The following is a 72,089-nucleotide window of genomic DNA, read 5'->3' as shown; positions in this document are numbered from 1 at the left end:
TCCAAAAAATGTGATTTTGGAAAACAAAAAATATGGTTTAATGGTAAATGTCGTTCTGAACAACTTTAATTCTTGAATATTGTCATTTTGAGGAATTACTTAAAGTTCAATGGTCACCGGTGTCAAAAAGAATAAAGTTTAGTGGTCATACCGTTAAGACGAAAAGTGGCAAAGGGAAAACCGATTAAGGTGGTTTGGCCATGTAAGACGAAGAGTGCTTGATGCGCTGGTTAGGAAGACTGAAGAGTGGCAAAGGGATGTAGAGGTAGGGGTAGACCTAAGCAAACTTGGAGGAGGGTGATCGAGAGTAATATGAGTTTATTAGGGATTGAGGAGAATATGATAGTGGATAAGACATAGTGGATGGAGAGATTTTGTATCGTTAACACAACTTGATTGTACGGTTTCATATGATGGTTCATGTTAACCGACCTCGAATCATTTCGGGACTAAGACTTTATTATTATTGTTGTTGGTCATACCGTTAAAAATTGAAATTCAGTGGCCACAATTTTAAAATGAGTAAAATTCAGTGGCAATGAGTGTAATTTACTCCCTAAAATTCTAGTAAGTTCATTTCTTTTACTCTTTCAAAATTATATATTTCTAAGACAAAGCCATTCCCATCACCACATTTTATTTTATTTTTATTTCTTCCCCCACAAAAATCCAGTTCACAGACTACCCTACAATCAAGTTGCCGCTACCATCAGTCACCTATAACCTCTACAAATCCACGTGTTACATCATCATAGGCTATCACACGTACCCGTAGACACAGCCAAACCCTCAGCATTAAATGATAGCAACGCTTTCTCCTAACAACTTCTGTGTTCTCATTTAATGTTTCTCACCACCACCTCTCTCCCCAACTTTCATCTCCCCCACTCTCCCTCGGCCGCGCGTTTAAACCACCACATAAATCCACCATGTCAAGTCATCGGAAATACTAAAAACATCTCTAACCAATTTCTAATTAAAAATAATATAAACAATTAATTCTAATTATTTAAAATATAACTATAATATATTATTTTCAAAATACTTTTCGTATTTACTCCTATTTATTACTAAATATTATTATTTTTATCAACAGATTTTTTTTATCAAAAAAATATAAAGCTCCAATCTTTTTACTTCGAAAAAAAAAAGTTAACTTATAAATGTTTAGTTAATGATGTCCTATTTCATTTTTACACCTGAAAAGTAACATTTTATAAAAACACAGAATTTCTACATTTTAAAAAAACAGATTTTTCCACCAACAAACCATAACAACCACCAACGACAGCAAACAGTAGATAAAACAAACAGATCCTTAAAACCCATTTGTTTTATTAACTGATTTTTTTCGGTTTATTGTTAAAAAAATTATTTTTTTAAAAAGTAAAGATTCCCTGATTTTGTAAAAATCTACTTTTCAAATATAATAAAAAAAAAACTAAACGCCTAAAACTTTTAAAAGTGAAAACAAGCAAAGGTATAAAAAACAAAAACCAAACACCCTTTTAATGACTTGAAATTTTAACTTAGGAATCACCGAGAGACGTTGAAAATGCACTAAACACTTGGTAATTAGATTAATTAATACAAAATCCGCCACTATAAAGACCAAACAAAATCATCAACTAAGATCAATAAAAACTTAAACCTTGTTTCTGTTCTACCTTGTCTTAATTTTTTTTTTTAGTAATTAATTGAGCCAAATCAGGGGTAAACCTGAGTCAATACCCGAACCACCACCCATGCAAAATCCGATTCACCGACACCGTGCAAGGAGTCTTCACGCGCGGTTCGTTCTTGACTCAACACCCACTCACCACTCTATTTTTTTTCCACCGCCGGCCCGAACCAGCAATTCGACACTACAAACAACCACCGGGATATATTATCCAAAAACATACAGACAGATATAAAAAAAAATTAAAAACACTTAGATGACAATATTGATGATCAGCTTTCACATTGGAGAGCGGCTTTGATTTTCTGAACGGTGCAAGATATGAGATTGTTAACGGTCTCCACCGATTCTACAGTGAGCTTGGCCGTAGGGAGACTATTCACCAAAATTTGGAAAGCAACAGTGAGAAGGGACCCACTGACTCTATTATTGTTGTTACTCGCTGGGGTTGAATTGGGTGAGCCACGCGACCCAGGACCGTCGGGTACGATAGCGAATCCCGATGGAAGGAGTGCCACGTAAGCTGAATCTCCACCGTTCATTACCACGTGCATGGCCGGAATGTCAACTGGCGCGTACACTACAAGTGACCCTGCTGCGTCTATGCATGTTTCCTGAAGGATTAGCATGCTGCTCTGGTTCGCGTTCATGGCCTGCAAACACGGATAACAGGAGAGAGATTATATGATAATAAAATAAAAATAATAAAAATAAAATAAAACCCTTTGATTAGGTGTTAAATTACATAATTGCCATTATTTCAATTTTCATATTTACGTACGTACAAACACGGATAACAGGAGAGGGATATATGATAATAAAATAAAAATTAAATTAAATAATACCCTTTGATTAGGTGTTAAATTACATAATTGCCATTTTTCTATTTCCATATTTACGTATTGTCAGATTGGAGAGTCAAACTCTGTGACGCAGATAGCTTTATTCATAAAAAATATATATCAAGGATAAAAAGGGAAGAAAAGATTGAGTTGATAAAAAAGGTGACAGGTGTTTTTTTATATTTTGACTTTTTTTAAAAAGTTTTGCAGACTGTACCCTAAAAATCTGCCATCTGCTATTTCTGTCCATCTAGATACTTCCAAATCTCCCAACTCAATTTGACCTTTTAGGTATTTCAATTAAATTTTTTAAATAAATTAATTCAAATATAATTAATTTTAATACGTTTCGTGTTACCCGAGTTGATACTTAAAGTTCGATTTGGATTAAAGTAATCTGACTATTAATTCTAGGTGACATTTCGACTCCTAATTCCACATTTCGTAAATTTAATTTAGTTTCACTTTCACGTGTCACCTAAATTACTAAATAATAATGCGGAACGAAAATCCTCACTATTAATTCTAGGAGACATTTTGACTACTAATTCCACTTTTCGTAAATTTAATTTAGTTTCACTTTCACTTTCACATGTCACCTAAATTACAAAATAACTATCCTAGTTATTGGAGATGGGATTTAAACTCCACGTTTAAATGCAGACACGTAACAAAATTAACGTAAAATAGGTTTTTATTTTATTTGCATGGTGTAAAATTACTTTATTATAAAATGTTAATGCTAATACTTACACTGGCGCGCAGGAGGGAGACGCAGTTGCCGTGATCTTGGCCCTTGGCGATATGGGCCATCTCTTGCATAGGACCACCGTTGGATAGAATATCCCACTCGCTCCTCAACCGTTCATCACGTAGAAAATCAAAGAGTCGCTGTGGAGAAACCGGAAGCCAAACAGAAGTAGCAGCGCTTAAAACAATGCCCGGTGGCTCACCGGGATCATCAACGCTTTTCCTAGTCATTACCCTGACATCTTCATCCACATTTCCTGCATTCAGCTTGTTCCATTTATGTACAGTAGAAGCACACACTCCTGCGCAGAAGTTATCCGTCATTCTTTGCGCCAGCTTCAACATGCTTCGTCGTCCACTCGCAGTAATCGCTGCACACGATCATCGTTTAATACAACTATATACACGGATCAAAAAACACGACAACTCGTTATGACACTACTAGTACTACCTGTGTGATCTCTGGTAGGCACATTAGAGGACATGAGAATGGCGAGACACTCGCATTGTCGCTGAAGAGTGGCAACCCAACGCTGAGCGCCGAAGCCCATACCAGAACTTATCAAAGGCCGGTACAGCTGATGCATTTGGTTTTCATCATATTCTGCATGCTCAACCCAAGTCACCTGCAAATAATATTATTTATTTTTCATAGCCAAATAGAATATTTTCATCTAATGATTAGATAATTAAGACTTGAGTCAAATTAATGAAGTGATTAATATTTTAATTAGAAATAAATCTCAGAAAAGGATTGAAGTTGGGGCTCAATGAAATAAATTAAAAAAATAAAAATGGAAGAGGGTGACATCGAGATGTGTAATGTTGTCACAATAAAAGATTAGATCCTCACGTGGGAACAAAATAAGACAGTCTTGGAGTTTGACTATAATGTGTAAATAATAATATATAATAAAGTTTTAAATAATTAAAAAAATGAAACCCATATCATAAGTCTGGAATCAGATCAGAAAAGAATTTACAATTAGAGCAAAAAAAATTAATTAATTAATATAGTGATAATCAAGACAGCATCAAATATAGGAATAGAAACATCAAAAATATTGTTTTATGAAATCAATGCTTCTATAGATTAAAATAAATAAATTTAATTGCTGGCAGTGTCATATAATATAAGATTTGATTAAGTAACCCTAGATATTGAAAATTGAAACATGAAATTAATAAAAAAAATTAGTTTAAAGACCAGATAAGAAGCATCTAAATCAATAAAATAAGATTAATTAGTGACAATGTGGGAATTCAGTGAATAATCACTAGATAAAACAAAGTTCTTAGATTGATGAGCCCTAATTAATGGTCCAATGATGCAAATTAATCCAACAAATTTATTGATTTACCCCCCAAAAAAGATTAATGTAAAACACGAGAGAAAAAAATGTGTGACCTTTGAGTAACCATTGGGCATATCTTGAACCACACAGCCGGAAGGAAGTCTCCGGCAGCTCACGAATGCCGGTGCCCCGGGATTTTCCCGGATGGTCTCTATAGATACATCAACAACAGCCCAAACACCCTCGGCGTGCTGCTTGCAAAATCGCAGGAAATTCACCTCGCGGACTGGCACTAAAGGTGATAGTACTTGAAGCTCAGCATGCATCTGAAATCATATGATATTACATGAAATTAGATACTAGTACTACTAAGAAACGTGACATGAAACGTTTCGGGAACATCAAACGCTTTAAAATCGAAGTTCCGTGCAATGTTTATATAGATTAGCAGAACTAAAACATTGCAGGCTTACCAATTGGAGTGAACCATTTCTAGTTCCTCCCATTCCACCTGAGATAACATCAGTTGTAGAGGTTCTGGCAATTACACAAGGGAACATTTCCGCCCATCGATTCTACAGACGAAATTGAACAATTTAGTGTAAATGTGATGAAAAATTAGTGAATTATGAAGTGATTAATCATGAATTTCGATTTAATTGCTCACCGAATCCATCAAAGTCTCGACGAGGGCTAAACTGTTGATGATCACCATACCAGTTTCTCTTGAAGCTTCTGAAACAAACCCATTTGGTTTCATCCCAATACAAGGGCTGAAACTTCTCATATATTCCTCATGGTTCAGCATTTCTCTTCCACCTTCTAAGCTTCTCATCCAAAGCGGTTCGTCAGTCTGAGCCATCTTAACCAACTCATCCATGGCTGCTAATGCAAGCTCTAAGAACATGGATCGCTCAATCGATCTATCGAGACCTCCGGGAGGTCTATTTTGAGTCACCACAGGTAAAGAATTCTGAAGGCTAAACTCAGGCCCTAGAGGTAATGTTGTAGACACAGCAAAACCATTGTTACCAACACCGAGCTCTAAGCTTGAATTAGGCATCGGAGGTCCCATTGATCCGGCCAATGAAGAAATTGGACGGCCTAAGAATTTACCAGCAAGGGCACAAACTCGATCTAACTCGTCTTTTAATCGCGCATTCTCAATCCTTAGATGTTGCTCCTCGAGTGAAATCTCGCCGATTATCGCCGGACCGCCGCAGTTGGAACACATTGGATTTCTCATTGCATCTCTAATTGACATGTTCTCCGCTCGAAGTTTGTCGTTCTCTTGCCTGAGTAGTGAGTTCTCATGGCGCTCGAGTTGAGTCTGGAGAAGCAAACAAAACATACAATTATCACAAAAATGGAAACGAAATCAAATCAAATCACCATGGATGTAAATGAAAACAAAACTACCTTCATTTGAGTGCGGCGATTTTGAAACCAGAACTTAACTTGCCTAGTCTCTAAGCAAAGCCTTCTGCTGAGCTCTAACCTTTGTTTCTCATCAGGATGAGGACACTCTTTGAAGAGACTGAAAGTTTTTAAAAAAACAAAATCAGAAATCAGAAACCCCTAATTCGAAGCGAAAGAGATTCAAAAATTGAAAACCGTACGCTTCGAGTTCTTGAATCTGTTGAGGAGTATGTCGGTGATATCGCTTCTTCCTCGGAGGTTTGTCGGCGGCATCCAGATCATCGCCAGAACCTCCATCTATGTTATCACTTCCAGATCTACTCTCATGCTCCTCTTCCCTGCTTCTTCTACCACCGCCGCTGGACTCAAAGTGCTCAGCCATTCTCGCCACATCCACTTGACCATCTATATTAGGTTGTTGCTGAACAAACACACACAAACTTAAGTCACGCCTAGAGAAATTCGCACAAATCAAAACTATAAAACAACGATAACACCACAAAAACGCGTACAAGCGCTAGAGAAAGTCCAGGAGAGTTAAACATAGATTTCGCGAGTGAAGACGAAACAAGATGTGGCGGAGCAATTGCACCGGCGGGCATGTTGTTGCTGCTACTGTAGGGTATATCGGCAACGATTCTTGCACCTCCGCCACCAGGACTACCGTTTTCAAGGAAACCCCCAAAACTCATGAACTTGATTATAGCTATTTTATATGTATATATATATAAACAATAAAAATTCCTGTATCTTCTTTCGTCTCCCTATATCTTCTTCCTCCGCTAGATTCGATTTCGCTTCCGATTTCGATTTTCAATTTTCAAAATCAGATTATCACTACACTTACAAAACAGTATAAAAAAGGAAAAGATAGAGAGGTATAGAGGAGACAGAAGGAAAAATGTCCAAATGTCTCCAACTTCCTCTCCACTCCGAGACCTCCGAGACCTCTGAAACCTCTGAGAAACCTCTGAAAAACCACTGAGAAACCTCTGAAACCCTTATTTTTCAGAGAGAAAGAAAGAGAAAGAAGGCCAAGCGAAAAACACCTTTGCACCTCGTTCTCTAACCGTCTCTCTCTCTAAAAAAACCACTCGTCTTCTCCTCCTCCTTCTCCTTCTCTCTCTCTAGAGAAATTGGGGGTGGATTGGATGTGAAGAAGGTGGAAAAAGGGGGAATATGAAACTGATTCTGTGCTGCATGCTTGACTATGGAAGAAAATGGAAGATTTGCAGAGAAAAAGAGAGAGAAATTATAGAAGATAAAAGGAGAGGTGTGGTGGAGTCATCGAAGCCTTACAAATACATAGCTCCAAAAAGTATCAGTTGACTCTATATCTTCCATTTCTCTCTCAAAGTCTGTGAATTTACATACCAATCAAGAAAAATTTGTAAAGTTTTTTTTTTTTTTTAATCAGTAAAAATAACAACTTTTTTTTTTCTTAGGGATGAATTACCTTAAAAGTTTTTAGGAAAACCCAATTTAATAAATTAGTATTACCATTTTAATCTAAATATTTTTAAAATGATAAATAAATTTTAAAAAAAAAAGCGGTAAAATTCAAATGCGGTCGGTTTATTTAAGATGATTGTAATTCTTGTCATTAGTAAAACTGTTGAATTTAAGGTTGACATTTTGAATTTTGACCGTTGATTTACTTTTTAGTTTTAAAATCATTTAGGTATTTTTTTTATTGGGAGAGAGAAAATAGACGTTTAGAGAGGGAATTTGAAAATTATGGTTTTTGAAAATTTGAAAACGTAGTTAAATACGGTAAATATAGTACTAAACAAATTTAATTTCTCAAAATTTTCTAATTATAGGTTATCAACGTCAAAACTGAATATTTCAACTTAAAATTTTTTAGTTTTGCTAACCCGCAGCAAAAAAAACCCACAAGTATATATTTGTAAATTGGTTAAACCATATAATTATATAATTTATCTAAAAAATACAATCGAATTAATAAAAATAACATATGTATATTTGTAAAGTTTTTTTTTTATCAATAAAAATAACAACCTTTTTTTTCTTAGGGATAAATTACCTTAAAGTTTTTAGGAAACCCCATTTTAATAAATTAGTATTACCATTTTAATCTCAATATTTGTAAAATGATAAATAAATTATAAAAAAACGGTAAAATTTAAATATGATCAGTTTATTTAAGATGATTGTGATTCTTGTCGTTAGCAAAACTGTTGAATTTTAGGTTGACATTCTGAAATTTGAATATTGATGAACTTTTTCATTTTCGAGGTGAGTTATATTTTGTAGTAGGAGAGAGAAAGCGCAAGTTTAGAGAGGGAGCGTTTTGAAAATTATAGTTTTGAAATTTTGAAAACGTAGTTAAACGATAAATATAGTACTAAACAAATTTAATTTCTCAGAATGGAAAGAATTTCCGTAGTCAGCAGTCTTACCCATAGAGGTGCAAACTATCTGCGAAAGTGAATAGTCACTGCTGTCGGCGGTGAATACACTTACAAACAAAAAAAAAGTTATCAACGGTCAAAACTGACAGTTTCAACTTAAAAATTCTTAGTTTTACTAACAAGTAGTATTAGTCCTCTTTACGGGTAAGCGCATATTTATAAATTGGTGAAACCATATGATTATATTTAGAATTTATCCAAAAAATACAATCGAAATTAATAAAAATGATTTAAAAACTAAATAATAATTAAAATAGTAATTTTACTCAATGGATAAAACTTTATTCTTTCGGCAATAATATTATGAAATAAAAATAATATTAAAGAGTAAATATTATTGAAAATTATAAAAATAATTTTATCAACATCAAATACATATACAAATAGTTTTTCACAAAAAAAAATATTTTTAAACTTTTCGTAAAATGCTCCAAAATGCTATTATTTTCACAAAAAATACTAAATTATGGTATTATATAAACATAATCAAACACTATATTTATGCGGTTTAAAATGAAACATTAAACGCTACTTCAAAAAACTAAAACAAACATCTTCTAAATTAGTACTATTTTACAAATGTTGTGAGAGCGTTTTAGTATTTTCTCCATTTCTTTAAACATTCTTGCTCTTGCTTTTATTGCGGCTCTTAAACTTCAAATTTGAATATTTTAGCTTCTGAAATTTGCATATTACTAACGTCATTTTTAGGATTGATCAAAATGAGCAATCCCATAACAGAGAACCCTTTATTGAAAAATCGATGGAAATTATATTTCAACGGCGCATTTGATATTACTTTTCCATATCTAAAAACAGTTTTTCCAGCTAAAATCAAACATGGTAAATGCAAAATTGTTTTTTCTTAAAAACTAAGAAAGTTGTTTTGAGGAAAATTTATAATTTGTAGCTTTTATGGAAAATAGTTGTCATAACTTATTAGGAAGGTTGGTATTAAATTTTTTTTTTTTTTGAAAAAATAGCTATAAACTTTAATGGGATAAATACTTAGAAGGTCCTTCTGTTTTTACATAATACACCACACTTAGTCTCTCTGTTTTTAGAAATGATTCTATAGTCCTCCAATTTTTGTTTTTGTTAACTCATTAATCATTATGATTGAGTAAATGATCAAACTATACTAAATAAATTTTAAAATACCAAATCACCCTTCATTTTCTGTTTTAATAATAAACGTCTATTTTTCTATTTTATATTTTTTCTTATATAATCACAATCTCTCTAATATAAAGTAATTTATTTATTAATTGTTATATAATTAAATAATTTAATTTAGTAGCGTATAATTTATTGACTAAAAAATAAATAAAAATATTTCAAAATAGGAGTAAAATTATAACTGTAAAAAGTAATTTTTTACATCTCTAATAAATTTTACGGGTGGAGAAAAAAATGTATGATTTTTAAAATCATAAAAAAGTTATAATAATATTTATTATTTTGTTATGAAAATAATATTTAATATTAGTTTAAAGATATTATATTAAAAAAATAATTACAATTAAAATAAATAAATAATATATATTTTCAAGTATACTATGTGTATATATAGTTTAAAAACTTTATTAAAACTATTTATATTAAATTTCAAATTAAAAGATAATTTTATTTAATGTAAGCGCATTGCGCAAATTTTAAAAAAAAGATAATTTTATTTAAGTATATAACTAGGGACAATTTTGGACCTTCATTTACATAAATAAATTGAATGATTAAAGAATTAATTAAGATAAAATTTAAGGACATTATAATAATATGAGGGACTTACTAACGTGTTAAGTAAAAACATAAAAATCTTATAATTGTTTACCTATTTTAATATAACCTAATATATATTTTTTATTTGATATGTTTTGACTTTTAGAACTTTAATTGTGCATTTATCAAACACGTGTGAGTTTATTTCCGACACTTTCCTACACAATAGTTTTTGTTGGTTAAAACAATGCCAAAACAGCCCTAAGAAATTTTCGAACTTTTTAGTTTTCAAGTTGTTTAGGTATTGTTTGGTTAAGAGAGAATGTGATTCTTAGAAAGAGAAAATTTCAGTAATTGTGATTTGGAAAATAAAAAATCGTGTTTCCATGGGATAATTTCTCAAAAAAATGTTTATTTCAAAAATAATTTCAATACAACAATTGGGTTTAAAATTTTTCTACATGTAATACTCTAAACAATCTGACATGGTTAAATGAAACCAGTGAATGAATCATCGGTTTTGTTTTTGTTTAGAAGCCGGTGTACAAAACACCGGCTTCATTAATTTTTGAAATTGCTACAGCTAAAGCTGCAGCAGCCATCCCTTCCCATATATCCAACTGAAATAATATAAAAATATATATCTTTAGGGTGTGTTTGGTTCACAAGGGGTAAGGGAAAATGAATCAAGAAAGGGAAACTAAAGGAAAAGAAATGAATAAACATTGATTCTCCTATGTGTTTGGATATGTTTAGGAAAGAGAATAGGGTAAAGGGAATCAAATTTCCTACAGAGCCTGGGGTAATGGGCTTAACCTAAAGTGGGGTATACCCATAATTTAAAATGGGTAAATGGAATGAGTTTTTTTTAAACAAACAAGAACAAAGGGAATGAAACCCTCATTTTCCCATTCTTATTCCTAAAGACCCCGAACCAAACGCTCCCTAAAGGTTTAAGGCATATTTATACCCTTAAATTTCGCAAGCTTTGCTTTTTGATACCCTGAACTTTTAAAATAACCTATTGCACATCTATAGTTGACGCATTAGAACCTCATGGATACAAAATCGTTGATTTGTAATCATTGACATATGAGGTGGCATGTGCAAGTTATAGAATAAAGAAAAGCGTCTGAGTTCATTCTGTATGCCACCTCATTTGTCAAAGATGACAAATCAACGATTTTATGTGCAGGATATTTGAATAAGCCAACTATAAACATGTGCAGTATTGTAAAGGTCGCTAGACACTAATCGGACGGATAAGACCTTCGAAGTTTAATCAGATATTAATCACATTTAAAATATAAACTATACTAGGCTTAATACATCGTTTTGGCCCATGAACTTGTCCAAAAAGGTTGAGTGCCTCCTGAACTTTCTAAGTGTTCCGATAACCCTTTCAATTTGCATAAAATATTCAGTTAGCCCCTCTGAACTTGTGCAAAATGTAATCAATTGATCACTCGGTGGCAAAAAAGTAAGTTAAATGCGGAAAATATATTGCACGTATTTTAAAAAAGTAAAACGACCAAGACCAGAGGTATACAGTTTTAATATTAGCGAGATAGTTTTTATAGTTGAACAAGTAATAACTTCATTTTTAATCTATTTTTTTAATTATGTAATAACATTCTAAGATGTGCTGAATACATTTTCTGCATTTGATTTACTTTTTTTGCAACTGAGTGATCAATTGATTACATTTTACGGAAGTACAAAGGGTTAACTGAACAGTTTACGCAAGTTGATGGGCCTATTGAGACACTTTGAAAGTTCGGAGGATCAATCAAACTTTTTGGATAAATTCAGGGAAGAAATGATATATTAAGCTATTATCTTATATTATCTAATAATAATAATAATAATAATTATTATTATTATTATACAATAGAAAAATATAAATATTTGTTTTAAATAAATAATAAAATAGTTATTAATTAATACTAATTATTTGTATTATTTTTACTAATTGTAATTTATAAATTGAGCGGATTTTAACCCGTTTCAGCCGATTTTTTCCACCTAACTCGACTTGTCCGATTTAATCCGATTTGAACCGCCTAGGCGAAAGAAAATCGGGCTCCTGACTTATACCGACCAATCATACAAAATCGGACGGTGTTGAAAAAACCACCGATATATCGACCGATTAGTCGCCGACTTGACCGATTTTTACAACACTGGCATATGTAATAGGTTTTTAAAGCCAACTATAGGCAGGGGTGAGCATCGGTTCGGTTTGGTTATAACCGAACCGAACTTTATATAATTTTAAAAACCAAACCGTACCAAATAACTAAAATAACCGAAGTTGACCGAACCGAATTTTTTTTGGTTCGGTTCGGTTACCAATCAAATAACCGAAATTTTTAGATTTTTAATTTAAATATTTAAAATGTTATAAATTATGAAATTTGAGCTTCATTAATTTAGCATTTACAATTTCAAATTCAATTAACCAAATACCTTATATATTACAAATTAATTCAATAATGTTTAAAATTAAAATTTTGGGATTTCTTGTACAAATTAAAGTATGAAAAACAAATAAATAAGTAAAATTATATTATATTTATTTAAATATATATTTATTTCGGTTTTCGGTTAAACCAATATTTTTTCCGGAATAACCAAACCAATAACCGAATACCAAACAAAGAAAATTTGACAACCGAACCGAATCAAAATATTAAAATAACCACACCAAACAAGAATTTCGGTTCGGCTATCGGTTATTGGACTTTTTGTTTACCCCTAACTATAGGTGTATAATATGTTTATTAAAACCAACTATAAATGTGTGATACATTATTTTAAAAGTTGAGGGTGTAATAGACGAAATATAATAAGTTTAAAGGTGTAAATATAAATTAAGCATTTTTAAATTATTTTTTTTTAAACGGTTGAGCTGGTTCATAGAAACATCGTCCCTGTCTGAATAAGAAACAGCTCATTTTCAGACATTGGATCCGTAATAAGGAAATAACAACTGCCCTTCTATATTTAAGGCTTACGTGTATCCATTCTTAAAACAAACTTTTTTTTAATTAAACTATAAATGGTGTTTGTTACTTAATATTTTTAAAAATTATCCTTTATCCTTATTTGGTATCTACAATTATTGCCTTCTTAAAATCTATTATGGAAATTTGTTTTTATTTTTTATTCAAATTTGAAAAATTTATATATTTTTATTTTTAATATATACTTCAAATTGTTAGGAATAAATATAATTACGATAAATGAAAAAACAAGCAAAAACACAAGAATTGTTTACCCAGTTCGCCACTCAATATGAATGACTACGTCTGAGGGCACTACCAAGCCAGGATAATTCACTATAATGAAAGAGATACGGTTTACAGAGAAAGAGGTTACATTTATACTTCTCAAGAAACCCTAACCGTCTGAAACTCTAATCGCTCCCAAAAAAATTTAAAAATATAAATGAGCCGAGCCGTTTTCGATAAAAGCTCGATTGTGTTCGGCTTGCTTTGTAAATGAGCTGAGCTTGAGTACGTTTATAGGAAACTCGATTATAGGTTCATGAACAAGTTCATGAGAAAACTCGATTATAATGTTCATGAACATGTTTTTGAGTAAGTTTGGTTTTTTTTTTCCATTAATAAAATTTTCATTCAAATTAGAAAAATCTATATATTTTGATTTTTAATATTTTTAAAAATTATCCTTTATCCTTATTTGGTATCTACAATTATTGCCTTCTTCAACTCTATAAAGAAATTTGTTATTATTTTTCATTCAAATTAGACAAATTTATATATTTTTATTTTTAATATATACTTCAAATTAAGGCTGTAAATGAGCTGAGCTGTTTTCGATAAAAGTTTGACTGTGTTTGGCTCGATTTGTATATGGGCTGAGCTTGAGTATGACGAAACTCACGAGGAAACTCGATTATAGGTTCATGAACAAGCTCACGAGGAAACTCGATTATAATGTTCATGAACAAAAGCTCGACGGTATTCGGCTTAAAATATCACCACATATCATAAGTAAACGATTTTATCAAGAATTAATCAAAATTAAGTGGAATTCATCAATTTGAATAGTTTATGGTCCAAATGTGACCAAATAATAAATTAGTGGCTAAATATTAAAATTTTAAATAAATCAGAGTCTCAATAACATTTTACACCAACTTACAAATTGTAATTCATAAGTGAATTTCATCTTGTAATTTATAAAAAAAATTAAAAGCACTGCAATAAGAAAATAATAGTTTATACATTGTTTCCAAATATAAAAAAAAATTCAAGAAAAATCAGTACATGTGTTGTCAAAAGAAAAAAAATAAGAGAAAATGTGAAAAAAAATGCTAGTCTAGCGAATCAAACTCTCACCCTTACAAACACCCTCATTACGCCTTCACCATTTAGCCTAACACCATTCCTTGTTATAGATCTAAGTCTATATAATTTTTAAGCATAGAAATATTAATAATTATCAAATTTGAAATGAATTCCGATCGGAGGCCCAAGGCGGATGAAAGAAGGGTGATGATTCAGGATGAAAGAGATGTGATTAAACTGAAGAATCATGTCTTTTTGCAGTGAAGATGTCGGTCACGAACGAGACAGGTGTGTCACGTTCGTGACTTTGCTTTGCCATGCAAAGTTGACGAATCTGTATGTCACGATCGCGACAGATGGTTTTATGCTCTTTGTTGAAATTCAGGCATGGTCACAAACGGGACTAGACGGTCACGATCGGGACATATACTTTTGCCCTAATCCATCACTTTTCTTCTGTTTTTTTATCTGTTCCTTGCTGATATTCCTTCCTATTGAGCTTTTAAGAGTTTCAAACCTATCTCTGGAGAATTATTAACAAATAAGTGAAATCTTTCCAAAACCTAACCTAATCTAAGCTAAATGCATTAATATAAATATGAATATGCATGCAAAAATACATAAATAATGGATTTTCAATGAACACGACCAGTTTGATTTTTTTCATTAATAATATTTCCATAAAGTAGAAGTGTAAAACAACGTAGTTTTGTGTTAAAGAAATTTCGAATCAATATAATTAAGGGTTAATTTTAAATAAAACAATGTGGTTTCACATTTTTTACAAATCGGTCCATGAGGTTGACAAAATTTTTATTTTTTCAAATTTGACTGATAACGACCTCAAAATGAAAATTTTCAAGAATTAAATAATATTTTAAACAATTTTAATTCTTCAACTTTTTAAGTTTGAGGTCATTTAGGTGTTGTTTTTTAGGAGAGGAAAAATTAATGTTTAGAGAGATAAAACTCCACAAATGATGATTTTGAAAAATAAAAAATTGGTTCCATTGTGGAAAATGATACTAAACAACTTTAATTCTTGAAATTGTTCATTTTGAGGTTGTTGTTGACAAATTTGGCAAAATGTTGCCAACCACAGGTACCGATCTGCAAAAAAATGTGAAACCACGTGATTTTATTTGAAATTAACCGTATAATTAATGGAAATAATTAATGAGTTGTTCGCGAGCAAAGCTCGTGAACATGCTCGTGAATAGCTTGTGAGCAACTCAAGAACAAAATATAACTCGAGCTCGTCAATTTTTTGATGAGCCAAGCCCGAGGAGGCTAAAACTCAGCGTGGCTCGATTACAGTCATACTTCAATGTGTTTGTGGTAAATTTTAAAAAGGTAAATAATTTATTAGTTTCTGAATTTGTACATATTATACTAGTTAGTCCATTTGTTGTTTCTTTTTGAAATGATGTCAAGTTTTATTAACTTGGTCATTTAATTATTATTTGGTTAGGAGATCATGGAATGAAAAGAGAGAGAAAGTTCAAAAAAATGTGATTTTTGAAAATAAAAAATATGGTTTCATGGTCAATGTTGCTATGAAGAACTTTAATTCTTGAATATTTTCATTTTGAGGTTGTTAATGGTCATTTTGAGGAGTTAGTTAAAGTTTAGTAGTTACTAATATTAAAAAGTGTAAAATTCAATGATCATATCGTTAAGAATTGAAGTTCAATGGCCTAAAGTTCAGTGGTCATGGATGTAATTTACCCTTAATATATATAAAGGATCCAATAATAATTTTTATAATGAATACAAATTTTTTAGATTGGTTTTTTTTTATTAGTCATTGTTAATAAAAAGGCTGAATACATCATTTGCCCCTTGAACTTGTCCAAAAAGTTTGATTGGCCCTTTAACTTTTCAAAGTGTCCTGTTAGCCCATTGAGTTTGCATAAAATGTAATCAATTGACCACTCGGTTGCAAAAAATAAATTGAATGCGGAAAATATATTACACACGTCTTAAAAAAGTATTAAGCGGAGTGATCAATTGATTACATTTTACGCATGTTCAGGGGGCTAACTGAACATTCTATGCAAGTTCAGGGGGTTAATGGGACACTTTAAAAGTTCAGAGGCCAATCAAGTTTTTTGGACAAGTTCAGGGGCAAATAATATATTAAGCCTAATAAATTTTTTTTAGCATTTTCGCTCACATATTAGGTAAATACACTCATAACCACTGAACTTTACTCATTTTTAAGTTAGCCACTAAACTTTAAAATATAACACAATAGTCACTCAACTTTACACTTTCTATTATTATAGTCGCTAAACTTTAATTAACATCTCAAAATGATCTTTAAAGTCTTAAAATTGAAATGTTCAAGAATTAAAGTTGTTAAGAACGACATATACTATGAAATCACAATTTCCGAATCTTTATTTCTCTAAAAATTTGTGTTCTCTCTCCTAATCAAACAACACCTAAATGACCTTAAAATGAAAATTTTGAAAAATTAAAATTGTTTAGAATATCATTAATAATTGATTTTTTTTTATTTTGACATCATCAACGGTCATTTTGAGATGTTGGCGAACATTTTGTAGCAATAATGTTAAAAAAATGTAAAATTTAGTAGCTTTTATATTATATTTTAAAACTTTGTGGCTATATCATAAAAATAAATAAAGTTCAGTCCCATGGGTGTAATTTACCCCATATCATATCTCCTCTTTTTGGTACTTTTGAACTAATTTGGAATATTCTGGAAATAAATATCATAGAGTATCTTTAAGATTTATATTTCCTAAAGTCAAAAAGAGTTTAGAAACTTGACATTAAAGTATATCTACAATTTTTATAAATTTATTTTACGATAATTTGAGGGTAAATTACACCCACGCCCACTGAATTTTGCTTTTTATAAATACCGAACTTCAAAACATAATATAAAATCCACTTAATTTTATATTTTTTAACATCGGTGAAACGAGAGTTAACAGTCTCAAAATAAAAAATTTATAATGATTACTTTTTTTTGGTAGGAAAGGAAAGAAAAAACAAACAAAACCGCTTAACCCGGGATCAACCTGGGAAAGCTGACCCCCACCAAATCATCCAAGATCAGGGACGAAATGAACAACATAGGAGAAGAAAAGGTTGAGAGACGCAACATCCTTGTATGACCTTCAACCGCGAGACGGTCCACTACCCGATTTTGCTCCCTATAAATATGGCCGAAGCTAAGAAAATCAAAGGAAGAGCAAATCCTTCTCATACGTTCGATTAAATTTTGGCTATTCAAGCAAATAACATTATTCTCCGAGATCATTTTGACCGCTTCAAGGTTATCAGATTCCACCAAAAGCTTCTTCACCCCTAGATTTTTAGCTAGCCTAAGGTCAGAAAAAATCCCCCAAAGCTCTGCAGAAAAGGACGAACCCATGCCCAAGTTCTGAGAGAAACCAGAAATCCAACCACCACCATCATCTCTCAGAACCCCTCCCGTGGCAATTCTCCCGTCCTTTAGACAAGAGCCATCAATGTTAAGCTTAACCACACCTTCACTAGGCCTACACCAGCCCAAGAAATGGACCTTTTTCCTCTGAATAGCCCTAGCCAAGGGATCATCAACGAAGCTATCAACCAAGGTGCAAATCTTTTTGGAAAAGAAATAAAAAACATTAGGCAAAACAACCGTTTCTCCTCCAAAAATCTCCTCATTTCTCCATTTCTAAATCTGATGGCAAACCACCACAAATAAGAGAACACCATGCTTCAAATCAGCCAAAAGTTTCCCATTAATCCCATCCACAAACCAATCAAGCTCAGAGTGGGATAAAAACGTAGACAACACTTTTATAGGGAGAACTTTCTTCCAAACCTCTTTACTTTTCGCACAATCTTTGAGAGCATGGCACAAAGTTTCTTCATGACCTCTGCATTTGCCACAAGCTCCAGACTCCACCAAATGCCTCCTTTTCCTATCAAAAATTATAATGATTAATAATTATTCTATGCAATTTTAATTCTTAAAAAATTTTCGTTTTGAGGTCATTAATGTGTTGTTTGGTTAGGAGAGTAAATTTTTAAAAAGAGAAAGCTCCAAAAAAATGCGGTTTCATGTTAAATGCCGTTCCGAACTATTTTAGTTCTTCAATATTTTCATTTTGAGGTTGTTAAGAATTATTTTGATGAGTTAGTTAACGTTCAGTGGCTACGAATGTTAACAAATGTAAAATGAGTATCTTTTATGTTAAAATTTTAAAGTTTAGTGATCATACCATAAAAAAATGGGAAAGTTCTATGAACATGAGTGTAATTTGCCCAACAATTTGACCATGTAAATTAAGGTTATCAAAATTATTTATCTCGAAAACTGTTTATCGCATTACATATGTAATTTATAGGAATAATTTAACTCTAACGTTTTGAATGGAACACAGATTTAATCTTAACATATGAAAAATTATGCAAAGCTTCCACCTGCTTGCTCTCGCGGCCTTCATTGATCTCTACCTCTATCATTTCTAGATTTTTTGGAGCATTTATTGGCCCTAGTTTTTCCTTAGTAAGGATTCAAGCGGTGCCAAACCCATTTTAGAAAACTTTTGTCCCGTCACATTAGATCTAGGAAAGAATCAGGTCGTCTGATTGTTAGTTCTTTGTAAAGATCATTGCTCATGCGATTAGAAGCTTCCATAGCCTCATCGATGTTTAGTTGACGGATGTGAAATTTTGTCTTCTAAAATCTTTCTTCTCATTCCCGAAGAGTTTTATGAGGTTACTGCACTATATAGTTCAGATCATGCACGATATTATCTTACTATTGGGAATGGATGTGAAGACATGTTTGGCAAACTCATTTTTTATTTGGTTGAACGCCCGTATGGATCCATGGAGGAGTTGATCATACCAATATGTTGTAGACTCCTTGAGTGCATCGAGAAAGAGTATACACATAATCACATCTATAACAGTGGTGGTTTCTAAAGCTCTACGAAATCTTTTCACATATGCAGTCGGTGCCATCCTATTGTACTCCTTCAACATTGTATATTTGAATCCTCGAGTCATAGATTTGTCTATAATTTCAAAATAGAGCAGTGTGCTGAAATCCATTATCTCGAGTATCCTAGAATTGATCCTACTTCTAAAGCTCATTCCAAATGAGATTATACATTTCTTTTATAAGGAGAGGAGCTTCACCGTTTTATGCTTTCTAGTTCGATTTGGGATGCCATGGATTGTTAGATTTTGGCCCGGAAGTGTTGATTTGATTATCCACATAGTTCCGAAGATGGGATTCAGCTGAACTTTTACGGATGGTCTTCTTTCATTTGAGAGATCTGGATTCATCATAATGATGTTGATATCTGGTGGTGTTTGAAAGTGGTGGTACCTTCAATGAGTGGGATTGGAATCCATTTCCCTAGATCTCCCTTGGTTTGCATCATCATGGGAATCCACGTATAGGTTTTTCTTCCGGGAGCAGGGACGAACGATGTGATGTCCGGTAGAACATACAACAGAATCGTGATTATCTGCATGATTGTTGGCCTTCTTTATCTCTTGTAACTCTTCCCTAACAAGCTCTATTTATGTTGCATCCTCAGTCTTGAGTATGTCCATCGACTTTTGGACTAAGCGCTAATTGTATATGAATTTCTTTGTGATTCCATCTATAAACCTTTTTGTATTTCAAGATCTAGAGAGCATAGACATGTTTGTATTTGCTGATCTAACACCATTGTGATCATGATGGGCTCTATAAGGTTATTATTGGTCCACTATACCTCGATTCATGTTTGGTAGAGCTAATGTAGAAGGAATGTCTAAGGTCGGTGGGATATGGTTAGAATGTTCATAACCTTTAAGTAGGGGTGCACGTGGTCGGTTAACCAGTCCATTAAGGTAATTTCGGTCAGTTAACCATTTAATCGGTTTTTTAAAAACACTAACCGTACACTAGTCCATTAAATTCGATTAACCACTAATCGGTTAACCAATTATTTCGGTCGGTTAACCTTTTATTTTGGTTTCTAACCATTAGTAAATAAAAATAATAAAATAATTCTAATTTTTATTGTGAGAGAGACGGCGGGTCAATGGCGAGTTGAAGCGATTAAATGCGAAGAGGGAGATGTACGTGCATTATGATCCATCAGTTTTGATTCTGTTAAATTGTTTAATCCCTATATCGAATCTCCGTCTAAAAATATGTTAAAGAACAATTAAACAGATAAAAAATGCAAAATGCCCCTAATAAAACAAACTCCTGGCTATAAAGTTTTGGAAAATAAGTAATAAAATTTTATCCTTGTTTCTACATCCAAATACATAAAAGAAAAAAATCGCATAAACTGAAATTAGAGAGATAGTAACAAATTAGCTGAGAGTTTTTTATATATTTTCATCTCATTTGATGTTAATATTTGATAGAAGGACTAAACCATTAAAAGTAAAAAAATTTAGAGACCTTATAATTAAATAGTGGATTAATTAATGAGTTATTGAAAACTATAGGGACTAAATAATTGTTTACCCATATAAATAATTTTTTATATTTTTTTAATATTTAATTGAGATTCGGTCGGTTTCGGTTAACCACGGTTTTTGGAATAAAGAAACCGTAACCGTAACCATTAACCATTATTTTTAAAATTAAAAACCGTACACTAGTTCATCTGTTTCGGTTAACCTTATTTTCGGTTTGGTTTCGGTTTGGTTTTCCGGTTTTTCGGTTTTCTGGATTTTTGTGTGCACCCCTACCTTTAAGATCTTCTTTTATTGATCCATGAGGCTTCAATGGTTACGTTTGGAGGTGAAAATATTGGTCCACATGTATTCGTATATAATAGTTTGGTATCACATGTTAAAATAAAATACGACTATCCTAAATTAAATATATTACAAAAATTAACTCAACTTAGTTACCCATCCTATTTACATTAATCATGAATTTTGAAAGAAATGGCATTTTGGTGTGAAGTTAAGAGAGTAATCAATGGGATGTATAGCCTAACAAATATTCATTTTCACCCAAATAAAGCAACCTTGTAAATGATCATTTTACCTCTTAAAATGGGAAAAATAAAATTCATAATTTGGATCCTACTACTAATAAGAAAAATCATTTATACATTTTTATTTTTCAAAATCAAACATTTTTCATATATTAATATATTATTATTATTATTAATTGGATCTATTCTGAAGCATATTACCTTTTTTAGGGTAAATTAGACCGATGGCCGCTGAGCTTTACCAATTTTCACAGTAGCCATTGAACTTCGAAATATAACATAAAAGTCATTGAATTTTATATTTTTTTTACATCTATGGCTACTAAACTTCAATCGATGCCTCCAAATGACCGTTAAGTGACGGTCTCAAAATAAAAAAATTTCGAGAATTAATGATATTCTAAACAACTTTAATTCTTGAAAATTATCATTTTGAAGTCATTTAGGTGTTTGGAGGAGAGAGAAAGTGAGTTTTTTTTAGAGAAAAAGCTATAAAAATGATGATTTTGAAAAATAAAAAATGTGGTTTCATGCTAAATGTCGTTCTGAACAACTTTAATTCTTGAATATTTTTATTTTGGGGTTGTTAAGGGTCATTTTGAGGAGTTAATTAAAGTTAATGGGCACAAGTGTAATAAAGTGTAAAGTTTTAAGTGGCTTTACATTTTGGAACTTAGTAGCCATCCTATGAAAATTAGTAAAATTCAGTGGTTATAGGTGTAATTTACCCTTTTTTTAGAGGTCAAATACTAATAGATAAAATAGTTATAAATTTCCAAATAAATGATGGATTTAGTCCTTAAATTTAAGGATTGATTTGCCTTGAACAAATTTGGTAAGAGGTTACTGACCCATTTGGTAATAAAACATATAATTAATAGATTGTTGGGTAAGAAAATAAAATTAATAATATAAGGTATTATCTTACCAAAAAAAAAATAATATAAGGTATTAAAATAATCACAATTTTATTTGATATCTGAAATGGGAGGGAAAACTAAGCAATTAACTTATACAATTAAATATATATCTAATATTTTGTCATATATAAAATAAAAAAATTGATAATAAATAAAAAATAATTATAGTTTTATTTGAGGTATAAAATGTAAACAATAATAATTTGCTATAAAAAAACAGCAAACTACAAAATAATAAAATAATAAATAATATTTCAAAGAAATAAAAAAAAAAAAAACTTTAAAGGGACTATAGAAGTTATCGACTTTCAATATATTTTATGACAAAACAAATTTCATGACACACGGATAAGGTGAATGCTTGTTAGTTGATCTTAAATGTGAAATGCAGAACGATTATAATTAAGAGTACGTACTATTTAGGTGTCGTCTTATCTTAAGTTACGCATATCGATACAATTGAGTTTGTGGAGCTTATTACTATTTTGATTTAACTATGAGAGACGGGCATGCATCTGGGTACTAAACTAGTTCGAGAGATGTTCTCGCTCCCCTGATGAGTACATGAGAGGGTGAAAACTAGTAAATATCATAGGCGAAAAAGGCTAATGATGGAGTTTTGGGGTGGCAAACAGGTGTTGTTACTGCACGAAAAGTGGTAAAAGAGGGGTCATGACCTAATAACTCCGCTCTGATGCCTAAGTCAGTGATGAGAAATGATACTGAGGAGTAGATGTGTCACTATGGGTTCGCGGGTCATAAACAGGTCGTGTCAACCTACTCTGGTGACTTGTTTAGATCAACCGTAAAACGACCCATTTAATAAACGAGTGGACACGACACCACCCATTTAATAAACGGGTTGACACGAGTTGACCTGGATAACTCTGTACACGTGTCTTCTTAGATAATAGTGTGATATCACGAGTTAACATAAAAAAATAGGGTGTTGCTATTTACCTTCCCCAAATTACTTATCACAACCCCCATTTGGATAATTTTGCCATTTTCATAAAAAAATTTCAAAACTGATTTTTTTTAGAGAGAATCGGCCAAAATTTGGCCTAGGCGGATGCGGCATCCGCCTAGGCCAAATTTTGGCCCGGTGCAAAATCATACAATTTTTAGTGACGAAAAATACTAAATCGTTCAATTTTTTTGTGACGAAAAATGCAAAATTCTCCAATTTTTTTGACGAAAAATACAAAACCGTCATAAAAAAAATATGTATTATTTTCATGAGTTCTTTGATAAAAAAAACGTAAATTTTAATGTTTCCAATTCGTACTCATCTATCTCCAGGGTTCGGGTTTGTCACACATCAATTATTTTCATAATTTCAATTATCTTTGTTCAGGTTTATGATTTTGGAGAGGAATTTTCAGTTTTTGATCAAAACTATAAGAAGGGCAAAAAAAAAAAAAAAAAGTCCAAATAAAGACGGTAATAAATAATTTAGGAGCGGTATTTAGCCGTTCACAAAATACATGACTATCCTAAGTTTTAGTGAGCAGTTGGTAACACTAGACCAAATACTTGTGCACCTTTAGTAAATAACTAAATATATTACAAAAATTAACTCTACTTAGTTACCCATCATATTTAGATTAATCATGGATTTTGAAATAAATGGCATTTTGGTGTGAAGTTAGGAAAGAGATCAATGGGCTGTATAGCCTAATAAATATTAATTTTCACCCAAATAAAACAACCTTATGAATAATAATTTGAACTCTTAAAATGGGAAAAATAAAATTCATAATTTGGATCCTACTACTAATAAAGAATCATTTATAAATTTTTATTTCTCAATATCAATCAATTTTCATATATTGATATTTATTAGGGTAAATTTCAAATAAAACCCCTGTGATTTCACTAATTTTCAGATAAATGGCTGTGGTTTACTTTTTGTCAAAACGAAGATTGAGGTTTCGCACTTGGATTAATGCTATTAAAACCATCTTTAATGATCTGAAAATGAAAATTTTCAAGAATTAAAGTTATTCAATGTCATATTTTTTATGGAACTACATTTTCGATTTTCGAAAATCATCTTTTTTAGAACTTTCTCTCTCTAAACATTAACTTTCTCTCTCTTTACCAAACATCATCTAAATAATCTCAAAATAAAAAAGTTGAAGAATTAAAATTGTTTAGAATATTAGTAGTTCTTAAAATATGTCATTTTTGAAGTCGTCAATGGTGATTTTAATAGTATCAATCGAAAAATTCCTTATTTTGCTAAAGTTGAAAACTTCAATTCTTGTTTTAACAAAAAATAAACCACAGTCATTTATCTGAAAATTAGTGAAACCACAGAGATTTTATTTGAAATTTACCCTATTTATTATTATTATTTATTATTATTATTATTATTAGTTGGATCTGAAGCATACTATTTTTTTTATATATATATAAGGTCCAAATTTACCCAGCACGTTTCCGGAAAAATGTAAATTTACCCATCTTAGCCCAAGGACTGGAGTATTTCATCAGTCCTGATATAAAGGGAAATAGAACCATGTCAGCTGAAATATGAAATGATACAATTTTATCTTTAACGTTGTCAAACAGGTTCAATTTTACTCCTACACAATAGAAAATTTGAACTGATTGATTTGACAATTATTCTATTATCATATTAGATCTCCAAACAAATTTTTCGATAAAATAAAGCAACTGTTTGAATTTTGGCTGGTTGTTTATATTTTTTTTTGTACAGATTGTTTATATTTGTTTTAATAACATAGTAAGCATTTTATGCAGTTTTTTATTAACTTGCATCTGACAGATTTTATGTGCGAAAGCAAGCTCAACTGATAAGGAGAGGAGCAAAAGCAGTGAACGAGCGAAAGCAAGCTTGACTGATAAGGAGAGGAGCGAACTAGTCAATCGGCTAAGGAGAATCTGTGAACTCATCTATGCCTCTCGGTGAAGTTCTCTCGGCTTAAAGTGAGGAGGGCGTCTTTTTCTTCTGCTTAGCCATATTGTCATTTGGACATATTGTTTGTAACTGTGTTAGTAGTAGAATAAATATTTTAGACATAATCGACATTTGAAAAGTCTGATGTGATAATTAAATAACGAGTTAAATAACAATAAAACAATCTGTTTAAATTTTTTGTTAGGTAGAGTAAAATTGATCTTGTTTGATAACGTTAGGTATAAATTTGATATTGTTTTGATAATATTAGCGGCAAAATTACACTATTTTTAATGTTATTAGATAAATCTGTGAGTAAATTTGTACCTATCCTTTTTTTTTTTATAAATGTCAAATACTAATTGATGAAATAGTTTTAAGGCTTAATATATCATTTGCTCCCTGAACTTGTCCAAAATGGTTGATTGGTCCCCTAAACTTTCAAAGTGTCTCGATAGCACTCTGAACTTGCATAAAATGTTCAGTTAGCTCCCTGAACTTGCGTAAAATGTAATCAATTAATCATTCGGTTGTAAAAAAGTAAGTCAAATGCGGAAGATATGTTACACGTGCCTTAGAATGTTATTACATACTTCCAAAATATATTAAAACATGTTAAAAAAGAATTTCTTACTTATTCAATTATAAAACATTTTCTTCTCTAATATTATAATCGCATACCCCGATTTTGGTCGTTCTACTTTTTTAAGATGCGTGCAACATATCTTCCGCATTTAACTTACTTTTTTTTACCACCGAGTGATTAATTGATTACATTTTATGCAAGTTCAGGGGGCTATCGTGATACTTTAAAAGTTTAGGGGGTCAATCAACTATTTTGGATAAGTTTAGGAGACAAATGATGTATTAAGTCTAGTTTTAAAAATTCAAATTCATGATCGATTTAGTCATTAAATTTGATGATTGATTTGCCTGAGGATGAGTTCGAATCCACAGCCTTTCACCTCTAATTTCAGAAATCCTCTATTTTGAGAAATGTATTATTGGCCCATTTGGTAAGAAAATAAAATTAATAATATAAGGTATTAAACCAATTACAATTTTATTTGATATTTGAAATGGGAGGTGGACAACTAAGCAATTAAGTTATACAGTACAGATGAAATATATATCTAGTAATTTGTTATGTATGTGTAAAATAAATAAAAACTGATAATAAATAAAAATAATTATATTTTACTTGAGGTGTGAAATGTAAAAAAAATAATTTGGTATGAAAAATACAAAACCACATAATAATAATAATATTTTAAAGAAACAAAAAAAAAAATTAAAGGGACTGGAGCGGTCTTGAGCTCTCAATATATTTTGTAATAAAATAAATTTCATGACACATGTAAGGCAAATGTTTGTTGGTTGAACTTAAATATGAAATACAGTACGGTTATAATTAAAAGTACGTGCTATTTAGATGATGCTTTATTTTCAGTTATGCATACCGAGATAATTGAGTTTGGAGAGCTTATTACTGATCTTAGATTTTGATTATGAGAGATGAGCATGAATCTAGGCACTAAACTAATTTAAGAGATATTCTCACTCCCGTTATAAGTCCGTAAGAGTTTTGGGTGTTGAGAATACACAAAAACTATGACCCTGTAACAATTTGCATTTGGTTCACAATAGAATTGCTCGCGAATACTTGCACAAATATTACTTTAACCAATAAGCATATTTAATTTTTTTTATTCGTAAATTGTTTTAAAATACATAACTCATTCAGAAAGATACGTTAAAGTACAAAAATAGTCTCGTATGTATAAGGAGTCATAATCTCACATGTATAAGGAGCCACATAATTCTATAACTAAGCAAATTGGAATATTTAACACACATCTTTTATACCAAAACTATTTGGAGTGTGAAACAAATATAAATAAATGACCCAACATTAATTAAAGGCAAAAAGCATTATTAGGTCTCCGATCTTTCATTTTTTGGTTCATTAAGCTTTGATCTTTTATTTAGATACATTAAGCCCCTTATCATTTATTTTTGGTCTCTTTAACCCCTTAATGACCCAAAAAATTAATTTTGAACATAAAATTCGGTTAATAGACTGTTATTCATTACATCTGCATTCAAAATTTGTATTTTTTTACTGTTTGAAAGCAGTTTTGTATGTGTAACGTGATTACAGAAAAACTGTAAAAATCTTAATTCAAACTATAAAAAATAATTTTTTAAATAATTTCAAATACAGATAAAGTTAATAACGTATTTTTAACAGAATTAGCTTACTAATTTGGTCATAAAAGGCTTAATGAGACCAAAAATAAATAATCAGAGATTTAATGAACCAAAAAATAAAGATCGGAGACCTAATGATGCTTTTTTCCTTAATTAAATATAAGACTCTAGTAAATAAATGTTTAATTAACTCCAAAACGTACTTGTTTAAAGCATTATTTGGGCCACGATCTAAAAAAATATCGGTGTTTACACCATGATATATAATTTTATAACATTTGCAATCTGACCTGTTAATAAAAAAATGTGAATTAATTTGGATAGAACTATCATTGAGAAATATTAACTGGAAAATTGAGCTTTCGATTATATACAATCGTTCAATTGAAAATCACAAAAACAAGTGACAAAACACATGTATTTATACATAAATTATTGCACATTTGGATTTTATTTACCACCTATGTTGTAAACTATTACATATTTTGGTTTTATTAGTCACATGTTTTGCAATTTTCGGTTCCACCGTGTATAAAGCTCAAATTCGCTATGATAGTTATGTCTGAATTGGTTCATATTTTATATATTACGGGGCCAACCCGTTGATATCGTGTGGCGCTTACTTTTTCTTCTGGAGGTAAACCAATCAAGAGTTATGCTTCATAATATATGCAAGAGGCATATTTATGGGTTAAGGGTAATTCATAAACCGGGTAAGGTAAAGGGGAAAACATTCATATTTACGGGTTAGGGGTAATTCATTCTCCCAGCTGATTTCTAAATCACCTTGTGCCTTCCACTTGACGAGGTACTCTTTATACGAACGTCGACTCATTGAGGTTGTCCTTTCTGCTAAAATATCTTCCACCTCCCTTCTTACTGGTGCTTTCTTTGTGATCGGTGGTCAGGGTATTCCTGTTCCGACAATCGTCTATTTTATCGAGATGGTACGACTTCAAGTTACTGATATGAAAGACCGGGTATACCGACATCCAACTGGGTAAGTCCATTTTGTATGATACTAAACCTACTTTCTTTATGATTGGGACTGGGCCTTCATACTTCCTCACGAGTCTTCTATCTCGATTGCGTAGGAAGCGGAGTTGTTCTGGGAGCAATTTGACCATCACTTGGTCTCCAACCTGGATTCCAGTGGACAACGATTCGAATCTGCCCATTTCTTCATTCTTTTGGTCGTCTTCTCTAGTTGGGCTTTAGCAATTTCTTCATTTGTGAAGAGTAATGTTTTGGGGTTCTTTCCTTTATATATGGCATATCAATTGAATGTGGCACTAACGACTGCTGACCTGTGACAATTTCAAAGGGGGTTTTGTCAATAGCCGAACTTTTGTGGCTATTAAAGCAAAATTGAACCACATCTAAAAGGGAGGTCTAATTTATCTGCCTAACATTGACAAATATCGAAGGTACTCTTCCAACATGATGTAAATGTTACTAAATTATTAGGTTAGAGTGCAAACACTGATATTTATAATAAATCAGACGCTAAATTTCTTTAATACAAAACTACACAGTTTTGAATCTACAGAATTAAATTTTACATAAAACTATGTTGTTTTACATTTTCCCTTTTGTAGGAATAATATTATTAAAAAAATAATCAAACAAAACTTGCGTATGAACATGTTCATGAACATTATAATCGAGTTTCTTCATGAACCTATAATCAAGCTTTCGAGTCGAGTTTCATCGTGCTCAACCTCGGCTCCAGGGGTGTAGACAATGGGGGGCCTGGAGGAGCCCAGTCCCCCCTCCCCTCCCCCCCCCCCCTCCCCCCGGCGGCCATTAGAACCGCCCTGGCCATGAATGATTTTCAGTCCCCCGGCGTTGTAACTACCTTTATTTCAGATGGTTTCGGCCTCTTATTTCTGACAAATTAAAGTTCGGGTTCGTGAATTAACTCATTGAGTTTGTATTTAATTACAAATCTAAATTAATATATGATGTGCGATAAATTTCTCTAAGTTTGTTCAAAACGATTCAATCTTACTTTTGTAGTCCAAATCTAGCTAAATGTTGAAAAGTTTTATATTGGTACGTAAACATTGGTTCTAAATCACTCAGATGATAACATGTATATATACGAACAAAATTCGAGCAAGTTCGATTCAGCAAAAATTTTTTTTTACCCTCGCACATGTAGAATTGGCACCTCCAAAGGGTTAATCCTATATTCGCCACTGTTCGGCTCGTTTATAAATCGACCCGAATACTATCACCGAATGGCTCGGCTCATTTACGGCCTTACTAAGGAGGCTTGAAATTGCACAACCTCATAAATGTTAGGTTTAATATTGCAATAATTCATTCTCTCCTTTTAATCATATTACTAAATTTTTATCTTATATAGTACAAAGTAAGGGTAAAGCCCATCAATTTGTTTGATTTTGTCTCTTATATAAGTTATATCCATCCCCTGAGCAAAAGGTGGGAACTTTTCATGAAAGCGGAAAAGGTGAATGCATGCTTGAGATTTTAAAAAAAAAAACTTATTTTTCATTAACGACTAGGGTTGTAATCGAACTGACCCCAGTTTTGACCTGTTCAGGCTTGGCTCGTCAAAAATTCGATGAGCTTGAGCTTGAACTCAACATTCTATTCGTGAACTGTTTATAAGTTGTTCGCGAGTTTCTTCACGAGTTTTGCTCTCGAGCAACTCATTAATTCAGTTCATGAACTTCGTTCATGAACAACTCATTAATTATGGTGATAATTATATTGATTTGAAACTTCTTTAATACAAAACTACGTAATTTTGAATCTACATAGCTAAAGTTTACACAAAACTACGTTATTTTACATTTCCTCCTTATAGTAGTGTTATTATTAAAAAAAAGTTCAAACCAAACTTGCTTACGAGCAATATAACCGAGTTTGCTCGTGAGCTTTCAAGTCGAGCTTCGTCGTGTTCAAGCTTAACTCGTTTACAAATCGACCCGAATACGATCGAACCGAATACTGAACTGCTCATGAGCGGCTCGACTCATTTACAACCCTACTAACGAGGCTTGAAATTGCATAAGCTCATGGCCTAATTTTTGCTTCTTCACGAGCTTTGCTCTCGAGCAGCTCATTATTCAGTTCATGAACTTTTCTCACGAACAATTCATTAATTATGTTCATAATTATATTGATTTAAAAAAATTTTAACACAAAACTACCGAATTTTGAATTTAAACAACTAAAGTTTACACAAAACTACGTTGTTTTACATTTCCCCCTTATAGAAAAGTTTTATTAAAAAAATAATCAAACCAAACTTGCTTACGAGCATTATAATCGGTTTGCTCATAAGCTTGTTCATGAACCTATAATCGAGCTTGCTTGCGAGCTTTTGGGTCGAGCTTCATCGTGCTCAAGGTCGACTCATCTACAAATCGATCCGAATACGATCGAGTCAAATACTGAGCGACTTGGCTCATTTACAACCCTACTAACGAGGCTTGAATTGCATAACCTCGTAAACGTTAGGCCAAATATTGCACTGTTTCGTACGTACAGAATACTAAATTTTTACCTTATATAGTACAAAGTAAGGGTAAAGCCCATCAATCCCATCAATTTGTTTGATTTTGTCTCTTACAAGTTATATCTATCTATCCAATGAGCAAAAGGGAGAAACTTTTTTTTATGAATGCTGAAAAGGTGAAGGCATGTTTCAGATATCTTGAAAGCTCAAGATACCAAGAAAGATGCTAACTTTTCATTTTCAACCCAGAAAAATTAAAATAAAATAAAAACAAAATCCAAAGGGTATGTATGAATATTGAAAAAATAGGCCCACAACCCACATGACATTTCACTCTCATTAGGTTGTAATATGAACAAAAAACCCTAATTTTTGCCATGTTTCAATTAAATTCCATAAGTCCAAGCACAACAAGAAATAATAAAATCAATCAAGTTATTTCAACATTTTGGAAAATATTGGCCCACCTTCAAATTGCTTCTTGGTGTTGTATTAATGCCATCCTTTCCCTTTTTTGCAACCCATCTTCCACACCGTTTACATTTAAGCTTGACCAATAACACCTAACTCACCCGGCTAACCCACCCGGTTAGGGATGGCAATGGAATGAGCAGCCGCGGTGATATCAGATAAATATAAACTCGCCATGTGACATTTATGAAATAAACATCACCTGGAGAAAGAAAATGCATGGCGTCACTATAGCAAAGTTGTCCAATATGACTCTGTCTTGAAGGTGTGGGCTCGGGAAGTCTCAAAAGACTCTGTCAAGGATCCACCTGTTACAACAATCACGCTCGATCCCGTAAATCATGAACCTAGTGGGCGTAAGGGATATTAGTCCGTGATATCCGAGCGCATGTTCACCTATCAACAGGTGACACGTGCGGTGATATAAGACAATTATAAACTCGTAACATGGTATTTACGAAATCCGGATCATGACCTGGAAAAAGAGAACACATGGCTCAACATAGGAAAGCTGCCCAATACGACCCCGTCTTGAAGGCCTTGGTTCGGGAAGTTTTAAAAGACTCCGTCAAGGATCCACTCGTTACAGCAATCACTTCTGATCCTGTAAATCATGGACCTAGTAGGCTTAAGGGATATTATTCCCTGATATCCGAGCGTACATTCACCTATCAACAGGTGACACGTAGTATATCCTACTTCTAAACTTATAACTATCTTCTACAGGTTGATCACAGTATAAATAGAGTAAGGACAACTCAAGAACGTACTTGATTCATTTATTAAGTTTACATCTTGGCTTTGATTTACTTTTGTGTTCATCGTTAAGTCTTCCTTAAAACTGATATAGACACCGAAGCGGATTAACCTGACAATGGTCTCTCATTTGACCTTGTTTTTATCCAATTGCAGATTTACAAGTGGACTTACAATATTCAATCACATCATGCTGGTAATATTATTTCCATTCTCATATTTTTTTTTATTGAGATAAATGTTAAATTTGAGAAAATTATTAGTAACACTAGGTGTTGACTAACACCTCCAATAGGATTTCTCCATGTGGTGCAATATCTCAAATTACACCAAGTGGCACAATCTGAAGAGGGGGTGTTAGCAACTCCCAGCGTTGCTAATAAAATCCTCTAAATTTGATCTTATTATTTTTGAGGAAGTATATAAAATGATATATTTAATCCTAATATATAAAATGATATAGATTTACGTTTAATATTTCCAAGCAAGATCAATTTTACCTTATATAATAGAAAATTTGAACCGCCTGGTTTTGACAATTATTTGACTATTATATCGGACTATCCAAATTAATTTATCGATAAATTGAAGCAGTTTCGTACATTTTTTTATTGGTTATTTGAACTATATTAAATATTTTAGACACTTGCAAATTTTTGTGATTAACTTATATGTGGCAGATTTAATTGTTAGCAAATTAACAATTTTTTTTTGTAATTGTATTAGAAACACATTAAATATCCTAGACATAATTAATGTTTGGAAGTTCCGACGTGACAATTAAATAACAGCAAACATGCCTTTAGAATTTTCAGTAACGTTGGGGTAAAATTGATCTTGATTAGAAATATCAGAAACTGAGCCCATCGAGGAAGAAAGATAGCACGAAAGAACCAGTTGGGGCCTTAAAATCCGTCTAACTGGCAAAGGGCAAGGCAGTGCATCTCTTAGTAAAAATTCCTTCTCCCACAAAAGAAGAGATAGTCCAAAAAATAAAGGACAACATCGTTTTCTTCCCATGGTGCCTAGTAGACGTGGTCGGGATACCTCCCAAGGTAATGACCTATTCTCTGAATATTGAGCCAGAGGCCAAGACGGTTAAGTAAAAGAAGCGAAACCATGACCCTGAAAGGAAAAAGATCATCCAACCTGACGTGAAGAAGTTGTTGGATTATGGGCATATCAAGAAGGTCGTCTATCTATATTGGCTCGCAAATGTGGTCCTAGTAAAGAAGCTAACGAGAAGTGGAGACTATGTATCGATTTCACGGACCTGAACAACGCCTGCCCGAAGGACTCCTATCTGCTTCCCTGCATTGACATGCTCATAGATGCTACAATGTGGTATGACATCTACTCACTGTTAAATGTCACGGTAGGGTATCGGTCAATACTATGAAGTCACTCGATAAGGAAAGGACGAGCTTCATAACCAATGAAGGCACATACAACTACAAGGTTATGCAGTTCGAGCTAAAGGAATTTTTCAGAGGCTCGTCATTATGATTTTCGAGGGCATGATCATGGGAAAAATTGAAATATATGTTGATGACATGGTCTTCAAAAACTCTGAAGGAGTACAACTTAATGCTCAATCTAGAAAAGTGTACGTTCGACGTTGGCTCTGGAAATTTCTTATGGTTCATCATTTCCAAAAAGGAATAGAAGCAAACCTCAACATCAACGCAATAATTAACATGGCACCTCCGTAGAGGGTCAACGACATCCAAAACAATTGAGCTTTAAGTTTGAAAGTGGATTCATTTACTGTCCTAAGGCGATTCATTTCCGGTCCAGCAAAGGACTTCAAATCGATGGTCGAGTGTTAAATGTCCTTTGAAAACACAAAGAATTCCTAGCATCACCTCTCATGCTCAGTCGCCCGGTCCCTGGAGAAACACTTTACCTCTATGTAAGCGTGGAAGATAAATCACTCGACATGGTTCTCATTCAGGAGGAAGGTGCGAAATAATTCTTGGTCTATTATGTCAGTTGAGTCCTCGAGGACGCTGAAATCAGATACCCAAAGCTGGAAAAGCTGGCATATGGAGTGGTAGTGACCTCACAAAAGCTCAGACACTACCTTTAAATCCATGCAATCATCGTCTGAATGGACACCCCACTCCACAAGGTGTTGCGAAAGGCAGAAACATCCGGGAGACTGGTGAATTGGCCCCAAAATGACAGAGTTTGACATCCAATACGAGCCACGAAAAGATTTCAAGGCCATGTGTTCGTTGATTTCCTGGTCGAAATCCCGAGCGATTAAGAAGGACCAGCACTAGGATACATCTAGGAGGTATATGTAGATGGGAGCTTAGTGTGAGAAGGAGCAAGCATTGGGGTCTTCATAAAAGGACCTGGCAGAATAAAATTAAAATACGTTGCTTCACTTAATTTCCCAACATCAAATAATGCAGTCGAATATGAGGCACTATTGCAGGGAGTAAGGATCATAAACACCACCAAGCCTGATTGGGCAATCCTAAAAAGCGTCTCAAAATTGGTAATCAGTCAACTGACAAGCAGTTACGAGGTTAAGGTCATGAAACAGTACTTTCACTGGTCAAAGGTTAACTTATCCAAAAAATCTCTAGAGTCTAACTATCTAAGAATCTTAAGACGTCCAATATTTATTATTATTAACAATATCTAATTAAATTATTTTTATTATATTTTGGTGTTTCATTTTATAAAAACATTATTACAATATGAAAATATTAATATTTTTCTTTCAATGATTTTCAATTTTTTCATTTAGTACGTAACATAGCACTTTTAACCAGTACACTAATCAATGGAGTGTGGAATACACATAAAAACATTTATTAGTTAAGAGCTAAGTTATTCAATAATTGAGAGTAAAGTAATGAACTAACTAAGCTCAAACCATTTCATCAAAAAAAAAAAAAAAAACAAAGCTCAAACCATAATATAAAGTTTTATTAAAAAAACTTTAGTTACATGTAATGGGTACCTTTTATCAAAAAGTTGAGTTTAACTTATTCTTAATTGATTTAATTTGATGGGTAGATATGAAATTGATTGATATTTAAACTTCATGACATAATCATGGCAGTTGAATTTATAGTTCCCTTAATTTGAATGAAGTACAAAATTGGTAGTATATTTCCTCACAAGTAATTAATATATATATATATATATATATAATCCAGAAATATATCAGAAGAAGTTAGAATTTGTATCTTTAATCTTATAGATTGTGATAGAATAATAATAGACAATGTTTGAAACTGTTTTAGGCACAACGATAAGAAACATACTCTACCCAAATTGAGTTCATAGTCTTTTTTTCATAAATAATTTCATGATCTTTCAATAAGCTGGATCTATGTGATAATAGACAAAACTTTTCTGTTTTTTCATGAAGAAAAACATGATAACACTCATGTAGAGAGACGGGCGATAACCACTCATAAAGGGAGAAATAACAAAAAAAAAACTATAAATAAAGAAGAAGAAAAATCAAATCTAGCATAATAGATTAAGTGAATTGCTTAATACCGCTCCCAAATTACCTCTTACCACCCCATTTGGACTTTTTTGCCCTTCTCATAATTTTTGATAAAAAACTAAAATGTTTTCTCTAAAATCACAAACTCGAACAATAATAATTGAAATTATGAAAGTAATTGATATGCAACAATCCGAATCCCAAAAATGGATGATTATGAGTCGGAAACAATAAAATTTACATTTTTTTTCTCAAAAAAATCATGAACATAATGCATATTTTTTGTGACGATTAGCATTTTTCGTCACAAAAACTTGGAGAATTTTATATTTTCCGTCACTAAAAAGTCTACGATAGTGCCTAGGCCCAATTTTGGCCTAGGTGGGTGCCAGATCCGCCTAGTTAACGGGCTGGGCGGATCCAGCACCCGTCCCACCACTGGGATTGGCGGATCCAGCATCCGCCCAAACAGGGACTTGGGCGGGTGGTATATCCGCCCAAGCCATTGGATGGGTAGATGCTGGATCTGCCCAGCCCAGTGGTGGGACGGGTGCTGGATCCGCCAGCCCATTGGATGGACGGATCTGACACCCACCTAGACCAAAATTGGTGGTTTTTTTTTCTAAAAGGGTAAAATTGTCCAAATGGGGCGGTAATATGTAATTTGGGGGCGGTAAGTAGCAACACCCTAGATTAATCAAAAAATTTGTTCAATAAAAAAAAGGGTAAATTCCAAAAACAACCCCCTGTGGTTTGATGTTGTTCCAAAAAAACCCTTGTGTTTTGTTATTATAAAAAAAAGGACTGTGGTTTACGCCGTTAACCAAAAAACGGAAAATGGCTTAACGGTGTTAAAATGCTGACGTGGCACAGGGGTAAGGTTGGAAATTCGATTTTTTTTTTCTTTTTTCTTTTTCTTTTTCTTCTTCTTCTTCTTCTCCTCCTTCTTCTTCTCTCTCCTCCTTCATCTTCTTCCTTCTCCCTTCTTCTTCTTCTTCTTCCTTCTCTCCTCCTTCTTCTTCTTTCTTCTTCATTTTTCTTCTTCTTCTTCTTTTTTTCTATTCTTTTTTTTTTAAATTCCCTTACTAGAAGAAATCTAAAATTTTCCCGAAATCTGGAATTTCCAGATTTCGGGAAAATTCCAGATTTCTTTGGAAATCTGAAAAATTTCCAGATTTCTGTAAATTTGGAAATTTTCCAGATTTCCGTCAGAAATCTGGAATTTTCCAGATTTCATATGGAAATCTGGAACGTCAGAAATCTGGAAATTTCCGAAACTTAAAAAAAAAGAAAAAAATAAAGGAAGAAGAAGAGGGATGAAGAAGAAGAAGAATGGAGGAGGGGAGAAGAAGGAAGAAGAAGAAGGAAGAAGAAGAAGAAGAAGGGAAGAAAGAGGAGGAGAAGAAGGAGGAGGAGGAGGAGAAGAAGAAGAAGGAAAAGGAAAAGAAGAAAAAGAAAAGAAAAAAGAAAAAGAAAAATTAAAAAAAATAAAATAAAATTTCAGAAATTTAAAGAAGAAGAAGAAGAAAAAAGAAAAAGAAAAATTAAAAAAAATAATTTTTTTTCCAACTCTACCCCTTGCCACGTCAGTATTTTTAACGGTGTTAAGCCCTTTTCCGTTTTTTCGGGTAACGGCGTAAACCACAGTCCTTTTTTTTATAAAAACAAACCACATGAGTTTTTTTGGAACAACATCAAACCACATGGGTTGTTTTTGGAATTTACCCAAAAAAAAAAATAAAGTAAAAAATGAGGTTATTTTCCGGTTAAAAACTAGAAAAATCCCTAGAGATTAGGAATGGCGCAGTCAACGAGGAAAAGCTTAATGTGAATACCTAAACACCTAGAGATTAGGAATGGCGTAGTAAACAGCGAACTGCTTTGGGAAGTTGAAAATAAGTATAGATTCGAAGATTCTTGAATAGGTCAACATTTCAAATCGACAGACAAGAGATAACCTAGCGAACTGAAACATCTTAGCAATCAGAGAAAAAGAAAGCAAAAACAATTCCGTAATAAAAGCAAGCAAAATGGGAACGGCCTAAATCGTGAAAACATGGTTGTGGGAGAGCAATAAAAGTTGAGTTCCAAACATGAGAAGTTATGTTATAATCTCAACTATTAATTATAAAACTAATGGATGTGTTTTGATTGTTAATTTCTACAAATTAACTATTTATTTGTTGAATAATTAAATCTCAACTATTCATTTTGTATTTAATAGTGTATTTAATAGCTGAGATGAAAATCTAGTGCTAGATATGATTTCCCAAGTTAAAATCCTATTTGAGAGGATCAAATTCCTTATTGTAATGAGTTATTTACAAGTGTGAACGCGTGAGATAATTTGTTGTCTGTAATTAACCAAATGAAAACACTATACAAAAATATTAAATTTATCGAAACAGAAATTAAGTGAAAGTGTGAAACATAATGAAATTGGCAATAGTTAAACTATAAACAGAAAAACAAAAATCTGAGGTCTGTATTAACAATCTTCTTAAGACATATTTCATCGTTATTGATGATCATCTCTTAGGATACAACAGATACGTAAACAAACTCTTACCGTATGTAAGGCATTATCACCGAGCGGAGGAGTATGACAGTTTGAAAAAAATAAGAGCAAAATAATTCCAGATATTTGATTTTGTAAAGCATGTAGAAAACTGCCAGTAGGGCAGTCCAAAGGCTCTGTTTCGGGACGACATGTGTATCGCCCACTTTATGCGGGGTGCACCCCTAACCCGTTGGTGCTTTGATTGGACCTCATACATGTGAGAGATACTTTCCTCTAGTAATTTGTTAAAAGGTTAGTAAGAAATCACGTTTTTTTTTTCAAATCACTATTTTTAGATATTTTGCTTTTTAAATAGTTGTTTTTTTTTATCTTAACCAAACAACATATAAATCATCTAAAAAATAAAAAGTTGCTCAAACCATCTTTTCCATCAGTTCTATAACAAAATGTTACTTTTATGTCAGATTTTGAAGTTACAAGACTATAATGGTAAAGTTAAAGACCAGTGGTGATCTAGAGGGGGCAAGGAAGGCATCCCCCATGTCGCCCTAACCCTATGGTTCCGCTACTGTTAAAATGGCACTTGTCCCCCTTCTCATCAGTTATTTCATTACCCCTCGTGTTTGTTTAAAATGATATATTGGCCACTTTAATTTGTATAAAAGGATCTATTAACCTGATAAATTTGCTAAAAGTAATCTATTATCCCTTAAACTTGGTTAAAATGATATAATTTTTAAGACTACTAGTCTAATAGTGGAATATGGTGGCCAAGGATCTAGGAGGTTTGAGAAACCACTGGTCGCTAAAAAACTCTAAAATTTTCATGAAAACTGTCTATTGTGCTTAAAATTTTTATATAAAAATATAAAAAAAATATTAATTTACCACTCATAAATCACGAGCTACTACCACAAACACCTCTATCAGTGAATCATAAATCTGTCACTGTCTCTGATGTTCACATGGTCATTGACTGATCAAATGAATTTAGTCAATCACCGTTAGATTTAAGCTTATTAGTATCCTAAGATTGAATTTAAAATCATTCTAATACTTACATCTAATAATCGTAAATTTAACTGTGTTTGACTCTTTTAAAAAAAACATTGGTTGACTAAATTCATTGGGTGAATGGCCGATCAAATCAATACGGGATATTCATTGTTAGGTTACTCACAAATATTCAATCATGCAATATAAATTTGGTTGCTACCTTTTTATATTGGCTTAATACATCATTTGTCCCCTGAATTTGTTTAAAAAGCTTGATTGGCCCCCTAAACTTTTAAAGTATCCCAAAAGCCCCATCAACTTGCATAAAATGTTCAGTTAGCCCCCTCAACTTGCGTAAAATGTAATCAATTGATCACTCGGTCGCAAAAAAAATTAAGTTAAATATGGAAGATGTATTCCACGTATCTTAGAATGTTATTACATAATTCAAAAATAGATTAAAAATGTTATTTGCTCAACTATAAAACTTGACTTCTCTAATATTAGAACTGCATATCCTGATTTTGGTTGTTTTACTTTTTTTAAGATTCGTGCAATACATCTTTCGTATTTAACTTACTTTTTTGCAACCGAGTGATCAATTGATTACATTCTACGCAAGTTCGGAGGGCTAACTGAACATTTTATGCAAGTTGAGGAGGTTATCGGGACACTTTGAAATTTCAAGGGGTCAATCAAGTTTTTTGAACAAGTTCAGACGCAAATGATGTATTGAACCTATTATAAATTTTGGTTGCTACAATTTTATACTCACTCCGTTCCATAATATTTGTCTTTTTAGAGAATTTTTTTTGTTTCATAATATTTGACGTTTTGATTCAATCAATGTACATTTATTAATGTTTTACTAAATATACTTCTAAATAGATACAAATTAATTAATGGATGCAATTAATACAAGGATAACAAAATCTTTTAGTTAACGTTAATCACACTTCTTAATTCTTGTGCCTTAACTTTAAAAGATAAATATTATGGAACAGACGGAGTATTTGATAGAAATTCACTAGTAAAAGACATAATTTTTTTTTTAGAAAAAAAAATTGCGCGCTTACATATTAAAGAAGAAAGAAAAATCCCTCCAGATCCGGATGTGATTCGAACTCATGCCTTTCTAATCATATATAAGTTCTCAATCATGAGACTAAGAGCTTCACCACTGTAAAAAGACATAATTAACCATGCTTAAAACATGTTAAACTTGTTGTATTGTACATTTTAACCTTATCCCCCCAAAAAAGAAGTTGACTTGTAAGAGTTAGTTGAAAAGTTAGTACTACATAGGTGAAGAAATAATTGAGGTAGAGATAGAAGAATTACTTAAGAAAGAAGCCAGAAATAAATAAAGAATCTCAAAAAGAAAACAAGAATGAGAAAAAAAAAAGGGTATCTTTGAAACTTGTAAATGGTCCCTCAAACCACTTTCTTTTTTCCATAATTTCTGACAGACAAATCTTAAGGTTAAAAAACAGTCACCAATGGGATTACTTTACATGTCTCACTTGTCTACCTTCTGTACTAATCTCTTCTTTCACCTACGTCACTTTGGATGCGTTTTTGTTCCGAACAATATTATGTGGGATTAGGAGTGAAAATGGTGTGGACGGGACGGGTATACATTTACTATTCCGTTCCTAAGTGTTTATGGGACGGTTTCAGGAAATCCTCATTAAATGTTTCGGAAATTTTTCATTCACATCCCTTCTTCATACGGTTTTGGTACGGTTTCGGAGAATCCACATATTCAATAAATTAATAATATTAATTTTTATATATACAAAAATTTAAAAAAATAAAAAAAAACATTTAATATTATATTGGTTACAGTACAGAGTAACCGGTAAAATGGGTACAGATTAATCTGTAACCAGTTTGATGGTCACTCTTTAATCTGTAACCAGCAAAGTGGTTACAAAAATCTGTAACCAACGATTGCTGGTTATATTGCCCTTGTACATATATTTTTTTTATAAAAAGTCACTAATTTGTTATGATACACTAATATAAAAATAATCGTTAGAAATTAAAATTAATAATTTTATTTGGGGATTTTCACGGGAATTCACACGGTAACGGGATGGGGATCCGCACGAGACGGATCTAGCAATTCCCATCCTCATCTCCATTTTAGGTTTCGGGAAAAAATTCTCCGTCCCTATCCCCATCTCCGATTTTTACGGTTATTCTCTATCCCCGCCGGTTCGGATATCCGCGATTTTCAGATAATCCCCTCCCCATTGTCACCCCTATGTGGGATCAACGTCACCGTTCGATTAGGAAGACTCACAGAAACCATCCGATTAGGAGAAATGAATATTCTCTAAAAATGTGAAAGATGCTTGGATAAATATCCACTGTCCATCCCAGTAGTCGTAAGCTAAGAAAGAAGAACTGTTGGATCAGAATAAATGGTTGCGCAAAGAACATAAGGTACATGACAAGGTACGCCGCTTGACACCATAGCTACCCGAAGGCTTTAGGCTAATGAAATGAGGACATCTGGTAGCACACTTGCTATGTGACATGGTGTGCCAACTCACGTCATTACAATCTGAAAGTTGCAGAACCAACCAAAGATGACACATGTCCGATGAGTCATTAGGGCATATTCCCATAATTAAGAAAATTACCCCTAGTAGCCACTGAATAGATAAAATGTGTATTCCACATGAGGTATGTAAACACTACACGGTTAATAATATTTCCACTGTTCCCAACCTCTTTTCAATATTTGCTAACAAGCAGATTTGTGGGATGTCGATCCTTTCTAACCAGCTGTTATTCTCATTTCAGGTCAAGAATGAGGATCTAGAAGATCATACGTATTACACATCAGTGGTCAGTGGCGGAGCCAAGATTTCATATTTAGGGGGCTAACTTTAACCCTATGTTTGGGGTAATTTTCTAGAGTCTAGCCCGTCAAGGCTGGGCAAAAAAATGTTGGCCTCCAATATGATAAAAATGTTTCGTTTTAGTGTGTTGACTAAAAAATTAAAACTGTCTAACGTAAAAAGCATAGACATATTTAATTTTCTATAAGTCCAACGCTAATTTTGTAAATTAAAACCCTAAACAAGTATATTGTTCTTTATAAATTGAATATTTACATTAACATTTTGATTATAGAAAAAAATAAAATTAATTAATAATAATGATGAAAAAAAGATAATTAAATTAGGTAATAATATTGATATTTTAGAGAGAAGTTTAAACTTGGAACCACTTGGATATGGAAGAGAGCTCTTAGCTGTCATTTAGACAATTGTGCAAACTTAATTTTGTGTTATATAATCACGTCCAATATTACAAGTACTAATTTAACTACTCCCCCTATTCTATAATATTTGTCTTTTAAAATTAAGTCACAAGAATTAAAAAATATAATTAATTTTAATTAAAAGACTTTGTTACCCTTGTATTAATTACATTCACTAATTAATTTTTATCTATTTCTAAAATAAAAAAACAACTTAAATAGAGGTATATTTGGTAAAACATCAATTAGTGTACATAGATTGAATCAAAACGTCAAACATTACTAAACAAAAAAAAATTTAGAAAGATAAATATTATGGAACGTAGAGAATATATTGAAAGGTTGCTTGAGACCGCACCATTATTCCTTAGAAGTAGTGCCAGAGACCGAGAGACTCAGCCCTCAAGCTCCGGACTGTCTCTGCAGTATCAATGATAATACTACATCGAGCCCGCTAACGGGCGCCCCAGGGCGCTAGATAAGAAAAATAATTGTCATTAATTGCTACATTGAAAGAATAAATAAAAGGATGTCATTATTGATCATTAATCATTGTTTTACTAATTGATCATTAATCATTTTTTTTACTAATTAATCATTAATAAATTTTTTTGACTAATTGATCGTTCATTACTCCATTTTATTCCCACTATAACACCTCATTCCCTCTATTTTCTATTCTCACAATTTCATCTTTCTTTAGAAATTTTATAATTTTTTCAACTTTTTTTTTTCATCTTCCCACCGTAACATCTCATTCCCTCCATATTATTTCCCTCCATAAATTGAGTTGAAGTGGTGCTTTCATCAAGACACCAGCGAATCGGGAAGTAAATAGATGGAACTTCATGGTGGGAATAAAATGGAGTAATTAATGATCAATTAGTAAAAAAAATGATTCATAATTAATTAGTAAAAAAAAAGGTTAATAATCAATTAGTCAAAAAATAATAATTAATGACAATTATTTTCCTTATCTAGCGTCCTGGGGCGCTCGTTAGCTTTTGCCTACTATAAATACCTAATTATAACATGAAAATTTTTCTGAGTTATTTAACTCATTTAATACAACACAACTACTCCGCCCATTTCATAAAGTATTCTACCCGGTTTAACGACAGCTACCCAATATTCAGGAGACCCTTTCCCCGAACCCATACGTAAACCTGTAGGTCTTAAAGTAACGGGTTTGTCGGGAAATATACGTACCCATATTTTTCCACCGCGGCGTGCATTTCGTGTCATTGCTCGTCGCCCCGCTTCTATTTGTCTATATGTAATCCAAGCGGGTTCAAGTGCTTGAATTCCAAAACAAATACGATTGCCTCGAAAAGCTATTCCTTTCATTCTTCCTTTACGATATTATGTTATGTTATTTTATTTTATTTTATTATGACAAATACAACACGATAATTTACATAACGAATTGACAACTCTATCAACTGGTCAAAAGGTGGTTTCTAAAACATCAAAAAATTAAATATTTAATTGAAACATATTATATAAATATAAATACTACTCACTAGTCAAACATTCATCCATTTCACACGGAAAATATTGCTGGTCAATCAATTCGTTTATCAATCTTTTTCACTGTTTTTGTTACAAAAGTTCAATGGTGGAGGTGTCTTCAGTTTACAGTTTGAAAAAGTCTCAAGCTTACAGATAAATTTACGAGATGATTTATATATATGTTGTTTTATTTATGAAAACTAATAATAATATAACGGAAATCGAACCTATATGACGGTGTTATATCGACTTTTTTACTGTTGAGTTTCCATTTTCATAGACATTTTATTTTGTGATATATGTGTTAAAAAAAATAATTAAGGTACAAAAATACCCCTAACGTTTTGGATTAGGAGCAATTTTACCCTCTAATGTTTAAAATGGTGCAATTTTATCTCTAAAATTGATAATTTGGGTCAATTTCCACACTATTATAAAACACAGATATTTTTGTTCCTTATTTTACTTTAATTGCATATCAATTCGTTCTTAAAAAAAGGATTTCATGTTTTTTTAATTGGGTAATTAATGTATTAGTCCCTATATTTTGACAAAACACACTGTTTAGTCCCTGTATTTTTAAAAACACACGGTAAAGTTCTTAACGTTTTTCTCGGTGAACTGTTTAGTCCCTAACGATTTTCTAGGTGAACTGTTTAGTCCCTACCGTTAGACTCTCATGAAGATTCTGTTAGTCAATTTGGATTTGCGTTCTTCTTTTCCTTTATTTTCCTTTCCTTTGAACTCTAATGCATTTGAAATCAATTTTGAGTGTTATTTTTCTTGATTTTTTCTTAATCGTTCAAATTCGTAAGCATTGTGTCTGTTTTTTTTCTTGTTCTCCATACAAAGAGTTTCTTCTTCTAAATTGGATTTCCTCTTCTGAAGTTTTAAGGTAAATAGTAAAGGGTAATTTAGTCATTTCCGAAATCATAAACGGTAAAAAATCTAACAAACAGATAAAATGACTAAACAGTTCACTAAGAAAAAAGTTAGGAACCTTACCATTTGTTTTTGAAAATATAGAGACTAAATAGTATGTTTTGTCAAAATATATGGACTAATAAATTAATTACCCTTTTTAATTTAATAATAGAATTGAAGATTAATATTTATAAATTTGGTGAATTTTTTTTTCTAATTCGTACAAAAGATAATATATTTTTTATATTTTTTTCACATCCCAACATATGTTTGTGATTTGTTACTGATAAAATGACACACGTGTGAAGTGTAGATGATAAGATTAATGACCTAGAAAACGGTTTGATGAATTATTTTTCAAATTGGCCCAATTTATCGACGTTAAGGGTAAAATTGCTTTGGGCTTCCAACATTAGAAGTAGAATTGCTCATAATCCAAAACGTTAGAGGTATTTTTGCACCTTAACCTTATATTATATATAAATACTACTTAGCGCGACTCCATTGGTCAAACATTCATCCATTTCACACGGAAAATATTTTCGGTCAATCAATTTATTTATCGATCTTTTTCAGTGTTTGTGTGACAAAAGTTCAATGGTGGAGGTATCTTCGGTTTACAATCACGAAAAGTCTCAAGATCACAAAGAAATTTACGGGATGATTTACATATTGTTGTACTTATGGAAACTCTAATAATAATATAACAGAAATCGAACCTATGTGACAGTGTTATAATAATCGATTTCTTATTGTTGAGTTTTCATTTTTCATAGACATTTTTTTTATAGTAATGCTAATATTTCATTAAATCATAAAATTGCAAGTACATAAGACACCAGTAAGAAATAAAACCTTACACACATATAGGCAAAGCCTAATACATAGTCCACGAATGTAAGAAAATGACTATTAAAAGCAAAAAAAGCCATTAAAAATACATTAAACATAAACAACATTTGAACTATATATAGATCGTAACTCCAAATTCATCGCAAAGCAATTGTAGTTCAATCTTCAGCTTTTGAACCATTCTGAACCTTCGGATCTAAGTCATTTCTTTTCCAACCATGTAGATCCAGTGATCTACGGATAATATCTACCCTTTCTGTCCTTGTTAAAACAGAAAGGGTTACAAAAACAGAAAGTTTAACCACCAGGTGCAGTTCAAACGGATACAGAGATAGGATGAAATATATAGGATCCAACTAAAAAACTGACACAAACAAAAGAAAATAACTACGAAAACAGAAAAAATGAAGACGGTGGGAGGAGGAAGAAGGAAGAGAAGACAAGCAACAGCAAACGAAGACAAGCAAGAGAAGAGTCGGTGGTTTAAAAATGATGAAGGAGAAGAGAGAAAGCAGAAAACGGGGAAGGTGGGAGGCGGTAGTGGAAGAGAGCTTGAGATCTAGAGAGAAGGAGGACCTTCTCTCTCAAGCGGCGGTGGTATTTTTATAGACATCTTATTCGGTTATTGTATGTGTTTTTTTTTTAAAAAAATTATATATATTTCGGACTAAGTGCACTAAAAAGTTGGGTTAAATAAGTAATAATATTTTGACTTTAATCAAATTAATAATTTTTATTTATATTATATCAAATAGATTCATTTTATTTTAAAAATATCATAAAATAAAAGGTAACCACCATCTTTTAACACTCTTCAAAATAATTAGTTGTTGATAAGTTTCCTAATGATAAAATTCAAAATAAGATTTGATATAACCATAAATTTTTATGACATGTGCTTTTCCGTGTAATTTCTTCCAAAAAGTTCAACACAAACGGCTCAAGACTCCAACAAAAGCCCATTTAGCAATCGGTTGAGATGCATTACCGTCTCACTCAAGGGCAATAAGGTAATCCTATCATTTAGGACTCTCTATAAAAAAAAAAAGTAACTCTCTCTCTCTCTCTCTCTCAAGACACATTACACTCTCTTACAATACTTTTTCTTACAATCTTATTGACTTTGGTATCAGAGTATATATAGGAGGTTCACCGCAGTGCAGATCAATTTCTGAAGATCAAGTCAACGATCGAGCTTTTGGACCAAAACCTATATATATATATATATATATATATATATATATATATATATATATATATATATATATATATATACCTCAATGTTGTATATATAGATAAGGTGTAAAAATAGTTTAACGTTGACAGTCATGAGCAATTTTACTCTTAACATCTAAAATGATGCAGTTTCATTCTTAATATTGGCAATCAAAAGAAATTTTACTCCTAATGTTGGCAAATTGGATCAATTTCAGAAATCATTATAAAACACAAAGAGTTTGTTCTTTATTCTGCGAAAGTTGTATATCAATTTATTCTAAAAAATGGGTTTCATATTTTTTGTGATTTGATAGTAGAATTGGAGGTTAATATTTTAAATTCGATGAAATATTTGAATTTTTTTTATGTGCAACTCATACAAAATATAGTATAATTTTCTAATTTTATTTTATTGTTTTACATCTATTCATATGTTTATGGTTTCTTATTAATGATTGATTAAATGACGCACATGTGAAGTGCAAATGAAAAGATTCATAACTGAGAATGAATTATTCCTCAGAAATTGATCCAATTTGTCAATGTTAGATGTGCTCTTTGCTCATAAAATTAGGGTTTAAATTGCACAATTTTAGATGTTAAGATTATAATTGTAAGGTTGAGTTATTGATGTGAGATGGATTCAGAGAAAGGGGATTGTTGTCAGTCGCGAATACATTATTGGTTCGCGGGGCTGATTTTAAAATTGCTTGATCTTTTTTCGCTAAATCGAACTTGCTCGATTTTTTTATTTTTTTTTTACGTATATACATATTATTATTTGAATGGTCCAGAATTAATTTTTCAGTACTTGTACCACTGTAAAACTTTCAAAATTAAAATTAAGATAAACTTGGACTATAAAAGTAAAATGTGATCGTTTTGAACAAATGTAGAGAAATTTATCTCCTATCATATATTAATCAAGTTGGATTTAGTAATTAAATACAAACACAATGAGTTAATTAATCATTCCAACATTAATGTATCGTAAACAGAGATTTCAAAACCATCCATAGTAAGGGTGTTCTGGCGGCCGTAGGGCCTGAACCCCTCCAGGCCCATCCATTTCTCCGGCCCTGATTTTTGCTATAATCCAGAAACAATGTGTATATATTTTACAGAAATGTGAAACTAAAACGGTTTATGAAGTAGCGGAAAGACAAGGAAATAAAGGCATCAAAGGTAGCAATTATCATGTCCGTGTCATGTTAATTTTCTAGTTAGTTTCAAACGAGTCAACCTAACCCAACTCAAAAAAAAATCTTGTTACAATCGTGTTAATCTAATCGCGGGATAGTGTCAATTTTGTATTATATGTTCGGATCATATGTAATTTTACTATACACGCATATTAATAATGACTTTTAGAAACATAAGATATGATAATATTTTTAAACATTTAATGTCATTTTTAGATTAGCATATTAACAATAAACCATGTCAAAAGATCATGTAATGTATCAATTTAATTTTCTATCTCTATTAAGCATGACTTCTAATAATATAGGAAATTTAAGCATGACTTCTAATAATATAGGAAATTCAAGTCGTGATTGCAAGTAATAATTATAATTTTGTTACTTTTATTAATAAAAATTACATATAAAAACATGAAAGAATATAACAATAATTTTAAATATTCATATCATTTCGTGTCAATTTCGAGTTAACATATCAACCCTAACTCAACCTAAAAAATTGCATGTCAATTTTGTATCAACAAAAAATGACCAATTAAACTAAATCCAAACATTAAAATTACATGTCAATTTCGTATGTCAATTTCGTATTGTGTAATTGAGTCGTGTATATTTTTTTTTTACCACGTCTAAGCATCATTTAAAAAAAAAATTGCATAGACAAGATATGCCTTATTTGCAAGATGGAAAACCTATTATTAATTTATGGCCTTCAACCCATTGCGAGTACCTTCACGAATAAATGTAGGATAGATATATGAATGCTCATTTAGGTTAGCGGGAGGTCTCCTAGATAGCCATTATAGAATAAGATCATGTTCTTTTTTACTAAAATTAAGTAAATTGAATTGTACTGAAACTGTACTCATAATGGGTTGAAGGCCATAAATTCGTTTTATAAAAAAAATATTTTTTATGGTTTAATAATAGAATTGGAGGTCAATATTTATAGTTCGGCAAAATATTTTGAACTTTTTTTTGTCCAACTCGTAAAATAAACAGTATATTTTTTATTATTTTATTTTATTTTCATATCTAATTATATGTTTATGATATGTCACTAATGCGTGATAAAAATGACTCAAATGTGAAGTGTAGATGACGAGATTCATGACCGAGAAAACAGTTTGATAAATTATTTTTAAAATTGAGCCAACTTGACAACATTAAGGATAAAATTACTCTTTGCTACTGTTAGCGATATTTTGCGAATACGCTAATTTTCAACATTGTCACGTGTGGTTAGGGTGCGGGCGTGCCAGAGAAGATTATTTCTCAATTAAAATAGTTAAGTTTATGGAGTTTGCGCGCCAAACTTGAAATCTAAACGAGGCGATTGGCGAGGGACGCAAGGATTGAAACAGTCCCTCTTGGGTCTCTAGCGCCGTTACAAAAACTTTGCTAGATTAATTATTTTTATTTAAGCTAAGCGTATAAATTGAAGACGAGTAAAATAAAGAAATTGAAAGTGCGAAATTGACACGAGATTTGGTGAAAAAATTGGTATTTTATTGATTTGATCAAGGTTTGAATACATGTGTTCAAAAAGCATGAAATTGAAAATGAACTACAATTGAAAATTTTCTATACTAAACATATAGACAATCAATTGAATTTGAAAAAACAAATCAATACAAGGAATTGAAATGCAATTAAAATAAAATTAAAATTCGACGACAAACTCGAAGCCACAATAGCTATCTCGGCTGGACGTTGAACTTTGATGTCGGCTTAAAGTCCTCGGAGCACCGCGGTCGGTTGGGCCCGTGCGGGATACGATCTTGGCAATATCAAAATGTGTGGTAGGCAAATGAGGCAGATTTAACCCTTGACTTCGGTGGACTTAATTAAGTGCTTAAGAACACGGAATTGAACGAGTAAATAGGCTAAACTTAATTTCAGAAAGTGAGGAACAAACTTCTATAAGGGACCGAAGGCTAAAACAGAATCTAAATGGACGAAATTGGGAGTTGAAAATAACTGATCGAATCTTGAAAATTCTGGGAACAGAATATCTACAAGAATTTGGGCTGTAAAGATTGGCTTGTAACTATAGTTTCTGTGCACGGCATTGAAAAAATAAACATACTAGATTGAAGCTCAGGACGTCAGGAACAACTTTGTTGAAGAGATTGAAAGCAAAAAATGACTTTAAATGGACGCAATCGGGCTTCGAAAGTAATTGGACGAATCTAGAAAATTAATTCAGAAATAGAATTCTAACTAGGAATTGAACAAGCTAAAGGCTTAGGAAGGCTAAATTGGATTGGAAAAACTTGGAAAGAGGCTATTGGAACTTGAATTAAAACTAAAGGCAAACTAAAAGAAGGAATTAAAGCTAAGAAAATTGAAGAACAAAAAGGGAGAACTCAAGAAGTAAGAACTAAGAATAGAGAGCATTGGAAGAGACCTTAGAAAGGGGTTTTTGTTGTGTTGAGTGAGTGTCTAATTATGAAGAATGGAGGGTCTATTTATAGTATTTTGAGAGGGCAATTTGTGTAATTAATCACCAACTAACCCTTATTTTTCTCTCTAATTTTGACCACTAACTTGCCACCTCACTAACTTCCTCAACCTCCACAAACCACCACTAACTTCCATGCCACATCACCCCACTACATTGTGGTTAGAGAGACTTTTAAGGCTTGGGCCTAGGTGTGGGGATGGGCTAGGCTTCGTAGGTTAGCTCGTGGTTGTGTCCGGATGCGTTTGGAGAAGTCGGTGACCGAAAACGGGCTCCAGGCGAGGACTGACCTCTAGGTCGCCGAGTTGGAGGTTAGTTTATATATATATTTATTATTTTTAGGGTTAATATACATATTTGCCCCCGTATTTTCGCGAAAAAACAGATTTTCCCTTAAATCAAATAAACCCACAAAACTATCCCTGAATTTTCTATAAACCTGCAATTATACCCTAATCTAACAGAGCTGTTAAACGGCGATGACATCAAACCTTCTTGTCTCCAACAAAATTGGATGACGACAATCAAAATTCATTCGGTTTCTTATTGTTTTCTATTGCTATTGCTTTTGGATTAATTAGGAGGTTTAGACGTCGTTTTATTAGGTTGATTGAGCTTTTATGAAAATGAATTTTGACCAATCTGTTCTTCTAACTTTCTTTTAATCGAAATTGAATATGCATATTTTTTTCTGTTTGTGATTGGTTGTTCTTTTCTAAAGTTTTTCTGGAGACAAGCAGATTTGATGTGAACGTCGTTTATCAGCTCTGTTATATTAGGGTATAATTGTAGGTTTGTGAAAAATTCAGGGATAATTTTGTGGGTTTATTTGATTTAAGGGCAAATCTGTTTTTCCGAAAAAAACACAGTGGCAAATATGTGTATTAACTCTTATTTTTTATTTTTCATCATTTTTATTTCTTTTATTTAGAAAAATGGAAACTATACCCTAAAATTAAATATAAACTTTTTATATACATGAAAATAAAATTTATTTATTTTGGACCAACAGCTACCAATATTAGAGGTAAAATTGTTTCTGGCTGTAAACATTAGGAGTATTTTTACACTTTATCCCTAATAAAATATATGGGCATTATACACTTGTTACGGAACAATCTCTTAGATCCTCACAAAATGGATTGAACGTGAAAACCTTAATCTTCCAAGTCACTTTCTTAAAGAAATCCCGCAAGGTCGTAAAGGCCAAGCAAGGGGGACGACGCGTCAAGTCAGATAAAATGAAAATTTACAATGATGTTTCTCATATTTTTACTCTATAAAATTATAAATGCAAAAGTGTTTAGTTAGAAATAAAAAAACAACTTTGAATAACTATTTTTTTTTTAAGAAAAACCATCGAACACAGCTAAACCAAACGGACTGTAATTTAGCTCATGGTTTAACTAGATGTTGTTTCTGTTTGGCGATGTACTTCGTCTTCTTCTCTTCAACTTTGATTAATAGTTCTTTAAAAAAAAAACATAAACTATATTCTCCTTACTGAATTAAAATATGCCACCCTTCGTATGTAGGGTTGTAAATGAGCCGAGCCACTCGATGATCGGTTCGATAAAAGCTCGGCTCGATTTGTAAATGAGCCGCTCGTGAGCACAATTTACTGACTCGGTTCGTAAATGAGCCGAGCTTGAGAATGCCAAAGTTCGATAAGAAAATTTACAAACAAATTTTAGTTTTGTAGAAAACTATATAGTTTTGTATTAATTCACAAATATCTATACTTAAAATCATTTCATTTGCTACTAGATAAGTTCATTCACAAACATAATAAATGAATAATAGAAGAACCAGGGATGGATATAGAATTTTTTTATTAGTGGGGGCAAATCATGTATGTAAAATTACAAAAATACCTCTAATGTTTATATATATGGGGCAATTTTACCCTTAACATTAGTATCTAAAGCAATTTTACTCCCAACGTTGACAAATTTAGTCAATTGGAGAAATTATTCATCAAATTGTCTTATCGGTCATGAATCTTGTCGTTTACACGTTACATGTGCGTCATTTTATTACTTATTAGTAAAAAAAGGTCACAAATATATGATTAAACATGAAAAGTTAAAGAAAATTTAAAATATACTGTATTTTATACGATTTGGACAAAAAAATTCAAATATTTCATTGAATTTAAAAATATTAATTTCCAATTCTATTACTAAATAAAAAAATATGAATTTTTTTAAAAATCAATATAATTAATGCAGAATAAGAAACAAAATATTTTCATAATGTTATCTGAAATTGACCAAACTTGCCGACATGCGGACGATAGAGATAATATTGCTATTGGATGTTTTAAAAATATAATTAACAAACTTATTGTATATAATGACCAGCGAAGAATAAAAAGCCTTGTAAAACTAGTACTTAATTCAAATTTCCTTGTTTTTAATTACTACGAAAGCCCAGAAAGTTTCAATATATATAAAATAATAGAAAGAAACAATCAACTTTTCAATGGAAATGGAAGGTTTTATCTAGTTCACTTAGCAATTAAGGTTTTATCTAGTTCACTTAGCAATTAGAATTAGTGGTGATTGGTTCTAGAAATTTCAAATTGAGGATTTTGACAAAGGATTTGAGGGTTTGTGGAAGATGACCACCGACCTCTAATAGCTGATGATTTAAAGTTAGTTATTATTTTTCTATTTCTTTTTGGGTTACTTAAACAAAACGATGTCGTGGCTGTTGAGTGGAACGACATCGTTGTCAAACAGAAATTAAAAATAAAACCTAAATTAGCTTTTTTTCAACCTTTGGAAGCAAACCAGACACCCAACAGAAGCATTCCAACACCGACAATGGGGGCAAACCCCAAACTTCCAGACCATACCATTTGGGGTTTAAAAAAATTCTAGACCATACTATTTGGGGTTTAAAAAAATTCTAGAACTCAGTGGGGGCAAGTGCCCCCATTGTAGATTCATCCTTGAGAAGATCTATATTTGTAAACATCTTATTTATTTATTCACAAACTTTGCTTGTGCGTTTGTTTATGTACATAATTAAAAAGCTATTTACGAGCAAACTTCATAAATATAATTAACGATTTACTCACAAACAATTCATGCTTAAATAATTTTCTTAATGAACCAAGTTCAAAGAGGATTTTGGGCTCGAAATAAGCTCGAAGCTCGGCTCGAGCTCATTTATTTTTTAATGCGTTGAGCTGAGCCGAGCTTGAGCAAACCAAAGCCCGGCTTGGGCTCGAATTCGTTTATTTTCTAATAAGCTCGGTCGTTAATTTTATAGCAAGCCGAGCTTGAGCAGGTCAAAGCTCAGCTCGGCTTGATTACAGCTCTATCCGCGTTCCCCATTTATTTTAGGCATAACCTCATTTAAATCCCTAAATTAAAACTTCAAAGTCAATTATGTCCAAAACCTATCAAAATCATCGATTAGATTCTTTAGCTAAACAAAAATCATCAATTGATGATTTTTACTTAGTTCATAGACCTGATTGATGACAGTTTAAGGTCCTAATGACTTTAAAGAGTCAAATGGATGTTATACCTTTATTTTATTACATGTGTCTATTTAATCATAATCAGCACTTAATTCTAATTCCAACTCAATTAACGTTTAATTCTAACTTTTCCTTCAGCCGCAGGTCTCTTTCCCTCAGCACCAACGATGTCTTCAGGCTTTCTTTCAATTTTTCTTCATATCGATTAACAGATTCTCCCTTCCAATTAAGATTTCTTCTGATTACCGATTTCACTCTCTTCCGAATACCAATTTATTTCTCTCCTGATTTCGTTTTTTTATTGTTGAGATTTCTTTCTCTTCTCCTGGTTGAACTAAATTCTCTTCCAATATAACCAATTTATGCAGCATTTTACAAGGGTCGTGTTAATTCAAAGCAGAATCACAAGAATTTTAAATAAAGCCGAACCGAACTATCTTACCTTAAACTGCAATAAAAGTTACCAATTATTGCAGTTTAAGGTAAGATATTTCTGTTCAGCTTTATGCTGCATTAAATTCTTATGATTCTTCTTTGAAATAACATGACCCTTCTAAAATGCTGCAGAAATTGGTTATATTGGAAGAGAAATGGATTCAACTAGGAGAAGAACAGAAAGAAATCTCAGTAATAAAAAAACGAAATCAGAAGAAAAATAAACCGGTAATCGGAAGAGAGTGAAATCGGTAATCAGAATCAAAAGAAATCATAATCAGGAGGAAGAACTCTGTTAATCGATCTGAAGAAAAATTGGAAGAAAACGTGAAGATAGCGTTGGTGCCGAGAGAAAGAGAGGCCTGCTACTGAAGGAAGAATTAAGTGCTGATTAGGATTAATAGACACATGAAATAAAATAAATGGAGACACACAACTGAGGACATCAGATTACCGAACTCCAATATTTCCTCATGAGATGTGTCGAAAATGTATTATTGTAGATACAATACATATATATTCCACGAGGTGTGTCAAAAATGACAAATAATAATCACTCCGATATTTCCTAACGAGGTGTGTCAAAAATGGATTATCGTGTATATTCCACATAATTGTATATAATATAAATGACAAATAATAATCATGTTGAATTGACAGTGTCAAGCGTATTATCATTATAAATCGGATTATTCGGAGTGTTGTGTCAGAAATTAACAACTACTCCTAAGATGGGAAGCACCTTTTGCAGACAAAATGTGATTATCTGGTAAAACATACTAGGTTCTCGGCCAAATATATCAGGAGTCCCCTACACTTGGCTCAAAAAACTGATTGACCTCTTGTGTCTCGTCAGGCCCCAAATTTACAAAGTACCCCTCAACTTGCTTAAAGTGAATAATTAGCTCCCTGTGTCCACATAGGCAAACAATGATTTTGAAAAATTGAAAATATATCAATTTAAACAAGTTTAGGAGCCAACTGATTATTGAAAGCAAGTCCAGGAAGTCAATATATCACTTTAAAACAATTTAGGTGGCCAATTGATCATGTTAAGCAAGTTCACGAGGCTAACAGACACTCTATAAGTTAAGCAGGCCAATCGGGTTTTTGCGAGTTTAGGAGCTCCTGATGTATTACCGCCTACTTTCAACTTTTAAGCGCTTTGAAATTGCACACATCTTATCTTAGTGTTATGAACCGTGGCGTAGGATCTAGTCACAGGTCTAGACACAACAGAACTCTTCTTTGAATCTATATTGAATTGACAAAGGCAGACTCGTCCTTGACAGGGCCCCTTTCTGATTCGGAATTTTGAGAGGATAAAAGTTCTTTTTTTTATTGAATAGAAAAGCCTTTATTTATAGGCTGCAAATACAAAATAATTCTAGATCCTAAATTATAGGGATAATCATATCACCCCCTAAATTATAGGAATCAAGACTAACAATTAAAGGAAACAAAATAATTATCTTGAAATAACAAAAGGAAATAAATTTAAATTCTGAAATAAAGAAAGTAAGTAATAGGAATGTAATTAGGCTGAAGATTTCTTCTTTTTTTGGTAATGTCTTCCAATAAGGGCGTTCGTAGCACTTAGGTTCCATTTGTTTGTCGAAAAATATCATGTTTTAGAAAATATTAGGTAACAGAAATTTTTGTGTTGGAAAATAAAATATTTACCAATATTTAGCTACAACAACGGAAAGAAGTGGCAGGTGACTATTGTTTTCAAAAAGGGCAAAGAGGAAATGGAGTAGGGTTACAAAAGTTCAACAAAATGTTTCTCTTTTCGAAAGTTTAAAACATTTTCCTCACTTTCTTCATAACTAACCTAAAATTTTCTATTGACTTATTTTCCTAAACAAACAAATACCGAAAAATCATGAAAATATTTTCCGATGAACAAACAGGGCCTTAATAACTACCAATTTTCTCAGACAAAAAGGGGAGACAGACATACAATAAATTAATGGGTATAAATAGAAAAAAATTAGAATGAGAAATTATCATTGCTTGAAGTATATACCTATTCTAAGCACAAAAACTGCATGGCTTTCCATCTTTTACAATTCCTACCATCTTTTGGTAAAATAAATAAACCAGAAGAGGAGCAAGAAAGGAATCTGCTAACCATTTTTAATGCAAGCAGACTACATATGAGGAGAATTAACAGAGAGGAAAGAATACATTACAAAGTCAGTGGGATGCTGAAGGAAGTTTCCAGAAGCTTTTCTTTGCGATGAGAACCTTTTCTCTTCCGTGTGACTCAGGTTCCTTCTCATGTATAGCAGCATTCCACCTTACAGCATGAGCTACATGAGCCACTTTATCTATAACTTCAGGAGAATCGCGAATCACAACTGTTCCTTCAGGACGTAGTATTCTATCCATCTCCACCATTAAATCAGCAAGGCTACACCTGCATTATAACAAGCAATCAATGTACTTGTAGCTTTACCCTGGACCACTGTTGTTAGAATCTTACGATTCGTGACGCGTACGATTCAATTCAGCTCGATTTCGAGCCGAATCTATAGGGTGAATCTAAATTGTAACAGAATCATACAATTCACAATCCGAATCATACGATTCGATTCGATTCAGCTCTATTTCAAGTCGAATCTTCATCGCTGTTCATCAAAAACTTCAACACTAACTACTAAATCCACTATCCTCTAGTGTGATTGTTATTTTTCAAGTTATCAACTCAAACTAGCTTCATTCCATCATTATCAAGTTGATAACAAGACCCAAAAAAAAAAAAAAAGCTAGAAGCACAAACTCTCCATCTCCACTAAATTAGAGTCCGATTCGTGAATTAGTTTTACTAGGATTGCATTTGTATTAGACTTGAATTGTAAGTACTTGGTTGATATGATTTCTTTTTTACATTAAAATTGCATTTCTAGACTAATATTTCGAGTTTAACATGGTAAATATTTTATTTTTTATAATATTATGAATTTGAACTAAATCTTACGATTCGATTTACGAGTCACAATTCACAAAATGTGGATTTCGATTCACGAGTCAAACCTCAAGTTGACAACTATGCCCTGGACTTATTTTTTTCTTCACTACGTGTTTATTGGAACTACTTACCCACAACAGGAAAAAGAACTTTATTTTTATAGATTACCTTGCACAACTTGATTTCTAGTGAATCTAGAGATATAGAGATGATCATCTAATGGAGTATGCATAAGATAAATTACTATAGAATATGCTTCACGAGATAATTTAAGCTCTTTGGCAAGGAAATGTCTTTAGTTGGTGATGACTCTATACTGGAAATGAATTGTGGGTGAAAGATATTTGTGGGTGAAAGATATTGTAGCATGAAAATTACAATCAGTTTTTAAATGACTTACACACAAGGAAGGACCATTAGAAAAAATAATCATAAGATAAGGAACTTTAGCAATATATAACAAATAAGGAATTAAGAAAAGTTAATAAAATGAAAAACCAAGGACAATCTAGATTCACAGTACCTGTTCTTGCCTGAGCCAGGACTTTTAATCAGTGATTCGATATGAGCTACATGAATGAGATCATAAGTACGGGGATATGTTGAGAAAGGCTCACACCTGTGCCACCAAATTAAATATCTAATCAGTAAAGCCACCATGATTATAGATGGTACCAGAACTGATACCAACTTATGTCCGTCATCACAAGGAAAATTTCACTAGTGTCGACAGATTGTGCGCATGGACAATTTTGTATGATATCAAAGTTCAAGCAGAATAACTAACATATCGCCAGTTCATACCCATGACAATCAATTTATCCCACTTTGTTATATATTCAATAAATTAGAAAAGGAGATAACAACAATTTCGAAGAATGGACAGATTAGCACACTGGCTCATATTCCAGTTTAACCAATATGCAACAGACCACAGCTCATGAAGATATTAGCAGGCAACGGTTCACACAGTTAACCTTTTCATCTGACTAACTTGGCATAATAACACGATTGCACATATTGCCAAGTATCATGTGACAAATTCAATGGCACTTAAATAATTTGAATAACTTTGAAAGGTTAGAAATATGAAATCCTCCGTGATCATGTAATGCAATAGCAAGAGCAACTCACCAATCATGGTATACTCCAATAAGGCCACGGTCATAAATCACATCCAAAGTTGACAGCTTGCCAGCAGGAACAACATTCATTACCCATAGAGGATCAGATGCAAGTGCTGCTGCAAAACCCCCAAAAAATGCATTCATGTCCATGACATTACGAATGGCCGGAGTTCCTAGCTTCACATTCAATGAGTTTTTATAGTAAGCCACCCTCCTCAACCAACGACGTGTGTCGGCATCAAATAAATCAATCCCATTTTTCACATGCATGGCTCTTGCAGGAGATTTTGTAAGCCTCTCTGGCCACTTGGGAATCATCCTGACAGCCAGTTCCCCTTTGACAGTAGACATCCTACTCACACATTTTTTTAATTTGAAATACCTGCAATGTGATTAAGAAATTCATGCTGGTGCTTTGAAAACAAATTGCACCTCGAGAAGTATAAAGGCAAATTATTCGTTGACATGCATATGCAGCAGTACATGTGTGACAATATGACTAAACATATATCTTCAAAACTGGAGATGCTTTTCAAGTTTTTAACTCTATTACCAGGCAAGACTCGGATCATCTGTTTCATCACACAGCTCAAGATTGAATTCACTTTGGTTTGGAAGACATGAATCTCCAGTAGGCTTTTTCCAGATGACAGTGTTCCCATCAACAGCAATCAGTTCATAACACAATGCTCTTGCTACACCCTGGAGATCTGCCCATTCCTTGTCTTGTTTGGCCCACTGAACAGGAGGACCAGAGATGACCAAATATCCTCCAGGGCGAAGTATGCGATCCACTTCCATAAAATATGTTGCATCTACAATACAAAGAGAAGTTCATGGTGAGAGCTACAAGCAAGAGTAAACCGAAGAAAACACCCATAAGGTGTCAGAAAAGAGAACTAACTGTAGGCTGTAAAAGGAATTAGACATCGAGAGCAGTGAACCAAGTCAAATGAGAAAGCAGGAAATGGGAGTCTGCGAGTGCCAAGCATGGCAACAAGTGCTGGAATTCCTCTTTCCAGGGCAAACTGTATCTGTGATTTGTGTGAATCTCTAGGGGCAAATGAGAGCGGTAAAATCCCTTCCTTCAACAAATATCCTCCGAAACTAGCAACCTGCAAAAAAATCAGTCTGAGATTTTCCAAACATCACAACAATGACGAGATACAGAACAAAAAAGAGAATTTCTACCCCGCATCCCATGTCAAGGGCAGTCCTCAAAACTCCACCACTTATAGGGATATACTGTCCCAGTTTTTCAATATAGGGTATAGCTCCTTCAGGAAACATTGTGCCACCACCAGGAAAAGCGAAGTATTCTCCTTCCTCTTTCATCCATCCTTGGTGACCTTTCCTGTCAGCAATTTTATTATGCGGCATGTTTGAATGCCATATCTGCATATCGAAATAGTAACAATGTAAGTGGCAATGAACAACAGAACAATAACGATTACTTCCACGAACAGAAAAGAGGACAAGTAAGTCACTACCTAAGCCGATCAGTTCTCCAAATACAAATTGAACTAGTGGTTGGAATACTAAATCAAGCTAAGTTTCCAAGTTCATCTCATAAATATGTAGAAAGAAAGCTCGTAGTTCTCTGCTCAATTTCATCGACAATAAAACATTCAGCTGAAAAAAGAAAAAAGAAAAAAGAAGTCATACCTTATGTAAGCTCTGGGGCCATTGAACCGGAATCTTATATCCTTTAGGAGGCGGGATCAAGCAGAGAGGGGTCTCATCGGTAGGCGGACAATGACGCTCTCTATAAAAATTCATTTCTCTACTGAGCTGACTATTACGCCTGGGATCCTCACAAGGCATATGATCAACGGCATCCTCAGGGCAAGCCTCGATAGTCTGAGGATGACGGCCGGACTCGATTAGCTCAACAAGACGGTGACGCTGCCGCGGATCCGACGTGGATAGAAGCAGAGCCTGACGTCCGGAGGCGGCAAGAGAATCACCGAGAGGAGTAAAGACGAGAAGAAAGAAAAGGAACACTAATCCGAAAAATGCAGCGGAGACGAGGTCGAGCAACTTCCATTGCCTAGGGTTTCGCTTTGATGCGGGAAGATTCAGGTGTCCCATTGTGTTGGATCTGAATCAAAATGCCATCCCGGATTGATGTTTGGATGAATTGAGGGAAATTGATGAGGAGTAGATTGGAGGGAGGAGTTTGAAATCTTGAAGTTGGGATTTCCGGTGAGGAAGGGAGGAGGATTTTGTTTTTTTACTGATTTTGCTTTGCTTGAGTGCAAGCAAACTGAACTATATCATCAAGTATCTGTGTGTGTGTTTCAGCGGTAAGCTAGATGTACATGTCGGTGATGTACTTGATGGTGAATGTGAAGATTATGGAAAAGTGAGGGACAGCTGTCGTTAAATTGGGGAATGTAGCTTGCTGAAGTCAGGGGCAAATATGACCTAGGAGTGTGGATCGGTTCGTTTAAACCGTGTATCAATTCGGTTTTTCAATTCGGTTTTTGACAATTGTGGTTGGACATTGGGATGGCAACGGGTGGGGTATCCGCGGATAGTATCAATCTCAAACCCTTACCCGTTTATTTTTTAATTATCCGTACCCATCTCATTACCATAACGGGTATATTTTTGCATCTCATACCTTTCCCATTTAATTTGCGGGTACCCACGGGTATCTTTACCTGTTAAAAATCAATAAATAAAATAAAAAATATTACAAATTTAACAAAGTATAAATTTAATAAATCATTTATCTAAAAATTGAACAAATTAAACCTTAATCAATAAAAATAAGTAGCTTAGTGGTATCACTAAATGGTTGAAAAACAAAAAGTTGGGGTTTAAAATCTCAAATATTACATCTAAAAAACAATAATTTTTTTAATATATAAAAAAATTATGATAGGTAACGGGTACCCTGGAGGTATTTCCATACCCGTTCCATTACCCTAACTGGTAATTATTTTGATCTCATTCCCTTCACATACCCTTTTATATAGGGTACGGGTAGTCCCATTAGAGTCAGGTAGTACCGGACACCTGCGGGTACAATGCCCGTTGCCATCCCTAGTTTAGACATCAATTTTAATTTTACGGGCATTTTGATATTCGATTCGGTTTAATTTGATAAAAGATATAAAAAATCACTACACCGAAATATATATTCGGCATTATTTTAATACATAAATGTTTGATTTTATAAATTTATTTTTTTACTAATTGCTCTTTTGGAGGGCGAGCCTTGGCGCAACGGTAAAACGTTGTTGTCGTGTGACCGAAGGTCACGGGTTCGAGTCTTACGAGCGGCCTCTTGCCAAAAAAATTGGTAAGATGTGAGCTCTTCAGGGTAACTTCATTCCACCGATAGCTGAAGCCATGGCTATTAAGGAGGAGGCTTTGAATTGGATTAAATTGCATTTCCTTAGGGAGAGAATATAGATTTAGTTGGATTGCCTCGTCATTGTCACGACAATTCAGAAAGGATTGGAAGGTTTTTCATACTTAGTTGATATTCTTTTATTACGAGATCTAGATTTGTGCGCTATCTTCTTTATTAAATCTTTAACGAATTGCTCACGCTCTAATAAAGGCGGTTAATTTTGTGTTTGTCCGTGGTGAGTGGGTATATCCACCACCATTTCTTAACAATATTTTTTTATTTGATTTAAATTAATAAAATCGCTGTTTTTAAAAAAAATTAATATCGATATATTTTGAAAGTATTTCAATTTTTTAGGTAAAGTTAATAAGGATATATAGTGATTTTATTTGTTGTTTTTTTAGTTTTTAACTAAATTCAATTTATTTGGTTTAAAAACGAACTGAATATTTCAGTTCAATTATATTTCGGTTTTACATATTATTCGGTTAAATGTTAATGTCAATTATGTTAATAATTTCGGTACTCGATTTTTTAGTGATTTTGGTTTTGAACCGAGTTTCATTTTTAGGAACTACTTTTTTTTTTACCTCAAGTGTAATCAGAAATAAAAAAAAAAGTGGGCTTAATACCCTCGCCACCCTCTAAACTCGTCTCATTTTGTCACTTAGCTTTCTCTACTTAATGGTCAATCTATCAACCCCCTCAACTCAATAAATGTAACACTCCGTGCCTCTTTATATACCTGCATAACATTGATTAACTTCCTCAATTCACCAAATATAACAATTTGTGCCCCTTTTTTATGTACGTTTGAAAGCAGAGGAGTATTCAATATCATGTAGGCATACACTGGTATAATAAGTTGGCCACTAAGTAGAGGAGACTATGTGACAAAATGAAATAAATTCAGAAACAAATGAAGTATTAAACCTAAAAAATATTTGGTAAAAATTTAAAACAATTACGAGGCGTTTGGTATTCTATTGGGATAGAGACAATGATAAAAGTTGGGATAAGGATAAGGATAAATGGTTTGGATAAGGATAAAAATATGATAGTCGAGAATTATTATTCAATGTTTGGTATGTGGGATATGGACATGGATAAAATAATACATTTTACTATTTTAACCTTATTTAAACTACATAATATTAATTTGAGGGATAAGATGGACTTTTCCATCTTATTAAAATCGCAGGAGCTTATTCCACCTTCTTATACCACCCCCTCTTAGGTATAGGATTTGAGGGATTAGAAACTTATCCCTCATCTGTCTCACTCTTCTATCTCGCAAACAAATACGAGATAACTTATCTCGTGTTTTTTTTATCCATATCCCACCTTCTATATCCCTCCTAACAAACACCTTGTTAGTAACAGCAAACATATGAATCAAACCATCGAAATTAGGTTATTCCAAATTGAAGTGTGTGTATCAATTTATTCTAAAAATTATTTAATATTCAAAAAATTATTCCAACTTTAGATATTAAAATGTTTATATTTGAATTAATTTATTAAATGTATTAATATAATATCTAAATTTTGATTTTAATTAAACTCATTATATATGCTAATTGAAGGATCATTTTACCCCTTAATTTAATGGGTTAATATAATTAAGTCTAGTTGTCCAACATCTTACAAATATAGGCACTTTCACTACATTTGAACAAAAATACCTTCATCTTTCTCATTCCCCATCTTCAACCTCAGACATATCTAAAACTCATATCTTTCCTTTTTTCTTCCCTTTTTTTTTTTTCTTTTCATATGTGTATATAAGATGTTTATGTCAATGATTAATAAAAATAGTTTAGGTTTATGCAATTCGAAACCATACATCCCATTGAAACTCTGCATTTTCAACAAATTCTCGTAATACTGCACTTTTCTACGATTCCCGACATTAGTCGCATCTGTCGCACTTCGACCTAATGCGATAATGGTGTAGTGTTTTTAATGTTGTCGCGCCTGTCGCATTTTATCATAATGCAACAGACTTGACAGTCTGTCGCATTTTATCGCATCATGATAAAATGCGACAAGCTCGTACTACTGGAGTCTGTCGCATTATGATAAAATGCGATAGGCGCGACAATATTAAAAACACTACACCATTATCGCATTAAGTCGAAATGCGACAAATGTCGAGAATCACAGAAAAGTGCAGTATTACGGAAATTTATTGAAAATGCAAAGTTTCAGTGTGATGTATGGTTTCGAATTACATAAACCTAAACTATTTTCATTAATCATTGACATATACATCTTATATACATCATCTTACACACATATGAAAAGCAAAAAAAGAAGGAAAGAAAGAAGAAAATGTAGGAGTTTTCAATATATCTGAGGTTGAAGACGAGGAATGAGGAAGATGAATGTATTTTCGATATATATTATCTTTTATACAAGTTAGACAAAAAAAAAATTCAAAGATTTTACTAAATTTATAAATATTAATTTTCAAATTTATTATTAAATCATAAAATAAATATAAAATCTCTTTTTCAGAACCAACTTAACCGGTGATTTTCACCTGGTCAGTGACTGACCAAGAGAATTTGGTCAGTTGCCATTAGATCTAAGAGGTATGAATTTAAGCCTTACAATGATTTTAATCCCCACCACATGATTTTAATAAGCTTGAATCTAATGGTGATTGACCAAATTCACTTGGTCAGTCACTGACCAAGTGAAAATTACCGCCAACCTATATATGCAATTTGTGTGGAATAAAAAATAAAATATTTATATTTTATAATAATACCCTAAATTGACCAAACTTGCTAATGTTAGTAAAATTGCTCTTAGCTGCCAACATTATGCGTAAAACTACACCATTTTAGATGTTAAGAGTAAAACTGTTCATATTTGTAAACATTATAACATTTTTTCACCTTATCCCTTTTATAATTTCTTTGTTGATTAATTTAAAACATGTCCATATTACGCATTTTAAATCCGAACAGCAACGGTTCAATATAATTCAAACACTAATAATTAAACAACTAATAACAAGCAGCTAACAACAACATCTAACAGCTTACTACAACCGTAAACAGTTAACAATAACAACTATTAACTAAGAGCTGAGCTAAACTAAACGGACCCTCAATTAAAGACACTCTTAAAACTAGCTTTTTAAAAATTAACAGTTTGAACCCAATTTGTCATCTCAAACTATTTTTCACCAAACATCACTATTAGAGGTTTTGACTAGTTAAACCTCTAAAAATGGTCGAAAACTTTAATTCTACTGCAAATCTCTTGACCACGTAAATTTGGTCATTCACCGTTAGATCTAGGCGGATTAAAATCCTAAGGTGGAGATTCAAAACATCCTAAAGCTTATATTTAATCTGCCTAGATCTAACGGTAAATGACCAAATTTACGTGGTTATCAGGGTCCATGTGAACGCAACTGTTGACAAACAGGAGCCATCTTAGCTTTGACTAGTTGAACTTCTAAAAATGGTCCAAAACTTTAATTTTACTTCAAATCTCTATTTGACAAACTGGATCATGTCTAGGACGGCTCTAGCTCAAAGGTCGGCCAATTTACCCAAAGCGCTTCAATTGCTCAAGTCGAAAAAGGCACAAAATGTAGTGATGTTGCAGATTTTTAATTCGTAGAAAATCAATTACAAACTCAACTTAATTTAGCAATCCATATTCATACATTGCTAAGCTATTTTATACCCCAATTAAATCCATATTCATACATTGCTAGCCAAGCTATACATGGTCTTCACTTCACATAGTTATATTTTGCATATTCAATTCTCATTATATAGTGCAAAAAGCGAAAATGGTTGAGAGGGGAAAGCAATTCTAAGTAAACCTAAACCGGAAATCAAAAGTATAAATTCAAGTATATACAACACAAACTACCACCGAAACACCGGTAATTGTGGCATCTGCAATCTAACACGGCGGGCATCTTAGGAAAAACCTAAACCGGAAATCTTAGGTCTGTTTCATCATACCCACCAACCAAAAATAAATAAAGTTTAAAGCTTTCAGACGCACGTACCATCTGCGAACCCATGCTTTGATGTTCCAGCTGAATTAGAAATTTAAAGTTTCCTTGAAGTCCTAAGATTGTGTTCATGTTTGATGAGATTAGCCCTCAATAGCATTGCCCGAACATCCCTATCAAATTCATTGCCAGTTTGTAGAACCCGTTGAAATGTGGAATTCCGTTGATCAGCATGTCTTGCATATAGAATTTTGTTGTGTGAATCAATCCGTGCCTGTAAAGGAATTATATTTGAATATTAGTATAGAGACTGTAACACTGTTATCAGTCCTACAGAGTCGAGGAACGAAATGCTTTGTAGCCTTTTTTTTTTTAACCAAATGTAATGTAACCAATTTGTTTCAAGAAAAGAAGAGATAAATCAGAAGTGAATCAAAAACCTGTATTTGATTATCGGTAATCAAGGCTTCCAGTTCTTTCTCCAGCCCTGCAACGCTTGTTTTGAAAGCATTTGCCATCATATGCAAATCAACAGACACAAATGGGTGTGTATACTGAATGAGGGCTTTACTACGGATTTGATCATACAATGTCTCAACATGATCATGCAAATGAATGTCAAGCATTAGGTTTGCTTTGAGATTTCCGAGGTAATCCAAACATGAAGCATAATGGCTGCAACGGAAAATAAAAAGAGGAATATATATGTCAGATATCTGCTTCATTATACTGTTGGCAAGTACCTTACAGGTAAAGATGAGCAATTACATACAAAATAAAACTGAACAGAAAAAAGAGGCAATCTGTAGTCACCATACAGATGAATATCAACGAAAATCATAGAACGTAATTTAGAAAGAGAGAGGGAGGGAGAAGAGAATGTCAAACAGATGGTTTAACCCAAACTTATTTCCAAGATAATTTTTACCCAGACTTAGTTCCATGATCCCGTCATGTCACTTGCTTGTTATATGTGGAAGGTGTGAACTCACTTACAACCAGTGCATACATGTTAGCTTTCTCAAGGAAAGATGCAGAAACTCTTTTTTTTTTTTTTTGCGGGATAAGGTACCAAAATAGGCCTATGGTTTTGGGGAAAGTATCAATTTAGGCTCCACGTACAAAATATCACCAATATAGACTTAACGTTTAAAAAAGGTACCAATTTAGGCCTCGATAACGGAACGAGACACATCATTGATATTACTCCGTTAAGTTTTGTCAATTGTATGTGGAGGGAGAAATCAGAACTTAACGGAGTAATAGGAATCACGTGTCCAATCCGTTCTCAAGCCTAAATTGATACTCTTTTTCAAATGTTAAGCCTATATTGGTGCTATTTTGTACGTGAAGCCTAAATTGGTACTTCCTCAAAAACCATAGGCCTATTTTTTTGCCATCATCAATCAACACAAACTATTAATCTACTTGGACCTTCAGTAAGCAATCGAGCTTCTCTGTCAAGTTCCTAATTTCCTTCTATAACATGAGGCTCTTGACTGTCTTGCAAAGCTATGTCATGAAGAACAAATATAAAAATGCATATCTGGAAAGAGCATAACAACTTACCTTGAGTAAAAATCATGAATCAACTCTCTCACTTCAGGTACTAACTCCAAGAAATTGCGGAAGTTGAGATTATCTATAACTTTGCTCTGCCAATTGAATTATATTAGATCAGAAGCTACATTTGAAGAGCAAATATATAAAATAAAGAATTATGCCAATAGTAACTGAATACCTTCAGTTCAGTTCGCTCAAAACTTGCAAGAGCACAAAGCCCTCCATATGTTGCAACATCTTGAGCTGCAATTACTTCAGTATATGAATTACCTAGTTCAGGCGATACTTCCAGGAACTGCAAGAATTTTTATAATCAGATGTCAGAAGAGAAGCTCCAGCATTAGTGGTATCATAATATAAATTTGATACTCTCTAATAATGATTAGTAAAAAAGTAAGACTTGAATCTCACAGTCTGAGTTTGAATAAACACTTTGGTTGCCTTCCAAATTCAATAAGAACTATACAAGTAATATAGGCTCAAGATATGCCGAGATCACTAGACAAAAAAAAAAAAATCACTAAATTATGATAGCCGTAGGATTCAGTGTCAATTTATTGTATTTTATGTCGCAGAACCTAAAAATAATGTCTTAACTAATATTCAATTATCAGATATTCCCCATGATATTAAGAAAATTATTTAGAATCCACACCTCTGCAAATGGGGTAGTTGAGCATTTGCCTTGTACTGTAAGAGGTTAGTGATTCAATTCCTAACTATATATACAGAGACCATAAATCTGCTTAAACTTGGCTCGAGGTTATGATATTAATAAATCTGCTTAAACTCACTAACCTTTCGGGCAGCAAGCTTGTACTTTTTAGCCTCCAAATGAGCTAATCCAGCAGCACAACGTACTTTTGCAATTGTTATAGGGTCAAGGGCCTCAGGCGTTTGCTCTGCTTTGCTAACATAGCTTGTGACATGTGTAAATTGACCCATCTCGATGCTGACAAGAATTGCATTCATACACATATGAATGATGTGCTTTGATGTAGTACAATAATCACGGGTACGAACATAACTTTTAAAAGCATCTCCAAGAGCACCATGAGAATAATAAAAGTCTCCAAAATCGTTGTATCCCATTCTTATGCTTTCTTTTATCAAATTCGTCTGCATAATAAGCAAATAAGCCCCAAAATTAGGGAGCAGCAAAGGCAGGGCTAACTAAAAAAGAATTTACTATCCAAATTAGTAAAATACTACAACTTGCAAAAAGCAGGAACAATTGCATAAGTAGATCATGCATAGACATACACACTATGTTGCACAAAAACTCTTTTTCGTTAGCGTTTCCGCATTTCGTGTCCGTTTCTTTTCCGTTTCCATTACCGTTTCCTAGCTAATTTTTCTTAGAAAAAACTTTCCCGGTATCCATTTCCGTTTCAGCTTCGTTTCCGTTTCCGTGCAACATAGCATACACAATCTCCTTCTGTAACAGTGTTCGGGTAAGTACAATAATTCATAAGAATGCATATTGTCAACGCCCATAAACTTGTACAAGCTCCAAAAGAAACGAAACTGATAACCAAACAAAGAAAGTTTCTCTAGTAAATAAGCACAATCATCATAATCATCAACCTAAACCCTCCTTGCCTAATCACTGTAGAGCAAATTCAGCTTATTTGGCAAAGAGAACGAGGTACGGACTACAATGCAAATTCAACCTCAGAATAAAACAGGGCTGACAAAAAATCAACAACAATCTAGTGAACACAAACCATAGATAGATACAAAGGCAGGCACTAGATAATCTAGCAAGTTAGTCAGTGCTCAAGCTCATACAGAGAAGCTAAAATTGAAGCAACAAGTAAACATCAATGACACGCCCAAAAAAACCCTAACTCCAACAAAACACCGCCACAATTAGACATTATTTAAGAATTTCACTCTGTAGGCATTTAGTTCGTTCTCAAGCCTCTCCTTCCTCTGGTCCGCTCTGCGATCCACAATCTAGTGAATTCAAACCATAGATAGATACAAAGGCGGGCACTAGATAATCTAGCAAGTTAATCAGTGCTCAAGCTCATACAGAAGAGAAGCTAAGTGAAGCAATCAAGTAAACATCAATGACACGAACAAATAAACCCTAACTCCAATCAAACACCGCCACAATTAGACATTATTTAAGAATTTTACTCTGTAGGCATTTAGTTCGTTCTCAAGCCTCTCCTTCCTCTGGTCCGCTCTGCGATCCACGGTCTCGCACCACGCGTTATCCACCGCGTAATTAGGCCCAAGTCTCCCATCAATTTTTAGCACAACTTCACGGAACAGCTGCGTGTTCTCACCCTTCTTGATCTCATCGTAGGCCATCCGTAGTGCCTCCAATTGCATAGTGGGATTGTCACAGTGGTCGGCGATGAAAAGAAGCCGGGTGATTTTCGTCCTCCCCGAGTAAAGCCCTCCGTACGCTTCGATATCGAGTTGTTCGCTGCTAATAATCGGCCTGCTCCGGCTGGAATCGTCGTCTCCATTCGCATAAATTTCGTCGTCTGCATCCATACTGATGTGTAGTGTAGCAATTTGGGGATACGGCTCTCGGTTGAAGTAAACTTCTGTCTCACTGATTTGCTTTGCTACCAGATGCTAGATGATGCTTGCTCAAAGTGCATGCTTCGACGTCGTTTCGCTTCTCGGAATTTTTAAAAATCTATAAAGGGATAAGTATCAAAAATAGACCTATGATTTTTTTTTTTTTTTTTTTTTTTTTTTTTTTTTTTTTTTTGTAAAATATCACTTTCCACGTATAAAATAGCACCAATGTGGGTTTAACGTTTAAAAAAGACTATCAATTTAGGTCTCGATAACGGAACGAGACACGTCATTGATATTACTCTGTTAAGTTATGTCAATTGTATGTGGAGGGAGAAATCAGAACTTAACGGAGTAATATGATGAATAACGTGTCCAATCCGTTATCGAAGCCTAAATTGATACATTTTTAAACGTTAAACTTATATTAGTTCTATTTTATACGTGAAGCTTAAATTAATACTTTCCCAAAAACCATAAACCTATATTGGTACCTTATCCATATTTATAAATAGGGATAAAGTACCAAAAATAGGCCTCAGGAAGTATCAATGTAGGCTTCACGTATAAAATTGTACTAATATAAGTTTAATGTTTAAAAAATGATATCAATTTAGGCATCGAGAACGGATTGGACAGTCCATTTCTATTACTCCGTTAAGTTCCGATTTCTTCCTCCATGTACAATTAACAGAATTTAACGGAGTAATTGTAATAACGTGTCTCTCGTTCTGTTATTGGTACTATTTTATATGTAGGCCTAAATTGATACTTCTGTGAAAATTATAGACCTATTTTGATATCTTATCCCTCATAAATATAAATAACCTTTATTTAAATCGAATCGAATTAAGTTTCGCTTGTTTCACGGATGAGGAAATGTTTTTCATCTTTTTCGATCATGTTGTAAATGAATCTAATAAGTACCAGCTCATTATTTAAATTTGTCTGACCAATCGGAAAAGAATCATTAGATTACTTTTTTGGGAGCGATTCATCCTTCCTGAACGCAATATACATTCCTCATTGTATTGCGCTCATTAAAGAGCTTATTCTTTCCTTCTTACTTACTATAAAAGTCAACTGTTTGCTAATAGTTTACTCCAAGAAGCAATTCATGCTTATTCTTTCCTTCTTTAAATGTGCTCTTTAAATGTGCTTAATAAATAAAGATATTAATATTTTATGGTTGTTGTTTGCCGTCTTAATAATTTATAGAAATAAGGTGTAAAAATACAGTAAAACCTCTATATAGGAATACTCTATATAAGAATAACTTCCAATTTGTTATAAAAAATTTCGGTCCCAACTTGGGCCGGTTATAAATAAGAATAACCTCCCAAATGTTAATTGTTATACATAATCCAAGTCCCACCTTTAGAAACTATACATCTATATATGAATAATTATGTAAATAATGTATATATGTATTAAGGATTTAAACAAAATTTATTAAAAAATTTAAAAATTATTGAGATTAAATATGAGTTGGCACACAAATTCCAACTTTAACTATAAATTCTTATCATTTTCCCATAAAACTCTTTTATTTATGTATTGGAAACTAAACTCAAAACTCTTCCAATTCTTTAGGTATTGGAAATAAAACTCGTAGACTTGATATGCTAAACATTAATTTGTTTTATTAATCTATTCTATTGTACATTGTGTATATAAAAACTAAATCAATGTGTCAAACAACGTTGCATAATTACTTTTTGAATAATAAAAATTAGAGAGTTCTTATTGTTGTTAAATTTATAAACTTTAAGTGTTGATTTTTTTTTTTTGGTACCAAACTCTATATAAGAATAACCTCCCAATTGTTATACAAATTGTCCGGTCCCAAACGTATTCCTATATAGAGGTTTTACTGTACTTTTAATCGTATATACCAAGAAACAATTTTATTCATAACATTTAAAATGATACAATTTTACCCC

At 32.7% G+C, this 72,089-nt stretch overlaps 3 protein-coding genes across 3 annotated transcripts; all 3 read right to left on the bottom strand.

Annotated features, from left to right (window-relative positions):
• Positions 1 to 1,483: 1,483 nt before the first annotated feature.
• On the bottom strand, positions 1,484 to 7,303 carry LOC136220865 (homeobox-leucine zipper protein ANTHOCYANINLESS 2). The gene is made up of 9 exons (XM_066008690.1): positions 6,500 to 7,303; positions 6,188 to 6,408; positions 5,988 to 6,105; positions 5,236 to 5,898; positions 5,042 to 5,143; positions 4,682 to 4,894; positions 3,725 to 3,899; positions 3,277 to 3,644; positions 1,484 to 2,334 (listed from the first exon to the last, which is right to left on the bottom strand). Exons 1-9 carry the CDS (start codon positions 6,677 to 6,679, stop codon positions 1,954 to 1,956), a joined length of 2,421 nt encoding a protein of 806 aa, XP_065864762.1. The 5' UTR covers positions 6,680 to 7,303; the 3' UTR covers positions 1,484 to 1,953.
• A 49,246-nt stretch (positions 7,304 to 56,549) lies between these two features.
• On the bottom strand, positions 56,550 to 60,997 carry LOC136220862 (probable pectin methyltransferase QUA3). Its single transcript, XM_066008688.1, has 7 exons — positions 60,356 to 60,997; positions 59,882 to 60,085; positions 59,595 to 59,805; positions 59,244 to 59,505; positions 58,698 to 59,072; positions 58,087 to 58,182; positions 56,550 to 57,011 (listed from the first exon to the last, which is right to left on the bottom strand). Exons 1-7 carry the CDS (start codon positions 60,779 to 60,781, stop codon positions 56,789 to 56,791), a joined length of 1,797 nt encoding a protein of 598 aa, XP_065864760.1. The 5' UTR covers positions 60,782 to 60,997; the 3' UTR covers positions 56,550 to 56,788.
• Positions 60,998 to 65,735: 4,738 nt separating this feature from the next.
• LOC136220860 (COP9 signalosome complex subunit 1) lies at positions 65,736 to 70,201 on the bottom strand. The gene is made up of 6 exons (XM_066008687.1): positions 69,751 to 70,201; positions 68,404 to 68,724; positions 67,784 to 67,900; positions 67,612 to 67,697; positions 66,483 to 66,717; positions 65,736 to 66,316 (listed from the first exon to the last, which is right to left on the bottom strand). Exons 1-6 carry the CDS (start codon positions 70,114 to 70,116, stop codon positions 66,140 to 66,142), a joined length of 1,302 nt encoding a protein of 433 aa, XP_065864759.1. The 5' UTR covers positions 70,117 to 70,201; the 3' UTR covers positions 65,736 to 66,139.
• Between the last annotated feature and the right edge of the window lie 1,888 nt (positions 70,202 to 72,089).

The sequence above is a fragment of the Euphorbia lathyris genome, chromosome 2, assembly GCF_963576675.1.
Source record: "Euphorbia lathyris chromosome 2, ddEupLath1.1, whole genome shotgun sequence".
Lineage (NCBI taxonomy): Eukaryota > Viridiplantae > Streptophyta > Magnoliopsida > Malpighiales > Euphorbiaceae > Euphorbia > Euphorbia lathyris.
Note: the sequence above shows the minus strand (reverse complement) of the source record. Positions and strands in the feature narration are given on the sequence as shown.

Excerpts from the sequence above, each read along its gene's own strand:
- LOC136220860 (XM_066008687.1), bottom strand. The coding sequence starts at position 70,116 with ATGGATGCAGACGACGAAATTTATGCGAATGGAGACGACGATTCCAGC. Across the intron at positions 68,725-69,750 it reads ACGAACTAAATGCCTACAGA|ACGAATTTGATAAAAGAAAG; the intron begins GTAAAATTCTTA and ends CTTATTATGCAG. Across the intron at positions 66,317-66,482 it reads TTACCGATAATCAAATACAG|GCACGGATTGATTCACACAA; the intron begins GTTTTTGATTCA and ends ATTCCTTTACAG.
- LOC136220862 (XM_066008688.1), bottom strand. The coding sequence starts at position 60,781 with ATGGGACACCTGAATCTTCCCGCATCAAAGCGAAACCCTAGGCAATGG. Across the intron at positions 59,073-59,243 it reads GATGATCCGAGTCTTGCCTG|GTATTTCAAATTAAAAAAAT; the intron begins GTAATAGAGTTA and ends ATCACATTGCAG. Across the intron at positions 58,183-58,697 it reads ATTGGAGTATACCATGATTG|GTGTGAGCCTTTCTCAACAT; the intron begins GTGAGTTGCTCT and ends TTGGTGGCACAG.
- LOC136220865 (XM_066008690.1), bottom strand. The coding sequence starts at position 6,679 with ATGAGTTTTGGGGGTTTCCTTGAAAACGGTAGTCCTGGTGGCGGAGGT. Across the intron at positions 5,144-5,235 it reads TCGAGACTTTGATGGATTCG|AATCGATGGGCGGAAATGTT; the intron begins GTGAGCAATTAA and ends TTTCGTCTGTAG. Across the intron at positions 2,335-3,276 it reads TCTCCCTCCTGCGCGCCAGT|GCCATGAACGCGAACCAGAG; the intron begins GTAAGTATTAGC and ends CCGTGTTTGCAG.